We start from the raw sequence: 71,744 nt of genomic DNA on the forward strand, positions 1-71,744 counted from the left end.
TAGAATGGCTACTAGGTTTTCATATCGTCAAGGCAGCTGTGAGATTCAGACACGCATACAGTAGAGCTCTCCTGGGACCATACAACTTCAGAATGCAGGGTGTTCCTGCTCTTAAATTGTATGGATGTGTCGGCACTTTTTTTTTAAAAAAAGGAAACCCTCCCTGAATGTAGAATTCTAAGATATCAGGGAGGTTAGCCTGGAACGCCTCACTAATGTATTATTTCCCCACAAATAGAGTTTTTGACATTGAATGCTCCTTATGCAACCCCTACGTTTTGAAGTAGTACTATTCCAGTAGCTGTTTTTACTGAATATGCATATTGCCCCATTTTGATAGACGCAGAAGTGAGAACTACATGGGAATGGATACAGGGAAAGGCAAGGATTCTGGAAGTATGTTACAGCGAAAGAATGGCAGAGGTGCTGAACTAAGCTAGGTAAAGGGGACCCCTGACCATAAGGTCCAGTTGTGACAGACTCTGGGGTTGCGGCGCTCCTCTCGCTTTACTGGCCAAGGGAGCTGGCATACAGCTTCCGGGTCATGTGGCCAGCATGACTAAGCCGCTTCTGGCGAACCAGAGCAGCACACGGAAACACCGTTTACCTTCCTGCCGGAGCAGTACCTATTTATCTACTTGCACTTTGATGTTGAACTAAGCTAGATGGCTGCTATATCCATAGCATGCAGGAACATATCTAGTGTGTGTGTTTTTCTTACTTATTTAAAAGTGGGGGTGAGTCCTTATTGGGAAGGCAAAAGGTGGAGAGGCTTATCTCATCGCACTGCAGTGTGACAGGAATGTCACCTGTCCCCCAGCTCACAAATATATGAGGGGCTAAGAGTCTTACGAAAAAGTTCCCTTTGACATTAAATTGGACTCCCCACTAGCTCCTGGCCATGCATACAAGATTGGTTTTTACCACTTCCAATCCCTCACCATCAAGGGAACATGGCAGCTCACCATACAATTCCAATTGCACTGGGGAGGGAAGAGATAACCTCCCGTTCTCCATATCTGTAATTGAGTAAACAAAGCTGGATGTGTAGCTGTATGCTATGTACCTAGCAAACATCTAGCTTGGCCCTGATCCTGGCAGCTACAGTAGAAGGGACACTGGTCAAGGCACACAAAGTTCCACTCCTCTTAACACCTCCACCCTCTTCCAAATCTCCATTGGGTTTCCACATAAACAAGACAGCAAACTTTCCTTCTGTAACCGCATGAACTTAAACACACTCCCTTTTCAAAAAGCACAGAGCTGAAAATTCCTAGATGCAACAGATCCCATGTTTGCACAGTGACTCAAGGAAACAAAACAACCTGCGTGTAGAGAGCGTAAATTCCAAAATGCGGACATGTGATTGAAAGTTCTCTGAGAATTCTTACAGTGGGTCATTTCGAGTTTCGCTTGAACTCTGCTCTCATGCAGTACAGGCAAGAAAGAGGCGAGAGATACCGTATTTTCGCCCTATAAGACGCACCAGACCACAAGACGCACCTAGTTTTTGGAGGAGGAAAACAAGAAAAAAAATATTCTGAATCTCAGAAGCCAGAACAGCAAGAGGGATCGCTGCGCTTGCTGTTCTGGCTTCTGTGATAGCTGCGCAGCCTGCATTCACTCCATAGGACGCACACACATTTCCCCTTACTTTTTAGGAGGGAAAAAGTGAGTCTTATAGAGCAAAAAATACGGTAGTTGCCTGGGGCTACCAAGGCTGCAGTCCTAGGCACCGGTTAGGGTTGGTGTGGTGGGGCAGAACAATGGAAGCGCCCTCCTAATGCCAGCTTACCTGGATGGGGCTGAGGTGGAGTAGAGCAGTAGCAAGGTCAGGGCCACACCGATGCGACAGCAGAGCCAAACCAGCACTTGCACTGGTGCATCTGCGCAACCCTGAACCTGCCACTGCCCTGCCCTGCCCCAGGCCTTGCGATGAAGTTGAAGTGACGCCAGTCAGCTCTGCCTTAACACACCAGTTGCTATTGCTAGGCATGATCAGGAGTGAGCCCCAATGAAGAGGTGTACTTCCAAGTCAGCAAGCATAGGACTGGGCCATAAATGTGTTTGGGTCCTTAAAACCAAGGCAGCAATGGTCGTTCTTAAGGCTTTAGTTTCTTTCTTGCCAGAACCTTCCGTAAAATAGGGCTGAGGGCCCTGTGGGTCTGCCATCAGCCCCTGCCAGCATGGCGAACGGTCAAGAATAACAGGAGTTGCAGTACAGCAACATTTGTAGGGCCACAGATTCCCCATCCCTGTCCTAAAAGTTAACACAAGGATCCCTTCGCTGTATAAAGATCCCCATCATCTCCACATGCCCACTAGACGACACATTGCACATACCCTGACCTGACTGGAACAGACTTTTTGAACGGAAAGTGAACAACGCAACTGAAGGACACCTTCATGTATATAAACAATTCTTTATCCTTCCATTGTCAGAGAGAAGGAGAAAAGAAGAGGGGCAGAGGGAGGAAGAAAAAGAGATTTCCATGCATTAAATTAAAGATGAAATGCACAGGTAATATATCTTATTGCAAGATGCCATTTTGCTTTAAGAAACATGTTTATTGCACCATTATTATTTTGGAGGGACGGGTAAAAGTTCAGAACCTCTCTGGTTGGTGTCTCCCAGTCAGAGAGACCAATGGGATGGGTTGGAAAGGCAGGATGGGTCTTCTGGCAGGATTTCCTTTGAAAGATGAGGTAAAAATGTTTTCAAATATCTGGATCGGTTGGCGCCGAGACTCGTTCAACAGGAACCAGGCAGGGGCTGGTTGTTGTTTTTGTGTGTGTGTGTTGTTGTTTTGATTTTTAAAAAATTAAATAAATAAATAAAACCCCCACCACTCTTCCAAGGAGTTTAGTCATAACAAAGGAGGGTTTGGGGGGGGGGGTTGGGGGGGAGGGGGATTGTCTCTCCTTTCACCACAAGCTGGATGGAGAGAGAAAGAAAAAAAAATTCACATTGATGGGAGGGCAGGAAGGTGCAACCAAGTTGAGGCACTCCCCACGCACAACAAGGAAGAGGCGGGTGGGGTCTGCGGCGGCAACACCACGGAGCCAGGGGCAACCTCCTGCGTCGGACAGTATACAGCGTGCGGCCCGCCCCGTAAGGGCTCGGAATGGAGCCTGTGCGGAAGATGAAGGCATCAGCTTCTTCCTTCCATGGGAACTGTGGAGCCTCTCCCTCCTGGCAAAGGCCCCGTAGGCTGTTATTATACCGTCGTCACCCTCATGACAACCTCGCGGCTGGAACTGGAGCCCCCGCGATGTTCGTTAGGCCGCAGGTGGCTGAGAATGTGCAGAATTGTATAACCACAGTGATGGTTCAAAATAGTCCTAACCCGCTGGCCCCGCTGGGAGGCCCTCTCACTCCCCGAGGAGGGGTTCGTCCGTGAATTCCGCCCTCCGGGCTTTGTGCTCCCGCCAATTGGTTCCCCTAGGTCCTTGGCTTTGTCATAGTTCAGCACCTTCCACTGCTGGTTCACCGCTTGCCAACGCTTGAATATTCGATACACCGAGGAGCCTTCGTGGATAATCAAGCCTGTTGAAAGAAGGAAGGAAATGTAAGATGGTTGCCTGGGTTCAGGGCTGGGGGAACTCTGAAAATAGGGTCCAATAAGGCACCTCAGTTTCTTTTAGCCTCTCATCATGTTGGCTTGATCTTTGACTCCTCACTCTCCTTTGTTCCCCATATTCAAGCATATCAGGGGTAACTGTGCCCCTGAAGGACCAGGTGCGCAGCCTGGGAGTCATTTTGGACTCACAGCTGTCCATGGAGGCGAAGGTTAATTCTGTGTCAGGGCAGCTGTCTACCAGCTCCACCTGGTACGCAGGCTGAGACCCTACCTGCCCACAGACTGTCTCGCCAGAGTGGTGCATGCTCTAGTTATCCCCTGCTTGGACTACTGCAATGCACTCTACGTGGGGCTACCTTTGAAAGTGACCCGGAAACTACAATTAATCCAGAATGCGGCAGCTAGACTGGTGACTGGGAGCGGACGCTGAGACCATATAACACCAGTCTTGAAAGACCTACACTGGCTCCCAGTACGTTTCTGAGCACAATTCAAAGTGTTGGTGTTGACCTTTAAAGCCCTAAACAGCCTCGGTCCAGTATACCTGAAGGAGCGTCTCCACCCCATTGTTCTGCCCGGACACTGAGGTCCAGTGCTGAGGGCCTTCTGAGGGTTCTCTCATTGCGAGAAGTGAGGTTACAGGGAACCAGGCAGAGGGCCTTCTCGGTAGTGGCACCCACACTGTGGAACGCCCTCCCACCAGATGTGAAGGAAATAAGTAGCTATCCTATCTTTAAAAGGCATCTGAAGGCAGCTCTGTTTAGGGAAGTTTTTAATATTTAATGTTGTATTGTTTTTAACATTTGATTGGAAGCCGCCCAGAGTGGCTGGGGAAACTCAGCCAGATGGGCAGAGTATAAATAATAAATTATTATAATATTATTATTATCACAAAAATACAGCCCTTCTTTGTCTCTTCTGCTCTTCAGCAAAGACTCAAGAAACTCTGGCCCACACCCTGCTTTTCATCTTCTCTTGCAACCTTCTCCTCTCCACCCTTCTGTGGTTTTACCTACGTCCCTTCACTTTTATCAGGCACTCTGACAAACGCATTCGCCTCACTCCTTGCTCTGACCCATATCTCCTGAAATTGCTACGTTGGCTTCCAGTCCGCTTTGTGGTCGATCTCTTTGTCCTTATCATCTCAGCAACAAATCCCTGCCCAAGTCCCTCCACCACCACCAGTCACTGCTCTTGCTCCCGCAAGCAATTCCAGTTGCCTTTCTCCCTTGCTGCCCCATATGCTTGGAACTGCCTCCCATCACACCTGTGTGACCCCTCGCTCTCACTTGCACCAAATCCTTCCTCAATCCATCCCTTGGAGCCTTTGGCACAACCCAAGTTCCCTTGCTACACTTTAGGGCACAGACCTAAGCTTGTCTACCCAGAAGTACTGTATTTTTCGCTCCATAAGACGCACTTTTTTCCTCCTAAAAAGTAAGGGGAAATGTCTGTGTGTCTTATGGGGCGAATGCGTGGTCCCTGGAGCCGAATTGCCCAGGGGCAAAAAGCAGATTGTGCTTTTTTTTTTTTTTTACAAACAGGGAGAGGGGGTGTTGAAACAAAGCTGCTGATCAGCAAGCGATCGGGAAGGGAGATAAGGGACTCTAGCAATAAAGGAGGCTGCCTGGGAGGGGGGAGGTAAAAGCACATGGATCCTCAGGATGTTTGCACTGGGTTACCCCAAATTCACCATCAGATCACATAGCATGTCCATGGCTACCGCCTGCACCAAAAATCACACATCCATTGTTTCGTGGGGTCTCAATGGCACAAAAACGTGGTTACAAAGCACGGACCCACATGGATTCTCACAATTTTTGCACTGGGCTACCCCAAACTCACCATCAAATCACATATCATGTCTGTGGACACAGCATGAACCACAAAAATCATACATCCACTGTTTCGTTCAGAATATTTTTTTTTCTTGTTTTCCTCCTCTAAAAACTAGGTGCGTCTTATGGAGCGAAAAATACGGTACGTCAGTGGGGCTTCCTCACTGGTTAAGCAGGGTTAGGACTGTAGCCTAAGCCTCTAACCAAGGCCAAACACATGCAATTGGAGAGATGGCACATTATTTCACCCACTTGCCACTTCCCTTCCTTTCTTCTATCAAACTTCAGATTGGATGCTCCTCAGGGCAGGGAACTGCCTTCTTGCACCACACAGGTTACTACATAAGCAAATGAACAAATGAATACAGTGGTACCTTGGTTCTCAAATGCCTTGGTACTCAAACAATTTGGAACCCAAACACTGCAAACCTGGAAGTGTTCTGGTTTGCCAACTTTTTTCAGAGGCCGAACGTGCTCTGTTTTGAGTGTTACGCTTCCGATTTGAGTGCCACACTTCCGTTTTGAGTTTTGAGGTCTGTCTGTTTTTGCTATTTATTTTGCATTTTGTTTTTGCGGCTCTTTTTTTTGCTACTGTGTGGAACCCAGTTCAGCTACTGATTGATTGATTGTGTGACTGCAGTACATTGTTTATTGCTTTCATTTTATGGATCAATGGTCTTGCTAGATAGTAAAATTCATGTTAAATTGCTGTTTTAGGGGTTGTTTTTAAAAGTCTGGAACGGATTAATCCATTTTGCATTACTTTCTATTGGAAAGCGCACTTGGTTTTGGAATGCTTTGGTTTTTGAACGGACTCCTAGAACGGATTAAGTTTGAGAACCAAGGTACCATTGTATATGACTGTTAAGAGGTGAGGTCTGAGCTTAGCCTGAGTTTGTCACTTTGCCACAAAGCACCCGTGTCACTGGAATAATTTCTCTTCTGGGGTTCTGTGCGTGCTAATGCGATTTCCACGCAGGGCCAGCACATATGCGTTTGGACGGGGGAGACCCAGGTTCAAGTCTCTGCTCAGGAACAAAGCTTTCTGGGTGGCTTTGGGCAAGGTACCATCACTCAACCCAAAGCCATTTCACAAGGCTGTTGTACAAGAATAGACTGTGCCTTGCACAATCATTTGCATGGCGAAGTAATTCTGTTTATAGCCAGTTCTCATGATATGTGAAGGGATATTGGAAAAGTATCCACAGGGCACAGATCCTCTGTCTTGCAAGACTTGTCACCTAGCTGTTTCTCCTGGCCTCTAATTATTAAAGGTAAAGGTAAAGAGACCCCTGATCATTAGGTCCAGTCGTGACCGAATCTGGGGTTGCGGCGCTCATCTCACTTTATGGGCCGAGGGAGCCGGCGTACAGCTTCTGGGTCATGGCCAGCATGACTTAGCTGCTTCTGGCGAACCAGAGCAGCACAAGGAAATGCCGTTTACCTTCCCGCCAGCGCGGTACCTATTTATCTACTTGCACTTTGACGTGCTTTCAAACTGCTAGGTTGGCAGGAGCAGGGACCGAGCAACGGGAGCTCACCCTGTCGCGAGGATTCGAACCACTGACCTTCTGATCAGCAAGTCCTAGGCTCTGTGGTTTAACCCACAGTGCCACCCGCGTCCCTCCTCTAGTTATTAGGCCGCATCTTTTCCTACGCCCCAACCACCTACCCAAAAGAAAACCTGCATATCGAGCCGTTTAAGTTAAGCATATTTGCATGCATTATATGGTTCTGCATGAATGTATTTCTTGAGCGTGGGGTGTTGAGCTTTCCTGGCAGTTCCCTGGCTAGATTTTGGATTAAGTTGTGTGCCGTTTTGCTCCTATTCCCCATCCCGATTAAAAAACAAAACATCAGCTTTCATTTTCCATTTTCATGGAACCCAGGCCAAGAATCGGTTTTAGTCTGGCATACATGAACTAAGGGCAACAAAAGCTCAAGAAGACATAACTGCTTTATGCTATGCACTCCACCTCCTTCCCTTCCCTTTCTTTCTGATGTGCTGAAATTTAATTGTGAAGGCCCTCGGGGCAGGGACTTGTCTTTTGCATATATCACTCTGTGGCACAACATAGTCAGAAGCGTACCCAGGCTCCCTTGCACCCTTGGCAAGGAGATGTATCTGTGCCCACGTCCCTTGTGCCCTTTGCAGACGAGCCTGTGCACCTTGCCCAGCCACCCAGAGCAGTGGAGGACTCCCTAGAGAGTGTGCGGACAGGCAGGTGAGCTCCGAGCCACTCCAAGCCAGAGCAGAGAGGTGCGGTTTTTGCACCCTCCCGGGCCCGCACTCTTGGCAGAGGCCAACCCCTAGATATGCCACAGGGCACAGTGGTTAGAGTATCGAATTAGAACCTGGAAGAAAACAGGGTTCAAATCCCCCAACTGGCCATGAAACTAACTGGGTGGTTTTGGGCAAGTCACTACAGTGGTACCTCGGGTTACATACGCTTCAGGTTACATACGCTTCAGGTTACAGACTCCGCTAACCCAGAAATACTGCTTCAGGTTAAGAACTTTGCTTCAGGATGAGAACAGAAATTGTGCTCTGGCAGCGCAGCGGCAGCGGGAGGCCCCATTAGCTAAAGTGGTGCTTCAGGTTAAGAACAGTTTCAGGTTAAGAACGGACCTCCAGAACGAATTAAGTACTTAACCCGAGGTACCACTGTACAAATGTACAAATGATGGTGGCAGAGACATAATATTACATGTCAAAAGGACCCTTTCCTCCCTATGATAATGCACAGACCAGATTCTTGGTAACAAAAGGGTGTAAATGTGTTATTTCATGACAGGGGAACTGCCTTTACGGATCGTGTGTGAATAAACAAACATCTGGGAAATGTTGGTTTTGTGATTAAGCAAATATGAACTATATTTGGTGGGAGTGTGAAATAATATGAAACCTTTAGAAATAGGTAAATATCATTATTTCGGAGATAATCAAGTAAGTTCCATCTGTCTCCTTGTTAACCTATTCTTTGGGGCATGCCAAAATATTATGTTAACGTCTGGCTTAGGGAATTGGCATATAAAATAATTCTGCAAGACTGAATGTTGCAGGGAAACTTTTCCAAAATATTGAAAACCTGGCTAAATCTGCATCACGAGTCTTTGTTAACTATGTGAATGAATAAATTAGCAATGTTGATACGATTACAGTGGCATTGGTGCCCTCGAGTGTTGACCCCCATTAGCAAGGCCCTTGGGTGCTACAACATGCAACAGTCTCAGCCAGTCAGGCCCTTTGGCTGGGGTTAATGACAGCTATAGTTCAGAACATCAGGAAGGTGCAGAGTCTGGGAAGGTTTATTTACAGAAATTTCTGAGGGATGCAGGGTGCATTCATTCAGTGTTTTGGAATAAGGTTGTGACGGAGGTTTGATAGATACCGTATTTTTCGCTCTATAGGACGCACCGGACCATAGGAGGGGGAGAACAGGGGAAAAAAAATTTTTTTCTTACCCCCCCCCAAAAAAAACAAGGTGCGTTCTGTGCATTCAAGGTGCATTCACTCCACAGCGCTCCGTCTCCCTGTTCTGGCTTTGGGCTTAGCCGCGCAGCCTGCATTCGCTCTATAGGACGCACACACATTTCCCCTTAATTTTTGGAGGGGAAAAAGTGTGTCCTATAGAGCGAAAAATACGGTAATTACATGTGTATAGAGGGTGATGTGCCTGTAACAGCTTTTTTTTGTTTCCTTATTTCTGTGTGTGTTGAAAAATAATCCCTCCCCCCTCCCGCAACATATTCTGGAACTCCAAGAGACCAGCGAGTTATAAATACCATCTCCCAACTGGATGCCACCCAGTGACAATCAATCGCGCTCCCGCCATCCCCTAACGTGGGTCATTACCATGCGACACGTGTCCCTGTTGAATCAATGGGAAATGGAAAAGTCATTCATTCATTTCCCAATGACAGCGCACCGCTCGCTTCCCACAAGGGGCCTGGCTGTTATCATTCTGTCTCGCCAGAGCTCATCCATCAGCGCCACAAACGTGGCTTGGCCTCTTTAGTGAATGTCATTGGCTTCCAATTAAAAAAGGCTTTCTCTCCCTTTGACGGTGTGCGGTGCTGGAGGTAAAATCTCTAGCCATCTGCTGAGGAGCCCAAAGGCAAAGGCAGCCACAGGGTGTACCGAGCCCTAATTATGCTGCCCACGCCTTCAACCACGCACGAGGCCATCGACAAAGGCACGTGACACAAAAGCTGCCGCCAATCTTCTCATCAGGACACACCTTTGGAGAAAAGGGTAACTGCGGCCCACTGAACAGATTAAACATGCATCTAAACAATATCGCGGTTTCCCAGGAGCACAGCGCTTGAACCAGGAACCTTGGCTCTGAGAACCTAGTGGCTATTAAGCTCAGTGGCAGAGTGCAAGGCTTTGCATGTCTACCAGCTCCACCTGGTATGCAGGCTAAGACCCTACCTGCCCGCGGACTGTCTCACCAGAGTGGTGCATGCTCTAGTTATCTCCCGCTTGGACTACTGCAACGCGCTCTACGTGGGGCTACCTTTGAAGGTGACCCGGAAACTGCAATTAATCCAGAATGCGGCAGCTAGACTGGTGACTGGGAGTGGCCGCCAGGACCACATAACACTGGTCCTGAGAGATCTGCATTGGCTCCCAGTACGTTTCCGAGCACAATTCAAAGTGTTGGTGCTGACCTTTAAAGCCCTAAACGGCCTCGGTCCTGTATACCTGAAGGAGCGTCTCCACCCCCATCGTTCAGCCCGGACACTGAGATCCAGTGCCGAGGGCCTTCTGGCGATTCCCTCATTGCGAGAAGTGAGGTTACAGGGAACCAGGCAGAGGGCCTTCTTGGTAGTGGCGCCCGCCCTGTGGAACGCCCTCCCTTCAGATGTGAAGGAAATAAGTAGCTATCTTATCTTTAAAAGACATCTGAAGGCAGCCCTGTTCAGGGAAGTTTTTAATATTTAACGCTGTATTGTTTTTAATACTTGATTGGGAGCTGCCCAGAGTGACTGGGGAAACTCAGCCAGATGGGCGGGGTATAAATAATAATAATAATAATAATAATAATAATAATAATAATAATATATTATTATTATTATTATTATTATTATTATTATTATTATTATTATCATCATCATCATTGCATGCAGAATACCAGGTTTAATTCCTGGTGTATCAAGGTAGGGTTGAGAAAGACCTCTGTCTGAAAACCTGGAGAAGGGTACTTGTCAGTCCTTGCAGATAAGGATGGTAGATTGGGATCTGCTGGTAGATCCCTGGATAATTTGCAGTAGATCAGTGGTTCCCAAACATTTCCCCACATGGACCACTTGAAAATTGCTGAGGGTCTTGGGAGACCACTTAATGATTTTTTCCACCTGTTGTAGCTATTATAATGGAATGTACTGTATGGCTTTTAATTGTATTTGTACAACCTCTTTTATTTCTTTCAATTGTATTGTATTGTATCCCATTAAATTCAAACTTTAATACAATAACATACAATATAAGAAAGAAAAGAAGCATTAGAAAGATAATTAAAAATCAATATGAACATTTAATGTGATGGATGTGCCATCTCCCATGTTCAGCCACAAATCCACAGACATGACGGGGACTCATTCTACAGTGGTACCTCTGGTTACGTACTTAATTCATTCCAGAGGTCCGTTCTTAACCTGAAACTGTTCTTAACCTGAAGCACCACTTTAGCTAATGGGGCCTCCCGCTGCTGCCACACCGCCGGAGCACGATTTCTGTTCTCATCCTGAAGCAAAGTTCTTAACCTGAAGCACTATTTCTGGGTTAGCAGAGTCTGTAACCTGAAGCGTATGTAACCCGAGATAATACTGTATGTCATTAGCACCTGGCTCTCTGGTAAATTTTGAGAGGTTCTATCTTAATAAACCCAACCAAAACAAAATACCACAAAGTACACCTGACATACTGTGATGTCTGCCCTCCCCTGGTGTAGAGAATGCTGATTTGGATGGGCCAGTATTTAAATTTTTCCAGGCTTGGCTCATTAGCCTGCAACTAGAACCACAACAGAGTCCAGCTGGAAACCTGAGTGTCAGGCAGAAAACCTACTCATACCAAGTCAGACCATTGGCTGTGCAAGTCTAGACCAGCAACTGGACTCTGGATAGCTGGATGAGGGCCAACAAACTGAGTTTGAAACCACTGGATAGCTCAGTTGGTTACAGCACGGTGCTGATAATACCAGGGTTGCAGGTTTGATTCCCATATGGGACAAAGGCATATTCCTGCATTGCAGGGGGTTGGACTAGATGATCCTCAGGGTCTCTTCCAACTCTACAATTCTATGAAACCTGGCAAGACAGAGCTCAACCTCTAGTCAATATGCTTAGGATTGCACACATAGTGGATGGAGCCACGTCAGTAGAGGGGGGAATATGTGGCCTTCCAGATGTTGCCAGCCTTTGAGTCTACTCTCTGACTTATTTAAGGACTCTTATAAAGCCTGCCAACCTAGCAGTTCGAAAGCACCCCCGGGGGGCAAGTAGATAAATAGGGACCGCTTACTGGCGGGAAGGTAAACAGCGTTTCCGTGTGCTGTGCTGGCTCGCCAGATGCAGCTTCGTCACGCTAGCCACGTGACCTGGAAGTGTCTCCGGACAGCGCTGGCCCCCGGCCTCTTAAGTGAGATGGGCGCACAACCCTAGAGTCTGTCAAGACTGGCCCGTACGGGCAGGGGTACCTTTACCTTTACCTTATAAATCCATATGCTTCCAACTCTTACATAGCAAAACCAGATCTATTGGTATTGACTTGGAACTCTTGTATATAATTCAAGTGAGCAGTATATTTATTGCAATATTCAAACCAGATTAAGGGGCATTGAGAAACAAAACATCGAGTCAGCTGCAAATAAAATTTGCTCCCCCAAGTTCTATAGGTTTAATACAACAGAAAACAGGGGCACATATCTCAAAATTAATAATTCCAGTCCAATGCAGGGCCCTTATATTGGCCCGACTGAACGTTTTCCCCTCAGCTTTTGTCAAGGGCAGATATTTAAACATCCCCATAAACGACAGACATTGCACATTTTATTTGAATGTGCTGGACACTGAAGAGCAGGCTTCCTCAACCCCGGCCCTCCAAAAGTTTTGAGACTACAATTCCCATCATCCCTGACCACTGGTCCTGCTAGCTAGGGATCATGGGAGTTGTAGGCCAAAAACATCTGGAGGGCCGAGGCTGAGGAAGCCTGCTGTAGAACATATCCTTTTCTACTGTCCATTGTACAACCAGCTACGCAACCAGCTATTCCCTTTTTTTGGGTAGCCTAACATGACGGCACAATGAAAATATTAGATTCTATCTGTCTGACATTAACCCAGAAGTAACTGCAAGGGTGGCTGAGTTTTTGTCAGTAGTATCTCTTAGAGTGGCGCATGGCACTATTTAGCGGGAAGAAATCCCAGTGAAAATCCTCATCATTATATATTTGACATGGCTGTTTATTTGTATATATTTTAAATTTTTATATATGGATGTTGTATGATGTTTGTAATGCCAATTACAGTGGTACCTTGGTTCTCAAACTTAATCCGTTCCGGAAGTCCGTTCCAAAACCAAAGCACACTTTCCCATAGAAAGTAATGCAAAACAGATTAATCCATTCTAGAGTTTTAAAAACAACCCCTAAAACAGCAATTTAACATGAATTTTACTCTCTAACGAGACCACTGATCCATAAAATGAAAGCAATAATCAATGTACTGTACTATAAAATAAATAAGACAGTAATGTAGATGTAGATGTAGATGTAGATGTAGATATGTAGATGAGGAAAATTAAATTATTATTTTTTCCTACTTGCTCTGATGATAGTCATTGTTTGGAGGGGGGGCTTTTATCCATTTCCGCAGTCACTCACTCACTCACTCACTCACTCACTCAATCAGTAGCTGAACTGGGTTCCACACAGTCACAAAAACAAATGAACCGAAAAAGCCTCAAAAACAAAAATGCAAACTAAATAGCAAAACCAAAAGCACCAAACTTAATCCATTCCGGAAGTCCATTTGACTTCCTAAATGTTTGAAAACCAAGGTGCAGCTTCTGATTGGTGCAGATGGAAACAATAGCTGACAACTGCATTGGACTTTCGGCTTCCAAAAAATGTTCGAAAAACGGAACACTTATTTCTGCGTTTTTGGCATTTGAGAACCAAGGCGTTTAAGAACCAAGGCGTTTGAGAACCAAGGTACCACTGTAAAGGTTTGGCAAAGTAAGTTAGCTGTACTACACGTCCATCAGCCCCTGGCCATGCTGGCTGCAGCTGATGAGAGTTAAGGGTCCAGCAATGCCTGAATGACCAGTTTCCTCGAACCAGAGCTAAATTAAATTTAATGTGGAATCAGTAGAAAATAAAGTTATGTAGCCACTGAAGGTTCACTACTGCCCCAGCAAAAATGGATTAAAACACTACCTAAATTCAAGAAAATGGCCAAAAGCATTCCTGTGAGGTAAGACTTAGCCTTCCACTATTTTTATTTTGTCTTCAAATGGTTGTTGACATTAGTCAGGGGTCTTCTCTGTACTATTTTCAATGTCCTGCTAAACCCTGTTTTGTTTAGGCAAACCTACCCAGGATCATAAAAGGGACGCAGGTGACGCTGTGGTCTAAAACCTCTGAGCCTAGGGCTTACCGATTGGAAGGTTGGCGGTTCGAATCCCCATGATGGGGTGAGCTCCCGTTGCTCGATCCCAGCTCCTGCCAACCTAACAGTTTGAAAACACGTCAAAGTGCAAGTAAATAGGTACCGCTCCAGTGGGAAGGTAAACGGTGTTTCCGTGCGCTGCTCTGGTTCGCCAGAAGCGGCTTAGTCATGCTGGCCAAATGACCTGGAAAAACTGTCTGCGGACAAACGCCAGCTCCCTCGGCCAGTAAAGTGAGATGAGTGCCGCAACCCCAGAGTCGTCCGTGACTAGACTTAACGGTCAGGGGTCCTTTACCCAGGGACATATAAAGCTGTCATTCATTTTAAGATGTCATTCTATGTTATAATTTACATTATAACCACTGATTTTATTTCTGCTTTGAAATGTTTAGGTCTTGTTTTTAACTCCTGACTCTCATCGATAATGTTTCTTTCATGTAAACTGCTTAGGGGTTTTTTACAATTCAGCAGTATACCAATTCTGTTAAATGAATAAAAATAAAATAAATACACAAGGGCTTATGTGGGTGTGCATCTATCTTCTCAGGTACTTAAAAAAGCACCTCCACACCCAACTACCATATATTTTGGAAAGCTGTTGGGACTTTTCACTATACATTGGGACACCTCTTAAGATACTGTAACCAAATTTTGCATGACCGTTCTGAGATCAAGGTTTTGATCGATGCTTGGATACAATGGGGAGCCATTTTGAATCAAGATGGCGGGCTGAACCTTTTAAGACTGCACTGATGTTTTGGTTTCTTGCCATTCCTGAGCGAAGCCAGGTACAAGGCTGCTAGTATCAAATACGTTCCTGTCACAATCACAACAAAATGTACCAAGGCCTATTTAGCATCACTGGTCACGCTTCTGATAAGTATCAGGATGTGGTGATGGCAACAAAAGGAGATAGCTTCAAAAGGGGGTTAGACAAAAGCACAGTGGCTGAGCCAATCAGTGGCTAGAAGTCATGATGGCTATAGGATACCTTTTGGATTTGAGGTACGATGCATCTGAAAATCTATTGCTGACGGGTTTGGGGGTGGGAACATGCCTGGGAGATGGAGTCATTTTGGACTCACAGCTGTCCATGGAGGCGCAGGTCAATTCTGTATCCAGGGCAGCTGTCTACCAGCTCCACCTGGTACGCAGGCTGAGACCCTACCTGCCCGCGGACTGCCTCGCCAGAGTGGTGCATGCTCTATTTATCTCCCTCTTGGACTACTGTAAAGCGCTCTACGTGGGACGACCCTTGAAGGTGACCCGGAAAATACAACTAATCCAGAATGCGTAGCTAGACTGGTGACTGGGGGCAGCTGCCGAGACCACATAACACCGGTCTTGAAAGACCTACATTGGCTCCCAGTATGTTTCCGAGCACAATTCAATGTGTTGGTGCTGACCTTTAAAGCCCTAAACGGCCTCAGCCCAGTATACCTGAAGGAGCATCTCCACCCCCATCATTCTGCCCGGATGCTGAGGTCCAGCGCTGAGGGCCTTCTAGCGGTTCCCTCATTGCGAGAAGCAAAGCTACAGGGAACCAGGCAGAGGGCCTTCTCGGTAGTGGCGCCCGCCCTGTGGAACGCCCTCCCATTAGATGTCAAAGAGATAAACAACTACCTGACATTCAGAAGACATCTTAAGGCAGCCCTGTTCAGGGAAGTTTTTAATGTATGACATATTAGTGTATTTTTGGTTTTTGTGGAAGCCGCCCAGAGTGGCTGGGGAGACCCAGCCAGATGGGTGGGGTACAAATAATAAATTATTCTTATTCTTATTATTACTTCTTTCATGTCCTGCTTCTGAGCTTCAGTGGAAGAATCTGGGTTGACACTGTGACGAACAGAATGGCAGGCTAACGTGGACCTTTGGTCCGAATCGGGCAGGCATCCTTTAATTTCCTTAGCTGCTCACAGCTTTTACTGGGGACAGATTGTGCATGAAAACCTGTAAAATTGGCGTGCTCTGATCGAGGTAGGCAGATTTAGGGGTTTTATGGCACTATGGCAACTAGGCCATATTGAGCCCAACACGGACGTCTGCTGTAAGCAGTTGTCTCCCATCTCTTCCATGCTGTTGAAGCATAAACTTTATTCTGTCAGCAATCAGGCTTTATTCCCAAGGTATTTTATGAACTATTTCAAAACACAAACACGCAAAACAAACATAAATCTGGCACTTGGATTAATATCTTCACTCAGAAAGGAAGTCAGGTCCAAACGTCCAGAGATCACGGGAAGACACAATTAAATGAATGTGTGTGCACAGCGCCATTGAATGGTCTGGGAGCATCTGATGCTGCAGCCAGCGAGGGCCTGGCCCATCCCCTGAATGGGTGGCCACAGGCAGCCCCACAGAACACCATAGATATTGACCGTATTTTTCGCTCTATAGGGTGCACCAGACCATAGGATGCACCTTGTTTTAGAGGGGGAGAACAGGGGAAAAAAATTTTTCCCCTCTCTGCGCAGCGCCCCTTCAGCGAAGCGGGAGGAGAAACGGAGCCCCTTCCATTTCTCCTCGCGCTTCGCTGAAGGGGCGCTGCGCAGAGAGGGAAAACTGTGCAGCGCCTCTTCAGCGAAGCGAAGCCTGGAGAGCGAGAGGGATCGGTGTCCACCGTCCCCTCTCGCTCTCCAGGCTTCAGGCGGCTATCCGCAAGCCTTCAGAGCACAGCAGGAACTCCTGCTGCGCTCCAAAGGCTTGCGGACAGCTGCCTGAAGCCCCTGAAGCGCAACGAGAAAGCAACGCAATGCCTCCGGAGCATGGGGGGAGCTCTCCCACTGCGCTTCGGAGGCTTTGCGTTGCTATCGCTGAAGCCAAGGAGCCTGCATTCGCTCCATAAGACGCACACACATTTCCCCTTAATTTTTGAAGGAGGAAAAGTGCGTCTTATAGAGCGAAAAATACGGTAAATGGATGCATGCAACACAAAATGAATGTGGCTGTGCCTCCAAGTCTCTGGTTCTGAAAAGCTGTTTGCTATGCTACGTATAGCCTTTGACACATCATCATTACAATGGGTTCAATTGAGTTCCCAATTTCCCCCCACCCAGGGGTTATTGCAGCATTATTTCTCTGCCCCTCCTCCCCCGAACTCATCATCATGTTGAATATTAAAAGTACTGGAATTGTGTTATGTAAATCACCCAGGGATTTAGAGGGGGGTGATTGGCTTATTACACTTGATGTCACCATAGACGGCTTGGCACGCAAGAGGGGAAACAGAAGTGAGGGGGCAGATGGATCCAGAAGGTTGTGTTGAGGTTGAGAGCAGGGAGAGGATGAGGCCTGGATGGTTAGTAAACTACACTATGACATGCCAGCCTAGATGACTGGTGGCTCCTCCTTCCTCTGAGGATATTATTTACAAGGGTCACAACAGAAACACTGCATGAGTTAGAGGCCTGGGACTAATTTGTGTATTACGGCATTGGGCAATTGATATAATTTGTGTCACCACTTTCCTGAATGTGGTGTGCGTCAAAGTACAATTTGTGGCTTACACCTTAACATTTCTTTCCCCTTTAAATTAAATCCTGCTATTGGTCCCTGAGCTACTTAATGGGTCTGGGCTTCGGCTGTCTCACTGTTTCAGATCCTTCAGCAATTTTTGCCATCCCATTTTCAAGACTCAACTCTGTAGCCATGAGGCCTAGAAACTTTAAGAGAGGAGAGCTGGGTTACTAAAGCCTGTGGCCTCCTGATGAAGGAATGGGTTTCCCAAACCCAAAACTGACTGTGCAGGCAGTTTGAAACTGCACCAAAATCCCTATTTTTCCTTAGCTAAAATCCATTAACTTGGGCTCTGAGTCAATGTATAAACAAAAACCCGGCCGTGCTCAGAGCCCTCTCCTTTATCAGTTTGTGACGGCAGGGATGACCCTGACTGCACCAGTAGAACAGAGAAAGACACATCTGTACCTTATCTTATGTGCTGATCACAAAGGACGCACAGACCTAAGTCCGGAACAACGCCAAAGCGTGTTCTCGGAGATGACGACCTCTTCCTCCAAGATAAGAGTAGGAAGAGGAAGATCCTTTTATGGTCAGAAGTACAGGAAGGAATTCCCTTTTATGGTTAAAAATACCAGAGCAAGAACATATGTGATGTCAACCTGCGTACATAGCCTGACGTGGTTGGATTTATATGGGAAGGAGGGAGAGGGTGCCTGGAGGATATATATACTGCATGAAACTTATCATTTCTTTGGACTTGCTGTGGACTTGATCACGCAAGTGCCTTCTGCTATCCAGAGAGCAGAATAAACTCTTTCTTCGAACCAACCTCGGTGTCATTTGACTTCCTTCCTCCTGTCCCGGAGCAACACAGACCCAATCGGTGAACTCAGATAAGGCTACACTGAGGCTTTTGTTAACGTTTCATTGCTGGCTGGTTTGTGTCTGTTAAGCCTGCGCGAAGAGCCAATTTCGACATTTTACCCATACAGATCTGTGGAGACCTACGTCTTACAACTTGCTGCCATTTCCCCCTGTGTTCAGAGTGTGGGTGTGTTTTCTCTTTCCTGCTTCCAAATGATTCTCAAAAAATTCTGAGAATTCCAGGCACCTTGGGATGTTTGTGTGTGTGGATAGGCGAGACGTTGCAATGTGCTGTAATCATTCTACGCTTTGACTGACCCTGCCACTTATAGGGGAAAGATGTATCTCACTGGCAGAGCATCTCCTCTGCATGTAGGAAGTCCCAGATGCAATCTTTGGCATTTCCAGGCAGGGCTGGGAATGTCTCCTGTGTGAATCCCTGAAGAGCTACTGGAAGGCTGGGAATACAATTGTAGATCGGCCAGTGGGCAGACTCAGTATAAAGCCAGCTTCCTATGTTCCTGCTCTAGGAAAACAAATGGTTCCCACAGAAGCAGTGGCTAATTTCTAAAATAAAAGGTGCTGGGGCTAACTTCAGCAGGGAAGCCATACTTCCCTCCTCTCAGGTTTTTATTCTTATTCTCAGGTAAGGTGCAACTGGCCATCAGTGGCGAAAGCAAGGTACTCTGCAGAGGCTCAGAAACCACTCTCCAAAATATCATTAACAGGCATGGGGCTAGTCTCAGGCTCTGAATAAAGGTTCTTGGGCTGAGTTTGAAAATTCTGTGTCTAGAATGTATGTATACATTCATTGCCGTATACAGTGGTACCTCAGGTTACATACGCTTCAGGTTACATATGCTTCAGGTTACAGACTCCACTAACCCAGAAATAGTACCTCGGGTTAAGAACTTTGCTTCAGGATGAGAACAGAAATCGTGCTTCCGGCAGTGCAGTGGCAGCAGGAGGCCCCATTAGCTAAAGTGGTGCTTCAGTTAAAGAACAGTTTCAGGTTAAGAACGGACCTCCGGAACGAATTAAGTACTTAACCCGAGGTACCACTGTATAAACTATGCAAATTAAGCACACCTATATAGTTCGTTTTGTATATTTCCCCCTAGGGTAAAGGGGCCCCTGACCATTAGGTCCTGTTGCGAACGACTCTGGGGTTGTGGTGCTCATCTCGCTTTACTGGCCGAGGGAGCCGGTGTACAGCTTCCGGGTCATGTGGCCAGCATGACTAAGCCGCTTCTGGCGAACCAGAGCAGCGCACGGAAACACCGTTTACCTTCCCACCGGAGCGGTACCTATTTATCTGCTTGCACTTTGTGCTTTCGAACTGCTAGGTTGGCAGGAGCAGGGACCAAGCAACAGGAGCTCACCCTGTTGCGGGGATTCGAACCACCGACCTTCTGATTGGCAAGCCCTAGGCCACGGGTAGGCAACCTAAAGCCTCTGGGCCGGATGCGGCCCAATCACCTTCTCAATCCGGCCTGCGGATGGTCCAGGAATCAGCATTTTTTTACATGAGTAGAGTGTGTGCTTTTATTTAAAATGCATCTCTGGGCTATTTGTGGGGCATAGGAATTCATTTATTTATTTTTTCAAAATATAGTCCGGTCCACCAGATGGTGTAAGGGACGGTGGACCGGCCCACGGCTGAAAAAGGTTGCTGACCCCTGCCCTAGGCTCTGTGGTTTATCCCACAGCGCCACCTGCACCCCATATTTCCTCCTAGCGAGGGGGAAATAGCAAAGCAAAGAACTGGAGCCCATGTCCTTCCCAAAGAAATCTCATTCAGCCCCTCCCACCTCTGCACCTGGGACCCAATGAGAAATTGGTAACTACCGTATTTTTTGCTCTGCAGGACTCACTTTTTCCCTTCTAAAAAGTAAGGGGAAATGTGTGAGCGTCTTATGGAGCGAATGCAGGCTGCGCAGCTATCCCAGAAGCCAGAACAGCAAGAGGGATTGCTGCTTTCACTGCGCAACGATCCCTCTTGCTGTTCTGGCTTCTGAGATTCAGAATATATTTTTTCTTGTTTTCCTCCTCCAAAAACTAGGGGCGTCTTGAGGTCTGGTGCATGTTATAGAGCGCAAAATACGGTATTTACCATCTCCACATCCTTAAACTCTCCCTCTCTGTATATATGATTTACTTAGATTTTTGGGTTGACAAATTCTGAACGCGGTAACAATAGGCTTGCATGATGTCCAGGAATACAAACAGCTCTGCAATTTAAAAACGCCAGAGGGGCTGGGGAAGGTGGGTGAAAGAGATTTTAACACACGGTGGCTAATCGTTACAATCTCAAGCAAAAAGTAGGATGCAAGAAAACTTGTCTACAGAGAACTGCTTTCTGACCTCAATAGAAGCATACATTCTCCATCCTAATCTCATTTCCTGTGTTACTGTGCTGCCAAGACAATTGCCAGGAGGCACTACTTCAGAACTGGCCTTTCCTAATGGCTTGGAATCCTCTGAAATCTACCATCAAATTCCTTTGCATCGAGTTCCACAAGGGAATCACAGAGCGGACGAAGCATTGATTTTCCTTTTCCCTGCATCCAGCAAGCTGCAGGGATCATGCTAGCGGAGAGAGCAAAACAGGGGGAACCCTCCCGTCTGTTTCTCTAAGCGACGAAAGGGGGCTTGGCTGGCAGGACTCACTCACCTATGCAGACGATGTCCATAAAGCCGTACATCCCATAGCAGATCTGGAAGAGCAGGTCCTGGCGCTGCCACTTGGCCGAGGGGCTGAGCGACGACCAGATGAGCCACGAGATGCTGGCGATGAGGAAGAGGGAACCCAAGATGATGGCTGCGATCTGTACCTTTTCGATCACCGTCAGGGAAATCGCCTGCCACTGGGGGCGGGGAGGAAAAACAGCACATGGGAGCGAATGCCGGCAGGGTGCTTTTGCCAAACGATGGGCAGAACAAGCCAAGATGGGATTTTCCCATGAGGCCGAGGGGTGCAGAATCTTAGGGTGTCGATGCACAACAAATGCAATACAGAGAGCTTGGGCATTGGCAAAAATCATTCTGCTACAAATATACAAATGTTTAGGGAAGTTTTTAATGTTTGATGTTTTATTCTGTTTTTAATCTGTTGGGAGTCGCCCAGAGTGGCTGGGGGAACCCAGCCAGATGGGCAGGGTATAAAATATACATTATTATTATTGTTATTGTTTATTATTATTATTATTATTATTATTATTATTATTATTATTATTAACGACCTGTTCCAAGGGTTGTAGCAAGTGCTAGCCCTGTTCAGAAAGGAACCACTGAAATTGATAGACAAGACTAACTTAGACGCATCAATTTCAATGGGTCTACTCTGAGTAGGACTACTCCCCATGCTGCTGCTTCCCATGGCTTCTTTTCCACACCCTACGACAAAACCAGATAATGGGAATAGAACAGGGGGTGGGGGCGGGATGCCACAGGATAGTGGTTTTTGGAATGTGCTGCAGGATATATTCTCAGGTTCCTTGAGAACTTACTAATCTCCTTACTGAGGAAGGCTTGAGAACGGCAGACAGGTTTCTCCAATGTGCAATCACAGGGGGTGCACTGAGTGCTTCCAAAGTCATATCCTCTGTTTGTGGAGCAATGCTGAAGCACACTAAAGGCTTCACTAGGTGAAATGTGCACAGCACAGCACAATGGGTGAGGAATTCATGGCCATCAGAATCTTTGTTGAGGTAGTTAAGATGGCTTGGCAGGCCTGTATGTGTATGTGTGCTCACACACATGGACTTCATCTGCCATGCTTTGCTGTTGACTCCCCTCCTCCCTGCAACATGTGGCCTGCTGGTAAAAAAACAATTCACCAACCAGGGTTTTAGCAGACCCTCCAAGTGTCCCTATATTCCAGGGACAGCCCCAGATTTATAGAAGCCGTCCCGGTTTCCGATTTCACCCCAGAATGTCCCGCTTTTCCTTAGGACGTCCCTATTTTCATTGGAGATATGTTGGAGGGTATGGAATTATGTGACCCCCGAGCCAAGCAGATAAGTAGCTATACAAAACATCAGAAGGCGGCCCTGCATAGGGAAGTTTGTAAAAAAATGTTTAACGTTTTATTGTATTTTTTTATATGTTCGAAGCAACCTAGAATGGTTGCGGCAGCCCAGTCAGGTGGACAGGGTATAAATAGTAAACTTTTCATCAGAGAAATGTTGTAGGGTATTGCTTTAGCTGTTTCGGTGCTTACCTGCAAGGGATTCTTTGTGCTAATGGCTAAGACCTGGTATTTGAAGTAGCACAGCTCGCAGCTCCAAGAGCCTCTCTCGCTGATCCAGCGAATCAGGCAGGGCTGGTGGGTGCAGCGGACGGACCCGTCGCAGCGACATGGGCTTAACAGCTCCCCCTGCAAGGAAAAAAGCGTAGGAGAGTCAGGGAGGTCTTCGCTTACTGGCTACAGGCTTCCTGGACCCCGCTGCTGAGACTTCACAGAAGCTACCCAGGCCTGTAGGAGTATCCAGTACCAATCATGACAAACCATCACCACCACCAAGAGGATTCTGGGTAACACCGGCCATCTCTAAGCCTAGAGTCCACTAAAGGTAAAGGGACCCCTGACCATTAGGTCTAGTCGTGGCCGACTCTGGGGTTGCGGCGCTCATCTCGCTTTACTGGCCGAGGGAGCCGGCGTACAGCTTCTGGGACATGTGGCCAGCATGACCAAGCCACTTCTGGCGAACCAGAGCAGTGCACGGAAACGCCGTTTACCTTTCTGCTGGAGTGGTACCTATTTATCTACTTGCACTTTGATGTGCTTTCGAACTGCTAGGTTGGCAGGAGCAGGGACCGAGCAATGGGAGCTCACCCCATTGCGGGGATTCGAACCGCCGACCTTCTGATCGGCAAGTCCTAGGCTCTGCCGATCCATTAGGTCTCCTCTATTTAAGAAAACACCACCACCACAGCACAGAAGCGAGCCTGGTTCGTTAGTGCTGCCTGCTTAATGTGCTGGCAAGGAGAGCAATTAGCATCAATATTTCAGGCTCGCTTGCAGGAAGTATTAATGATAGGTTAGGGATATATGCCTGGACAAGGAAATTGCTGTGGATTCCTGTCAGATGGGGGGTGGGCAGAGCAAGAGGTCACTACTGGGTCTCTGGCCACGTATCCCAACAGCAGCAGAATCCCGTTGCTAAGAACACAGCAACAAAGGAGGAAAGGGGCAGGCTGCAGAGAGAAAGCAAGCAAGCAGGGTAGCCAATGACTGGGTTAGTCAATTGGTAAAGGAAATTAGGAGCAAGCTCTCAGCTGGATGGAGTGGCCCATTGATGCTTGGCATTACCTTAAACACGCGGGCTTAAGTTGCTCACTTTGATATTGAAAGGAGGTAGGGAGTCATGTAGGGATGTCGGTGGCGCTGTGGGTTAAACCACAGAGCCTAGGATTTGCCAATCAGAAGGTCGGCGGTTCGAATCCCTGTGACGGGGTGAGCTCCCGTTGCTTGGTCCCTGCTCCTGCCAACCTAGCAGTTTAAAACAACATCAAAGCGCAAGTAGATAAATAGGTACCACTCTGGCAGGAAGGTAAACGGCGTTTCTGTGCGCTGCTCTGGTTCGCCAGAAGCATCTTAGTCATGCTGGCCACATGATCCAGAAGCTGTACGCCGGCTCCCTCGGCCAATAAAGCAAGATGAGCGCCGCAACCCCAGAGTCGGTCACGACTGGACCTAATGGGTCCGTTTACCTTTACCTATGGAGAATGACCTGCCCCAGCCCAAAAATGGAAAATGATCGAGGTCCAAACTCAAGAAGAACGGCAGCATAAGCTGATGGAATATTCGCTGCTTGCGGACTTAACATATAGAACAAGAGAACAAGAAGAGCATATTTTTAGAGAAGATTGGAAAGTGTTTATTGAATATAAGAGGGGAAATTATGTACACTTGAAAACGTGGGCAGCATTAAGATAAATTCAACAGTATAAATAAGTTTTGATGGGTGTAATAATGGAATACTGAGTGGTTTAGTCTATGTAAAACATGCAGGGATTTTATGATATGCAAAATGAACCAAGGAAAGAGAAGAAGGGAAGACACTGATATTTTAAGGTGTTTAAATGAGTATTCTAACAGAAAATGTAATAAAAATTATATGCAGTATATAAAAAAGAGAATGACGTGCCCCCAATAGCTGTCAGAGGGTGGGGCTTGGCAAAAACCTGGCGCTGGGCCCAAATAAAGAGCAAGAGATGGACCCACACCAGGGCCCCACACAGCTGCTTTCTCTTCCAATTTAAGTGGCAAGTTTAACACAGGCCAAGCCACACTGGGCCAGGCCAGTGGCCCATATATTCCAGCATCCTGTTCTCCCGATGGCTGACCAGAAGGCCACAAAGAGCAGGACATGAGCACAACAGCACCCTCCCCATATCTGTGTCGTTTGGCCCTGGCTTGGAGGACCAGTGGGCAGAGAGTGAGCTTTGGATATGGGAGACCCAAGTTCCAATCTCTCTCCAACTACAACTTTACTGGGGATTGTTTTACAGTTCTGCTTCCCTTGTAGAGGCACCCCCATCACCATTAACTAACAGAAGCAGTCCTCGAATTCTGATGTTGACTCTTGCTTGATGGGTGAAGGATACAGAGGGTCGTGCATGTATAAAAACTAGCCTACTGTACAAAAGGTAAAAAATACATTAGTGACTAGGGCTGGGCAATATCTGGTTTTCAACATTGTGATAAGGGACGCGGGTGGCACTGTGGGTTAAACCACAGAGCCTAGGACTTGCCGATCAGAAGGTCGGTGGTTCGAATCCCCACGACAGGGTGCGCTCCCGTTGCTCGGTCCCTGCTCCTGCCAACCTAGCAGTTCGAAAGCACGTCAAAGTGCAAGTAGATAAATAGGTACCGCTCCTGCAGGAAGGTAAATGGCGTTTCTGTGCGCTGCTCTGGTTCACCAGAAGCGGCTTAGTCATGCTGGCCACATGACCCGGAAGCTGTCTGCGGACAAACCCGGCTCCCTCGGCTAATAAAGCGAGATGAGCACTGCAACCCCAGAGTCGGTCACGACTGGACCTAATGGTCAGGGGTCCCTTTACCTTTTAAACATTGTTATATACTGATGTATCACAATGCCTGAAGTAAGAATGGAGCTATGTAGAGGCAACTGGCCAGCTTCGCGGTTTTTCCTCACATTGTGATTTTTGCACAACCCACCCACCATGATTTGTTATGTATTGCCTGGTCAAAAATGGTGAAACCGATATCACGATGTGGACTTCAAACCAGTTTTGGAGGATAATCAGTATGTCACCTAGCCCTATTAAGTGACCCCCCCCACCTACTTTTGCCCCTGCCCACCAGTGCCATGTGGCCCTCAAAAGGTTTCCTAGAAGGGAATGTGGCCCTTAGGCTGAGAAAAAGTTCCCCAACCCCTGATCTAGCACAGTAACAATAAGCAAGAGAATGAAACAGAAAGATAAGCAAAATTAGAAGAATGTTTCAAAGTTTACGTCAGACCTTTGAGTGGCACAAAACTATTGGGAAGAAAAGCGGCTTTGAATAATTCAATTATGTCCCTATTGTTACAGTCGTGGGCCTCTGCAGAATTATTAAAAATCCAGCCTTCTATTTTCAGTCATTTAAGCAGGAAGATGAGACAAGACAGGAGAAGATTTAAAAAGAGGTAAAGGAGATGGGGATGAGTTTGTGCACAAGGAGTTAAAGCACACCAGAAAGTAACAGGTTAAAAAACACATTGAGTTTTCATGAAATCCTCATGAAACTATACATCATGTTAACATCGCAAAGCCTTTTTTCTTGTGTATAGATGCTAGGTAAAGGTGAAGGTAAAGGTAAAGGTACCCCTGACTGTTAGGTCCAGTCGCGGATGACTCTGGGGTTGCACGCTCATCTTGCTTTACAGGCTGAGGGAGCCAGCATGACTAAGCCGCTTCTGCCAAACCAGATCAGCGCATGGAAACACTGTTTACCTTCCCGCCAGAGCGGTACCTATGTATCTGCTTGCACTTTGACATGCTTTTGAACTGCTAAGTTGGCAGGAGCAGGGACCAAGCAATGGGAGCTCACCCCGTCGCGGGGATTCAAACCCCCGACCTTCTGATCGGCAAGCCCTAGGCTCTGTGGTTTAGACCACAGTTGGCTATGGCTTCCCATCAAGCCTACCACAATGCAACATGTAATATAATACAAATTCCCAGTCTGGATCCTGGGCACTGCTTGCACCTTAAGTTCATCAAGTATATGCCCCTGTTATCTGAGGCTCAGAGGACAGTTCTGACATCCAGGGCTTTCTCCATAATGGTACTTTTCTCTTGGAAACTCCTTGCCAAAGAAAGCCCATCATAGAGGTTTGCTCCTAAATTTTAGCCACTGTATTAGGAAGGCCATTGGCAAGGATGAAGGGGTGAAGGATGAAGCACATCTGTCAATCTACATGCAAGTTTTGCACCGTTTCCCAATGTTCTGTGCAAAGAAAGCCTAACACATGGACCAGCTCAAAGCAGCCTTAGGAAAATCACCATTACTCAACAGAGCCTGCTTTGTACTGCTTTGTGCTCTACACAATACATTTGTCCTGGATACTGATCCCTATTCTAAGTCTTCATTGCAACTTTGCTCAGGCCACATGGACACTCATTTCTGATCTTCAAACCACCACCAAAAACATATAGAGAGGTGGCACAGTCCTTTTCATGCAATCCTGTCGTTCCCACATGATTTCTTCATTGTTGCCGGTGGGGAACCTTCAGCCCATGGGGAAGTCTTGGGCTTCCAATCTGACCTGCTCAGCCATTTTTGTGAAAGCACCCCACCTGTCAATCAGGTGACACCATCCTGATGGCAGCTGATGGCTCAGTTCAATGGGTCCAGCCAACCCCTGCAGAAAGCACTATCGAACCCATCAATCTTGCTCGGTTCAGCTGCTCATGCCAGTTTCCCAGAGGCAACTGGAGCGCACAGCCAATCCCTACAGAAAGCATGATGAATATGAACACACACACCCCTCACACACCAGCTGATATGTGGGATGGTTCAATCCTCAGTGTTTGCTAAACGCAAATAAAGCAAACATGCTGTGCAGGGGTTGCTAACACTGTCTTCCAGATGTTGGTGGACTTCAACTCCCATCAGCCCCAGTCAGCAGAGGGCACCATGTTATAAATCCAAGTCTTCTGAGCAGTGGGAAAGGGGCAGAAGGGCAGTGTTCTGCCCAGACACTGAGGTCCAGCGCCAAGGGCCTTCTGGCAGTTCCCTCACTATGAGAAGCCAAGTTACAGGGAACCAGGCAGAGGGCCTTCTCAGTAGTGGCACCCGCCCTGTGGAACGCCCTCCCACCAGATGTCAAAGAGAAAAATAACTACCAGACTTTTAGAAGACATCTGAAGGCAGCCCTGTTTAGGGAAGCTTTTAATGTTTGATAGGTTATTGTATTTTAGTGTTGTGTTGGAAGCCGCCCAGAGTGGCTGGGGAAACTCAGCCAGATGGGCGGGGTATAAATTATTATTATTATTATTATTATTATTATTATTATTATTATTATTGCCTTGATCTCATGGGATGCTGCTCTCTTGGCTGCCAGAAAGTGATGCTGGCGATCTAGCAAAGAATATGGGCAACAAAGGACTCCTCTCGCTAGGTGATTTAAACAGTGTCTCCCCCCCCCCGGGGAAGGGGGCTCCCTCTGTGCAGTTGCTTATTTCTACACCCTCCCAGGTTCTAGGGCTAGAATTAAAAGAAAAAAGACTACAAAAGGGGAAAAAATGGACACTCCCCACCCCCAGGTGGTGCAGCTGCTATGTGCCACTGTGCTCACAGCCTGGGTTGACTGAAGCACAATGCAGAATCAAATTGGAGGATTGGGGGGGGGACACAGACAGAGTTCCTAAATTGGGTCACTGTATCCAACAAAGGGAAAACAGGAGGGGTGTCTGGCTTTCCTCCTTAATCCTCTGCACACTTCGCTTGTCTGCCCTCCTTGCAACCCAGCCACCCGCCCCCCTCCGCAGAACCATGGCTGCAGTTCAGGGCATGCTTAGGCAAGGCAGGAAACAGCAGTCTGGGGTGGCCATTTAGAGGATGTAATTAACTGAGATTGGGGGGGCGAGGAGAGAGAGAGAAGGGTAGCAAGGCTGCAGGAAGCCGTACACAAGGAGTGGGTTGTGGCTCTGGTCACAGGAGAGACACGTCTCCCATTGTTTTAGGAAGGGGGGGGACATAGCTGTCAACTTTCAGATTTGAAAATAAGGGATCAGCAGTCTCAATAATAATAATAATAATAATAATAATAATAATAATAATAATAATAATTTATTTATATCCCGCCCTCCCCAGCTGAAGCCGGGCTCAGTGCGGCTAACAACAATAAAATAATACAACATTCTAAAATCATTTCATTATAAAATTAATTCAAATCAAATTGATGGCAACCATTGGGTTAGAGTTCTGTGAAGGTTGCCAAAGGAGGGAGTCAGGCTGTGCCCTGGCCAAAGGCCTGGTGGAACAGCTCTGTCTTGCATGCCCTGCGGAAAGATGTCAAGTCCCGCAGGGCCCTAGTCGCTTGTGACAGAGCGTTCCACCAGATCGGAGCCACAGCCGAAAAAGCCCTGGCTCTAGTTGAGGCCAGCCTAACCTCTCTGTGGCCTGGGACCTCCAAGATGTTTTTGTTTGAAGACCGTAAGGTCCTCCGTGGGGCATACCGGGAGAGGCGGTCCCGTAGGTACGCAGGTCCTAGGCCGTATAGGGTTTTAAAGGTTAAAACCAGCACCTTAAACCTGACCCTGTACTCCACCGGGAGCCAGTGCAGCTGGTATAGCACCCGGTGAATGTGATCTTGCAGAGAGGACCCTGTAAGGAGTCTCGCCGCGGCATTCTGCACCCGCTGGAGTTTCTGTGTCAGTCTCAAGGGCAGCCCCACGTAGAGTGAGTTACAATAATCCAGTCTGGAGGTGATCAGCAGCCTCACCTGTCCTAGGGAGCCTCAAAAATAAGGGATCAGCAGCCTCACCTATCCTGGGGACAGTCTATGGAATATCTAACAATCTGGGGTAGCAGTGGGAAACGGCACTGGAATAAGGGAATTTCCCGCAAAAAACAGGAAGGTTGACAGCTATGAGGAGGAAGCAGGCTCTGCTCACAGAGGCATTTGATGTTGCCCGCAGCCTCCCGCCTCCCGACATTCCCTGGACTTTATTTGTGGATGCCATGGACCGGAGCACCCATCACATTCCAGAGAAGCCTTCGCTTCAAAAGACAAGAGCAGGTTCCTAGTCCTTATGGATGAGATGACAAGCTTTGACATGTAAAGGAAGTGTCGGTGATAGGCCAGGAGAGAGAATGTGGGAGGAGCTTCCAGTGAAAATAACAATAACCCTGTAGCAAGGGGAGCCAGCACAAAAGATAAAGGCAGGCTCTCTCTGGTCCAGTTTCAATGGGGGCACTGTCACCAGTTCTCTGTTCCCTGCACCCCCCGGGGCCAGAGGGTGGAAGGTGAAACTGAAGGCAGGTTGCATGCCTGCCCACAAATCCTCTTGGTTCTGGAACACAAGTGATCCCAAGAGCCAATTCCCTGGCACAAGCTGCTATAAAGCTTTCAGGTCCATAGCATGCAGGCCTGACTTGTCACTAAGATGGTCAGGTTGTGTCTGAACTTCACAAGATGGAACACACACACACACACACACACACACACACACACCTTCCATCACATACCTATACAGTGGTACCTCAGGTTAAGTATTTAATTCGTTCCAGAGGTCTGTTCTTAACCTGAAACTGTTCTTAACCTGAAGCACCAATGGGGCCTCCTGCTGCTGCACCGCTGGAGCTCGATTTCCGTTCTTATCCTGAAGCAGAGTTCTTAACCTGAAGCACTATTTCTGGGTCAGCGGAGTGTGTAACCTGAACCGTATGTAACCTGAAGCATATGTAACCTGAGGTACCACTGTAGTATCTCTGGGTAAGAGTTAGTCCTGACCCCTTTTCTCTAACAGCATGTTTTCACAGGCAGTGAATGTCTTGTTCCTGGAGATCTTGGTGCCTTCTGCTTCAAAAACCATGTGTCCTGCTACAGAATTATGACCCTTTCCTTCATATGTTCAGTTTTAATGATAATATGTTTTACAATGGCTTTAAAAGTGGGGGGAGCAATAATACAAGCCAACAATATTGAGTATTGCTATATTCTTGAGGCTCGGGGTGGTGGTGGAATGCAGATCTTCCTGACTATAACTCACTATGAAAATACAAAAGAAACTCACATTTCGTGCAGCAAAGACTGTCGTCTTGTTTTGCGCTTCCCCCTTCCCCCCCCCAAGCAATGGAGAAAACTCAAGGCTGCCTTTGCGCCAAATGTTTCCTTTGGAGGAGGAGAGCAACTTATGGTGCCTTCATAGTGTTATGTACTGAAGTTCTCACCCTGGGCCAGCAGGGGGATACTGTAGATAGTTATGCAAATGAAGGATCGAAAGTGACATTCAGTGATTGGATAGTTTATATGCAAATGAAAGTGACATTCAGTGATTGGATAGTTTATATGCAAATGAAGGACTGAAAGTGACGTTCAGTGATTGGATAGTTTTAGAATGTTGCAACAGTTACGTTGTTCTGGAGCTCTATATAAGCAGGCTGACTGAGCCCTTCAGTTCAGTTCTGTTCTGGCCTTTGAATAAACAAGAGCTGTTTGAAGAATCGCTGTGTCGTCTGATATGTTCGCCCACAACTTAACACATAGGTTGAGCAGTTATTCTAGGGGCACAGAAGCAAGCACACAGGCAGGCAGGTAGGCATTGCTAAGGACACAAGGAGAGCCCGGTTGGATCACGCAAAAGTTCCCATCTAATTCCAGCACTCTGTTTACACACTGCCCACCCAGATGACTCCTGCAAGGCCCACCACCAGGATATGGGTGCAATAGCACATGGGAACTGGTATTCACACTGCTGCTGGTACTGGAAGTAGCAAACAGCCATCCTGACTAGCAGCTGCTGATAGTCTTGTCCTGAGAGCCAGTGTGGTGTGGTGGTTAAGAGCGGTAGTCTCGTAATCTGGTGAACTGGGTTCGCGTCTCCGCTCTTCCACATGCAGCTGCTGGGTGACCTTGGGCTAGTCACACTTCTCTGAAGTCTCTCAGCCCCACTCACCTCACAGAGTGTTTGTTGTGGGGGAGGAAGGGAAAGGAGAATGTTAGCCGCTTTGAGACTCCTTAGGGTAGTGATAAAGCAGGATATCAAATCCAAACTCTTCTTCTTATTATTGCCTATCTCAGTAAACAGGGTTAGAAACTTGGGTACAGAAAATAGGCGCCCAATGGCACTTTAATCTAGGTTATGGTTGCCGCAACTGAATGTCTTTTCACCAGGGGGCTGGACTAAATGACAAGGTCTCTTCCAATGCTACAATTCTATGATTCTGTTGGTTAACTCCTACAACAATTCCCTTGTCCCAGTACAAGAAAGAGAAACACACACAGCGGAAATGGAAATGGTATTAACGATATGGAGGGTATTAACAGTAGACTAAGGCAGAGGTTATTGAACTGTGGTTGCCAACCTGGCTGGCACTCAGAAATTTCCACGTAGTTGCAGCTGCCAAATGCGCCTGGCACCTGGCTAATTTCAAACAGGGCAGTGAAATATAAAAAGTAAAAGGTAAAGGGACCCCTGACCATTAGGTCCAGTTGTGGCCGACTCTGGGGTTGCGGCGTTCATCTCGCTTTATTGGCCAAGGGAGCCAGTGTACAGCTTCCGGGTCATGTGGCCAGCATGACTAAGCCGCTTCTGGCGAACCAAAGCAGCGCACGGAAACACCGTTTACCTTCCCGCCAGAGTGGTACCTATTTATCTACTTGCACTTTGACGTGCTTTCAAACTGCTAGGTTGGCAGGAGCAGGGACCGAGCAACAGGAGCTCACCCCGTGGTGGGAATTCGAACCGCCAACCTTCTGATCGGCAAGTCCTAGGCTCTGTGGTTTAACCCACATATGTATGTATAATTTTTATTACGTTTTCAATTTCTACATCTGAAAATAAACATTTTACATACTGTTAAATATCCAACAACTTTCCTCCTTCTCTTTCCTTGTTTCGTTTTCTTAATCTTTCATTCCTGCACATTTTGCTATAACCATATTAGTCAGTTATCCACTTTTACATCACTCAGGCATTAATTACACTGTTGACTTTATCTTAATGCTGCCAGCGTTTTCAGCTGTGTACAGCTATTTTCCATATACTCAATAAATATTTTCCACTCTTCTTTGAATGTGTGTTCTTCTTGCTCTTTTATTCTATATGTTAAACCTGCAAGATCTGCATATTCTGCTATCTTAACTTGGCAGTCCTCTTTGCCTGGGACCTCCCTCACTTTGCATTTTGTGGCTAACAAAATTCGGGCCACTGTTGTTGCATAAATATATAAATTTTGTTGACACTTAAGAGATTTCAGTCGGGATTATTCCCAACAAAAAAAGACTCCAGTCTTTTGGGGAAAGGCATTTGTTTTAAAAAAATTCAACTCATTATAGATCTTTTCCCAATATTCTTTTACCTTTTTACAAGGCCAACAACATACGAAAAAACGTTCCCTTCATTTCTTTACATTTCCAACACATATCTGATTCTGCTCTATACATCTTAGCCAACCTACTCGGAGTTAAATACCATCTGTGTATCATTTTCATATAATTCTCCGGTCAGCTATTACTATCCACTGCCTGCCGTCAATGACCAGGCCAGGCCAAACGTAAGGAAAGGGCGGTTAACTTGACTCACAACAGCAAATTCGGATCTTCAGTGTGAGAAGTACTATTTCACAGAACACTCGCTTTTCAATTAGTTCTAACCAGGCCATAGGGAACAGGAAATAAAGATTTCTCCCTTTCCCCCAAACATATATGGATCTGAGCTTTAAAATAACAACAGCAGCCATGTAATCAGCAGGCAGTGGCTGTCGATGGGGAAAATGTTAGTCTGTGATGCATTCATTACAATACGAAAGGGCCATCAATTGTTCATCTAAATCAATTCTCCGCTGTATGATTATTACCATGTGATAACCACATTGCTTGGCTTCTCTTGATTTTAGATGACGTAGGACCTTCTGGTATAATGGGGTCTGTTTCACACTACAGGAAAAATACTGGGTATTAGAAAAAGGAGAATGCAGAGAAGCAGAACGAATTCTCTGCATCTGTCTCCACTGTGGAAGAAGTAGGGCAGATTCTGATGCCTGAACTAAGTTTCATAGGTAAGGAGTCAGAGGAACTGAGATAAACAGTGGTGACAAGAGACAAGTTTGAAGTCTTATTGACAAGTTTAAAAGGTAAAGGGACCCCTGACCATTAGGTCCAGTCGTGGCCGACTCTGGGGTTGCGGCGCTCATCTCGCTTTATTGGCCAAGGGAGCCGGCATACAACTTCCGGGTCATGTGGCCAGCATGACTAAGCCGCTTCTGGCGAACCAGAGCAGCACACAGAAACGCCATTTACCTTCCCACTGGAGTGGTACCTATTTATCTACTTGCACTTTGGCATGCTTTTAAACTGCTAGGTTGGCAGGAGCAGGGACCGAGCAACGGGAGCTCACCCCGTCGCGGGGATTCGAACCGCTGACCTTCTGATCGGCAAGTCCTAGGCTCTGTGGTTTAACCCACAGCACCACCCGCGTCCCATTGACAAGTTTAAAAAGGACAAATCACTAGGTCTCTATGTTCATAAAAGAAGTGAAATTGCTGATCTTTTAACAGAAAGATATAACTTGTCCCGAAGAACAATCCCCATAACCAAGGACAGGGAAATGATTAACATAACACCAATTGTGAAAAAGGGATGGAGGTGGGATCTGGAAAATTTCAGGTCAGTTCTAGGAAAACTGGTAGAAAGCATTATTAAAGGTAGAATTGCCAATTGTATAGAAGAACAAGTCTTGCTGAGCAGAACCAGCATGGCTTCCGCAAAGGTAAGACTTTAAGGTGCTTCTAGGTGGATATTTATTGTGGGATGAGTGTTCCTCATGCATGCCAAGTTCTTGCAGTATCCACACAAGGTAATCAGCATCAAAATGACAGTCCCTATTCCTGTCCCTAACCCCCCACCCTTCCTTTAATCCAGATTCACTGTTTCTGGGGGAAACCCAGTAAGTTTAAAAACAAACAAACAACTGGTGTTAATAACCCATTTGTGATATCTGAATGAACCAGTTATAATATTAATCCCCCATCTAAAAACACCCCAGCTAGCCTTTTAAAGTTCTTTCAGAGTGTCAAATGTGGGTGGGAGGGAGGAAGGTATGTGAATACAGTAGCCCCTGTGTACGCAAGACTTTCACTAAGCTTTCAATAAAGTCATGGTATCATAGCATTGTAAAGCTGGAAGGGACCAAAGGGTCATCTAGTCCAACCCCCTGCAAGGCAAGTCTCTTGCCAAAGACTCCTGAACACGCTTAACAGTCATGGTATAAGAGAGCAGGTCCTCTTTTGGATCAGTAACTGGGTAAAGGATAGGAAGCAAACAGTAAGAAAAAACTGACATTTCCAATAATTAATAATAATAATAATAATAATAATAATAATAATAATTTATTATTTATACCCTAACCACTTTGGGCAGCTCCCAATCAAGTGTTAAAAACAATAGAGCGCTGAATATTAAAAACTTCCCTGAACAGGGCTGCCTTTAGATGTCTTTTAAAGATAGGATAGCTGCTTATTTCCTTCACATCTGAAGGGAGGGCGTTCCACAGGGCAGGTGCCACTACCGAGAAGGCCCTCTGTCTGGTTCCCTGTAACCTCACTTCTCGCAATGAGGGAACCACCAGAAGGCCCTCGGAGCTGGACCTCAGTGTCTGGGCTGAACGATGGGGGTGGAGACGCTCCTTCAGGTATACAGGACAGAGGCCGTCTAGGGCTTTAAAGGTCAGCGCCAACACTTTGAATTGTGCTCTGAAACGTACTGGGAGCCAATGCAGATCTCTCAGAACCGGTGTTATGTGGTCTCGGCGGCCACTCCCAGTCACCAGTCTAGCTGCCGCATTCTGGATTAATTGCAGTTTCCGGGTCACCTTCAAAGGTAGCCCCACGTAGAGCGCGTTGCAGTAGTCCAAGCGAGAGATAACTAGAGCATGCACCACTCTGGCAAGACAGTCTGCAGGCAGGTAGGGTCTCAGCCTGTGTACAAGATGGAGCTGGTAGACAGCTGCCCTGGATACAGAATTAACCTGCGCCTCCATGGACAGCTGCAATGGACAGAGGTAAGAAATGTGTGTCTATGTCCCTCTGCTAAGTGCTGAATGGTTCAGGATGGACAAAAGTACATCTTCGTGCAGCACACAGCACAACTATGGAATTCGCTACAACAAAATGTACTGATGGCCACCAACCGAGACGGCTTTACAAAGGGCTTAGCTGAATTCATGGAGGATTTCTTTATTTAACAAAAGGTATATGATCGCTTGATTGCAATAAAACCTCTAAGTGGCTGGCAAAAAGAGTAAGACATTAAAATTACCCACCAAAGACAGTTAAAAACAGGATTTTAAATTAAAATAATATAAGGGGTATCAGTGGCAGCTATCTATGATGGCCACATGTCACCTCCAGAGCCCGTACGTCTCTATATATAGTTGTACCTTGGTTGTCAAACGGCTTAGTTGCCGAACAAATTGGCTCCCAAGCACCGCAAACTCAGAGGTGAGTGTTCCGGTTTGCGAACGTTTTTTGGAAGCCGGACGTCCATGGCTTCCGATTGAGTGCCTTGGTTTTTGAACCGTTCTGGGAGTCGAACAGACTCCCAGAATGGATTAAGTCTGACAACCAAGGTACCACTGTACTAGTTTCTAGCTATTGCAAGGGAGGGCAGTTGCACTCAGATCTTACTTACCCCTGTGAGATGCTGGGCTTTTGGTCTGATCCAACACAACTCTTACGGGTCATTTCCACCGCTCTTCTGCTTATTAGCTTTCTTTCTGAAGATCAGCATACCTGTGCGTTCCCACAACTCCCTCTGTCCATTGAGTGCCAAACGGCATTCATCCTCTTCCCTCCCGCAGGTGAGCTGGAAGCCCCCAAACCTCACAGCCCTCCTCTGAACCCCTTGCTGCCTGCAACAGTGTCTCTTCCCTGAAAAGGTGTGCTGGGGACTCATCTGCCAGCTCAGGCCAGGAACATACCATGGGCTCGGCCGGCTATTGTAATCGGCAATTTCACGGCTGGCTAATTCCCTTTGCTGCTGCCTTGCTTACACTCACTCGCGCACACACACACACTCACTCTCTCGCACACACAAAACTCACCCGCAGAGCTGCAGGGCTGCCGATAGCACATGGGATGTGGGAGGCATCAGTGGAAACATTTCAGGGGCTCGCAGCATGGCGCATAGACCTGCTGGCTCTGTTCAGTTCCGCTCCTCACCTCAAACTACCTGCTGCTGCTGCTGCCGCCGCCACACGTAGGGCGAAAGGGAGCTTGATCTAAGGCCTATCTAGACTGCTGATGTCGCTCTGGAGCAGCTAATTTGCATGGGGAAGGTACCAGTTTCCATCCCTGGCACCTCCAAGTTGGCCCAGGAAAGGCCCTCCTTTCTGCACCCACTTACTTGATACCACTCTCTCTCTCCCTGGGCAATAGGGTGTCTAGGATCAGGCCAAGAAAGAAAGGGCGGGACAGCAAGCAGAGGCTGCTCCCTGCCACTGTTATAAAATTTTAGGGTGCATACACATAGCAGAAAAACAACCCTTCAGAATTTAGGAAATATTCCCTGAGAAAATCACACTTTATTTTAGCACACAGAACACTCCCAAATGCTATCTTGGCTCTCCAAATGTCTCTTAAATATTCCCTCTGCAGAAGGAAATCTCTTGGGGAAACCTTTCCCAATCATTCTTCCATTTACAAATCCTTCAATTCCTTTCTACAAGGCATATTTTGTGTATGAATCGGGTAGGTCTGTGACCTGGATTCAAGAACTAAGGCATTTCCCATCTCAAAGGAATGTCTGCGTTGGCCAGGTAATTTTCAGTCAGCAAGCATTATCCTGACAAACAGGAGACAAGCCACACTCTCAAATTTCTGTAGACTGCCTCTTTCTGTGAAACACGTATGATGCTAAACAGGAGACAAGCCACACTCTCAAATTTCTGTTGTAGACCGCCTCTTTCTGTGAAAGACGTATGATGCTTTTTGAGTGGTCTTGGCTAAGGGACTGGTTTTTGAAGGTTCTTGAACACCTTTGTTCTGGGTCCTCACCTCCTTGCAAAGGGTGGGGGTGGGGACTCTGTTGCAACAGGAAAATTAATATATTCCTTGCTTTCCTTCTACTGGTTCCTGCCTCCAGCCATTGTCCTCTGACCAGTCATGGACTTAGGGGACTCAGAGTCCTTTGGGGAGCTGGGCTGCAAAAGTGAACCCCCTTTTTGTTTTTACAACACCACCGTCACTCGCTGGCATGTCTAGCTGCTTCCAAAGAGGAGCTACAGAGCAGAGGGCCCACCTGCACAAGGGAGCCCAAACCCAATGGGTCCCCTTGCCAATTCTGGTGTTTGTGGTGTCTTGATGGCAGCTAGACATGGATTGGTATTAGTGCGCCCTTTTGAGGTGCTGGATCTCGGCAGCTATGCAGTTTGCACCAGCTATCGTATTTTTCGCTCTATAGGACGCACTTTATCCCCTCCAAAAATTAAGGGGAAAAGTGTGTGCGTCCTATGGAGCGAATGCAGGCTCCTTGGCTTCAGCGATAGCAACGCAAAGCCTCTGAAAGGCAGAGGGAGCGCTCCCTCCACGCTCCGGAGGCTACGCGTTGCTTTCGCTGAAGCCTGGAGAGTCAGAGAGGTCAGTGCGCACCGACTCCTCTCGCTCTCCAGGCTTCCAAGGTAGCCGCCTGAAGCCTCCAGAGCGCAGCGGGAACTCCTGCTGCGCTCTGGAGGCTTTGGGTGAACGCACCTTGAACGCACCTTGTTTTAGAGGGGGAGAACAAGAAAAAAAAAATCTTCCCCTCTCTGTTCAGCGCCTGTTCAGCGAAGCAGCAGGAGAAATGGAAGGGGCACTGAGCAGAGAGGGGGAGATTTTTTTTTCTTGTTCTCCCCCTCTAAAACAAGGTGTGTCCCATGGTTGGGTGCATCCTATAGAGCAAAAAACACGGTGAATGCCAGCCCTGTCTGGCCAACCAGGAGGGCTCATAACGTCTGCCAATCTCAGGCATAAAAGTTGCATGCTTCCTGCATAACTGAAGAGGGCTCAGGAACCTGAGCTACATGCAAGATCTAAGGTAGGTTTGCTGTGCTCAGTCCCAGTTCAAAACTCATCAACACCATGAATTAACGCGCCCAACAAGATGCCATTTTCCCATGCTACTAAGCTCTCTCCAGATGTTACAACAACCACACTGCCAACAGCAGGAACTCCAGAGCAGTTTGGGCACTTGGCAGGGTGTCAGTCATGACGGGAGGGGAAATTGCCATCTATGGATTCAGAGGCACAGGAACGTCCATTTTCCTTCCTTTCGTTTTGCTTCTCTTGCAGAGAAGAGGAGGATCAAAAAGTTATCTGTGGCCCACAAGCCCTGACTGCTTGAAATCCTGCCCGGTTCCTCTTCTGGCTTCTGAAATTTCACTTGGCATCGCACAAACGCACACACACGCGCACACAGCACTGCCAAGACCATTAATTAATTAAATGTAGAAACAATACAGTAAATAAAAAAAATTACTCTGCACCCAGACTTCTAAGGCACAGCTTTAAGATCCAGGGACATTTAAAAAATAAGTTCTCAGGATGCTGAATTCTGCGCCCAGCAAAATGACTCATTCCCTGCAATGAGTCTATTGTCTGCAAAGCTTCTGTTGACTCTCGTCGATGCAAGCCAGTTTTCCACTTGAATGGCGTAACTGCAGAACAAATAAACACCATTCTCCCTAGGATGGCACTGAGTTCTGTGGCATTCTTTAAGTGTGCAATGTGCTTTGGGTGTGTGGGGTGTGAGAAAGTTGATCAGGAACTACCAGTGATTTGCAGTAGATCTGCAAGGGTTTCCATCTCTCAACAAGAAGACAACCAATGCCACCTATATTAGGCTGCTGAAATAGCTAGCCAGGAGTGGATTTCTGTGTGAAAGGCGAATTGCACTGGGTGTCCAAAGGCCAGCACCCTGTTCACGTGTCACTAGTGGTGGTGCATAAATGCCAGTGTGCTAGCACTGCACACAAATCACTGATGGACTTGCATGCCGGTGCCCCATTAAATGTGGCCGGTGTCTGAAATTAGCCAGGCGCTAGCCACATTTTGCGACACGGGTGGCGCTGTGGGTTAAAGCCTCAGCGCCTAGGACTTGCCGATCGAAAGGTCGGCGGTTCGAATCCCCGCGGCGGGGTGTGCTCCCGTCGTTCGGTCCCAGCGCCTGCCAACCTAGCAGTTCGAAAGCACCTTCGGGTGCAAGTAGATAAATAGGGACCGCTTACCAGCGGGAAGGTAAACGGCGTTCCGTGTGCTGCGCTGGCTCGCCAGATGCAGCTTGTCACGCTGGCCACGTGACCCGGAAGTGTCTGCGGACAGCGCTGGCTCCCGGCCTATAGAGTGAGATGAGCGCACAACCCTAGAGTCTGGCAAGACTGGCCCGTACGGGCAGGGGTACCTTTACCTTTACCTAGCCACATTTTGCACCGAGCTATTGACCACTTGTGACCAAGTGAATATGCTGGGCTCCAGTACGGGGATCATTGGATCTTGACTGTTTTCACGCACTAATGCCCCACCTGGTAGAATTCTATCTGTTATATTTTATCTGCACATTCAGAATTAATTTCTGGAACCAAAATGCTTTTTCTGTGCAGCCTGAGCAGGAGCAATGGTCGTAGCTTGTCTTCGCTCACCCCACCCCACTGCCCTGCTCACAGTTGTGAAGAATATTCTTATGTTATGAATGGCTTGACTGTGTCACCATTAAGAAAAAGAGGTCGGAATAGGCCAATAGATATACGGACGGTCCCTGGATAAATGGACTTTTCTTCTTTAAGTTCTCAAAGTTCCTGACCTAGCTCAAAGGTTGTCATCTGAACCAGCCAGATGTTTAACTGATAATCGCATCCATCATTTGAAAAATGAGATCTTAGAGCTGTCTTGCCCCAAAATGGCAGGTAGACATTCCATTTGGGTGACTGTAACTTTGGTTTCAGGAGCCATTTGGTGCCTACCTTATATATCTGAGTTTCTAACACTGCCCACACCCCCATCGTACTGATACAAGTTGGGTGACAACCGCAGCACAGCAATAATGTGGGGGTGTGGGGCAGGTTAGCCCCAGATGCAGAAGATTCCCTCTCCCCCTGTTGTGTGCTTTTTCAACAGCAACTACACCATAGTGACAGCGCAGAATCAGACCACTGTTTTTGGACCACTCGACAGCAAGGCCTCACCAAGAGTTTGAGTAGCAGTACGCATACAACTTTAAGGCTGTCAGTCCCTCAGGCAAAGAACTGTCACTTCAATGTTCTGTACAACTTCTGGCAAACTGTTGGCACTAAATACATGTTAAATGGTAGTAAAGCAAGCCCTCACACAGAGGTTGTAGTTATGTCCTCCAAGCAACAGTAGAAGTTGTGGGTCGGCCATTTTGGTTCTCCAGAGAGGAAAGGCCAAGAAGTTTTGGGAGCCCTGTTCTCAAGGCAATGCTGACTTTTTGCCCACCAGGTCCACCCCCCAATTGTCTTTCGATCTGCAAATGGAATGACACACCCTCCAACATCTCTCTGATGAAAATAGGGACGTCCCATTCCACAATGATAATTTTACTATTTATACCCTACCTGTCTTACTGGGCTGCCCCAGCCACTCTGGGCAGATTCCAACATATATAAAAGCGTAATAAAACATTGAAAAACTTCCCTATACAGGATTGCCTTAGATGACTTGGGGACCAGATAACTCCATACCCTCCAACATTTCTCCAATGGAAATAAGGACATCCTAAGGAAAAGTGGGACATTCCATGATCAAATCAGAAACCGGGACGGCTTCTCTAAATCAGGGGCACCCCTGGAAAATAGTGACTCTTGGAGAGTCTGGAATTACCAGCCACAGGACTAAAAGAAAATATAACAGAAGATTTGGATTTAAGAGTGTCACTTGACTAGGTAAGGTAAAGGGACCCCTGACCGTTAGGTCCAGTCACGGACGACTCTGGGGTTGTGGCGCTCATCTAGCTTTACTGTCCGAGGGAGCCGGTGTATGGCGTACAGTCATGTGGCCAGCATGACTAAGCCGCTTCTGGCGAACCAGAGCAGTGCACGGAAACACCGTTTACCTTCCGGCCGGAGAGGTACCTATTTATCTACTTGCACTTTGACGTGCTTTCGAACTGCTAGGTTGGCAGGAGCTGGGACTGAGCAACGGGAGCTCAACCCGTCGCGGGGATTCGAACTGCTGACCTTCTGAGCGGCAAGCTCTAGGCTCTGTGGTTTAACCCACAGCGCCACCCACGTCCCTGTCACTTGACTACTTGGCCTAAAATCCAAATATTCCATTGGCTTGTGGATTAACTGGGTTTCAACCCTCCCTGGGAATGGGTTTTTATTTTCCCTGCTGTTGCTCCTTTGCGACCACATATTTCTACGCCACTATCTGGATAAAAATCCACTTCCTGGCTGAAAGAGCCACCTCTCATCCCAAGATGGCGAGGGACATGGGAAGCTGCCATCCCATCAGTACTGTCTACACTGATCGGCTGTGGCTCTCCAGGGTTTCAGACATGGGTAATTCTTCCCTGGGTCCAGGAATTCTTGGACCCAGAATCTTGTACCACTGAGCTACATCCTTTTCCCAAATACACAAATACCAAATACACCAATGCAAAATTTGAGCTAATCATTTGCAGACATTAGTGATGTAATTAATATACGGGAAGAGGAAGAGGAAGGAGAATTAACATTGCAAATCTTCTCAGTATTTACCCTGAGACACTGGGGTACTCAGGTTCACAATGAAACTATGGAAATAGGCGCATTGGTCCATTGATCCTTTTGTAAGCACTTCTTGGGCTTGAATGCAGGGAAAAGATTTTGTATTTATTGTTGCACAATGTTTTATTGATTTATTTATTTTTTGGAAAAAATATTGTGAGCCACTTCCTGATGAAAGGAATGTGGGACATGAATTATTAAAAAATAAAATAAAATTTAATACATTCAACTCCAGGTTGGGCAAAAGCCTTTGGAGTGGCAGTGGGACATTAATATGTATTCATTTCATCATTATTAATATTCCCTCAATTAACACTTGCCTCCAGGCATCCCCTAACTCAGCTGCTCAGCACTGCCAGCTTGCAGAACAAGTTCAGCCAGGACTGCTACGGGAGGAGAAGGTGAATGCATAGGTCTGCCCCATAAGCAATGAAATTGTGGGCTCTGGCAATGCAAAGCAGGAAGTGACATCAGAACGATGGGACAGAGAGAGCCTTAAAACCCTTGTCTGGATTCTTCAAGGGCTAATCTTTCATCATCTTAAAAAAGTAGAGACATCACCTTGCCAACAAAGGTCCGTATAGTAAAAGCTCTGGTTTTCCCAGTAGTGATGTATGGAAGTGAGAGCTGGACCATCAAGAAGGCTGATCGCCAAAGAATTGATGCTTTTGAATTATGGTGCTGGAGGAGACTCTTGAGAGTCCCATGGACTGCAAGAAGATCAAACCTCTCCATTCTGAGGGAAATCAGCCCTGAGTGGTCACTGGAAGGACAGATCCTAAAGCTGAGGCTCCAATACTTTGGGCACCTCGTGAGAAGAGAAGACTCCCTGGAAAAGACCCTGATGTTGGGAAAGATGGAGGGCACAAGGAGAAGGGAACGACAGAGGACGAGATGGTTGGACAGTGTTCTGGAAGCTACTAACATGAGTTTGACCAAACTGCGGGAGGCAGTGGAAGACAGGAGTGCCTGGCGTGCTCTGGTCCAGGGGGTCACGAAGAGTCGGACACGACTAAACGACTAAACAACAAAGCAGTTTCTAATACTGCTCTACTCCACTGGCGGCATCCCAGAAATGCGGATGCTGGTTACATGGCACTCTGCACATGCTCAAAGGCATGGCCTCCTTTTTCCGAGGTGGAACCCAGGCAGCCAGAATGTACACTGATTCCGCTTTAGCCTTGCCTGCTGATTGGCTAGCCAAACCTCCCACAGGGACAGCTCTGCGTGGGATGGAAAACGTTTTGCCCGCTGCCCCGAAGCCAGGATGGAAGTCAAGCCTACAATTAAAGTGACATTTCAGTGTGCATTGTGCCTCACCAATGACTCATTCCTCCGCTGGACGCCACTCCCTGCAAAGCTTCTGGGGACTGTAGCCTATGGAAGCCGGTGAACGGAGGAAAAGGCCTCCCTTTGGCCACACAGCTGCTCTGCACATTGCCGGCTGGGCCAAAATGCCTAGATCCAAGTCCTACCCTCCGCCAACAAGCCTCAACAGCAGAAAAATGTTATTTGAATAGCCTGCATGAAATAATATTAATTTAAAAAACTGCAAAGCAATTGGGAGGATGAAATGATGGGTGCACACTTGTGCGAGTTGGATAACGTAAACATTTAAATATTTCAACAGTGTTTGAAAAGGTAAGGAATGCATAGCATCGTGTGAGCTTTTACATTTTTTATTTATTCGTTGTAAAACGAATCCCCTAGGCGTTGTATATAGACCCCCCCAAAAAAAGCAGAATAAAAATGTAACCATAAAGCCATACTTCTATAAAAGCACAATAAACGTGAGAAGCAGCCACATTAAAAAACCAACAGCAGCAGTAGCAACACAACATACGATGCACAGCACAAAACTAAAAAAAGCCACCAGACACTAAAACTACCAACCATACCAAAGGGACTTGAAGGCAGATTGTAAAAGGCCTGGACAACAACAGACAAGTCTTAACTTGATGCTGCAAAGGTAGCAATGCAGGCACCAGGCGAGTTTCCTTAGGGAGAGCATTCCAAAACTGGGATCCCACCTATTAAAGAGGCCCCGAATTACCAGCATAGAAGGTTACTTCCATTTCAGCCTTCAGTTCTGCGGTGGAAGACACTTAATATTCCTTATCAATAATTTGTGCATCACAGTAAAGCAAAAGGTCATGATTTAAGTCGGCAACCTGGGCAACTTTGCTCCTTCCCTCGAGTGCACGGAGGAAACAAATCACAGTCCTTGACTAAGTGTCCTGTCCAAACCATAGCTGTCAACCTTTTCCTTTTTTTTTAAGGGAAATTTCCTTATTCTGAATAGGATTCCTCGCAAGAAAAGGGAAAAGTTGACAGCTATGTGTCCAAACTAGTGCTTGTGGTTTCTTTCACCGCAACAAGCCCCGGCTACAGATCATGGTTTGCTTGTCACGTGACAGTGAATTCCATACACTAATAACCACTATCTAGAAGTATCTGTAGGCATTAAGTTGCTCGGTGTCTAACTGGCTCTGCAAAATGGCAGCAGTAGAAAGCTTGCTGACATCTCCCACCTAACTGCTTGCGCACTCTGAAGATTCGATTCTGGCACCCAAACATCCAAAACATTGTTTCAACCCATCCCTACTTCCAAAAAGCAGAGCCCATGAGACCTGAAACTTGGCTTTTTGTTGCATTCCCGAGAGACTTTTCTCTTCTATATGCACTACAGAAGAAAACATCAGACACTAAATCCAGACTTCCAAGGCCCAGCTGGAATCTCTGTTTATATGTGAGGCTGATGAGTTAGGAGGAAAATGACAGTCGACTCTATGTTGGCAACGGGTAGCCCAGGTGTGGGAAGTCTTTGTCCCTGAACTACAACACCCATCGTCCCCAGCAAGCATGACCAACAACCACAGATTCCCCACACTTGGGGTAGCCACCACAACAAGGTTGTGGTCTTGGTCTACATGCCTATATGTTTCCTAGACCTTTCTGCAAAAGTGCTGAATACAAGTGCAATAAATAAATAAATGGATCCAATGATGTTCGTTGTTGCCATCATGGTCTGCAGCGATTCATGGTTCTGATTTCTAGCCTAAACCCATAATCCAGTCAGGCATGCTTAGAGGGCCGGATTTATGATCTAAATCTATTTGCTATCCGTTTTGGGGTGTGTTATATCTTGTACTCACAGCTTTCTTGCCCCTTTTGATCTATCTGTAGAAAATGCTCTTACGCATCCTCTCTCAGACACAACATATTCACATTTAATCTTTCCTCATGAGGGAAATTGTTTGTTCCTCTAATCGTTCTTGTCGCTCTTCTCCGAAACTCTTCCGACTCAAAGTGAGGAGCTTGAAGAAAACAACACTTCCCAATGCCAGGCTGGGAGACACGGGTTCAAATCATTCGGACCTTAACTACTGCAGGATAATGTCAAATAGCTCAGAGCTGCTCAGTCGGTTGAGCATGAGACTCTTAATCGCAGTGTTGTGGGTCTGAGCCCCACTTTGGACAAAGAATTCCTGCATTGCAGGGAGCTGACCTAGATGACCCTTCCTGTCCCTTCCAGCTCTATGATTAAATGATTCTAAGGTGGCAGACATTAGATCTTGCAACTGGATAGGCACAGTGGAAACTACTGTCACTAAGGCCTGCCTGACCCAGAACATTTTATAGTCCTTTCAGGTGAAAGAACCAATGGCAAGTGAGAGAAGGCAGGTCACACCACGGCAAAGAACTACTGTATTTTTCGCTCCAAAAGACGCACCCGACCATAAGAGGCACCCAGTTTTTAGAGGAGGAAAACAAGATATTCTGAATCAAATGTTGTTGAAGAGGCTTTGTGCGGCTATCCCTGAAGCTAGAACAGCAAGAGGGATTGCTGCGCAGCCTGCATTCGCTCCATAAGATGCACACACATCCCCCCTTACTTTTTGGGAGGGGAAAGGTGCGTCTTATAGAGCGAAAAATACGGTATTTCATTATCCAGAGAACCCTCTTACCTGCAGACTGAGAGTGGCTTGCTATGTGGGGTAGTTGTGCAAAACCCCGAAGATTCCCAATCCGAGCCTTAGGGCAGGAATGGAGAGCCTGTGGACTCCAGATCTTTTTGGATTCCAGATCCTATCAGCCCCAGGCAGCAGCTGCTAAACAGTCCCTAATTCATTCATAATATTCCTAAATAATCAGATGCTATACAAAACTTAGGGACGCAGGTGGCGCTGTGGTCTAACCACTGAGCCTAGGACTTGCCAATCGGAAGGTTGGCAGTTCGAATCCCCGCAACAGGGTGAGCTCCCGTTGCTCAGTCCCTGCTCCTGCCAACCTAGCAATTCGAAAGCACATCAAAGTGCAAGTAGATAAATAGGTACCACTCTGGCGGAAAGGTAAACGGTGTTGCTCTGAAGTGGCTTAGTCATGCTGGCCACATGACCTGGAAAAACTGTCTGCGGACAAACGTTGGCTCCCTCGGCCAGTAAAGCCAGATGAGCGCCACAACCCCAGAGTCATTCGTGACTGGACTTAACTGTCATGGGTCCTTTACCTTTTATACAAAACTTAAGCACTTGCTTTGCAGGTCAGCCCAGCCAGCTAAGGTCCCAGCCTTCACAGGCTGTGTCCTCTGAACTTTGTAGCAAGGAATATTCATTTGTTCGTTTGTAAGCATCAAATTCCAATTAATTTTCCCACAATCCTGCCACTTGCTGCTCAGAATACATACTCTCCTTCTGGCCCTCCCATGAAGCCAGCGACACTTTCCTATTTCAGGCTGCTGTCCTGAGCCAATCACAGTCAATTCGACAGTTCAGGGCAGGCCTTTCAACCTTTAATTTATCCTCATTGTTAAGCGGAGTGCTTTTTCATACATTATGCAGAGGGAAACCTAGGTCGGTCACTGAGTGTGCACTCAGCAGGGAGCCTGCAGCCTATCACAGGTCCGACTAGCACGCCTCCACAATATGCATGTTTGCAAAACACCTGCTTGTTGCAGCTGCATGCATTCGTACACAAACATACATCTAAACAATGCAATATGTCATGGGTAGGCAAACTAAGGCCCGGGGGCCGGATCCGGCCCAATCGCCTTCTAAATCCGGTCCACAGATGGTCCAGGAATCAGCGTGTTTTTACATGAGTAGAATGTGTCCTTTTATTTGAAATGCATCTCTGGGTTATTTATGGAGCCTGCCTGGTGTTTTTACATGAGTAGAATGTGTGCTTTTATTTAAAATGCATCTGTGGGTTATTTGTGGGGCATATGAATTTGTCCATTTTTTTTTCTTCCAAAATATAGTCCGGCCCCCCACAAGGTCTGAGGGACAGTGGACCGGCCCCCTGCTGAAAAAGTTTGCTGACCCCTGCAGTATGTGACACGGCCCCAGTAGGCACCACCCTAACGCATGGAGAGGTAGACTGAATGCCATGAAGGGCTAAACTAGAGCTCACATGAGTTAGCCCTGGCATGGCTGATGCTTTTAAAATAAAGAGCTGGTACAGGGCTTGTGCGGAGGAGACAAGCCAAACTGGAGGCTCCCACACCTGCTTTTTCACAACGGGATGAAAGCCCCCCAATAGTAACAAGTGTCAAGTCTGAAGCCTGAATGCTATGCATGCTTACTGGGGTGGGAACCCAACTGAATACAGTGGGGCTTAAAGGTAAAGGTCAAGGTACCCCTGCCCGTACGGGCCAGTCTTGACAGACTCTGGGGTTGTGCGCCCATCTCACTTAAGAGGCCGGGGGCCAGCGCTGTCCGGAGACACTTCCAGGTCACGTGGCCAGCGTGACAAAGCTGCATCTGGCGAGCCAGCGCAGCACACGGAACACCGTTTACCTTCCTGCTATAAAGCGGTCCCTATTTATCTACTTGCACCCGGGGGTGCTTTCGAACTGCTAGGTTGGCAGGCGCTGGGACCGAGCAACAGGAGCGCACCCCGCCGCAGGGATTCGAACCGCCGACCTTTCGATCGGCAAGCCCTAGGCACTGAGGCTTTTACCCACAGCGCCACCCACGTCCCTTACAGTGGGGCTTACTAGAGAGTAAAAAGAAACACAGGATGAGGCCATAAGGGAGGCAGAGCAGATGCTAGTGTGTCACGTGCCAACAGGGAAGTTCTCCTGCACAAGCTCCACTGAAACAAAGGGAACTGCACAAGGGTGCTAACTGGGTTCCACCTCAAGTTAATTATTGGAGGGCGGGGTGTGCCACCTGGTTCTTGTCTACAGTCACCAAAATGTCTTCAGCTGACCATGTCTTATTTCATTACTTTGAAAGGGCTGAGACTTGGCACTACTAACAGGTCCCAGGGGCTAAATGCCAGCGAATCCTGGCTCAAATTAAGCCGCAGAGACATCATCCAGGTCACGGCAGGCCAAGAGCAAAAGAAAACGGAACTCACATCATTTACAATAAGTGCACATTCATGCTAATAAATGGCCACATGGAGGTGTGATTATATGGATACAGAACAAAAGCCAATTGACTGTATATGTGCATATACTCATAGAGAATCTCCACATCTAGACTCTTCCTCCACCCCCAAATCAGGCCCATTTTTACAAATGCACTATGTGTGAAATATGCACATATATATATATTTGGAAATGTGAATTCAACTACACACACAGAGAGAGAGAGAGAGAGAGCGCTACCAATGCAGGAAGTGAGCAAAGATAAACACAGGAGCTTCTTCACAAGCACATACACAGATGCGGAAATCTTCAAGTATTTTCCAAATCTGAATGTACAGACAAAGGGAAATGTATAATTATTATTCCTGCCCTTCAAATTAGAACAGACATGTGTGTACAGCCACAGAAATATAAGTCCAACCACACTGGACACACACACACACACCAGCAGAGCCACCTGGGTTTCCTTAGTTCACAATCATTCAGTATAATGATGGATGCAAACAAAGTGTCTATCCTTTGCACAACAGACTCCTTTCCTCAAAGGTATGCAAGGCGGGGGATCTGAAAATGGATTTTCTGCATGGGACACTCCCAACTTATCCCTGTACCTTCATGTCAGCTGAGAATTATAAACAACGCATCCAGGGAAGGTTCAGCTGCCTCTCTCCAGCTCACACCACCAAACTCTTCGCCTACGGGGCTTCATCTTCCTCTCTTGTACACAAACACACACACATGCCACTTAACACAGATGAGAAACTCCTTGACACACTTCAACTTTCCTATTTTTGAGGGGGCTATACTAAGTGGACGAGCACAAGCTTTGCTCCAGGTCATCTCCACTGAAAATAATCAGGTAGCAAGGGACAGGTAAGATTCCTACCTGAGATCGTGGGCAGCCACTGCCAGTCTGAGGAGACAGCACTGGGTGAAGATGAACCAACAGCCTCATCTAGTCTTAAAGGTAAAGGGACCCCTGACCATTAGGTCCAGTCGTGACCGACTCTAGGGTTGCAACGCTCATCTCGCTTTATTGGCCAAGGGAGCCAGCGTACAGCTTCCAGGCCATGTGGCCAGCATGCTTAAGCCGCTTCTGGTGAACCAGAGCAGTGCACAGAAACACCGTTTACCTTCCCGCCGGAGGGGTACCTATTTATCTACTTGCACTTTGATGTGCTTTCGAACTGCTAGGTTGGCAGGAGCAGGGACCGAGCAATGGGAGCTCACCCCATCGTGGGGATTCGAACCACCGACCTTCTGATCGGCAAGTCCTAGGTTCTGTGGTTTAAGCCACGGCGCCACCTGCGTCCCACTAGTCTTACATGCACATAAATCAACTCTTTCAAAGTGATTCGGAGCTATAATAGCGATCACAAGCATGGAAACAGAGTGCTGGTCATTCCAGGTTAACTTTTGAAAAGGTGCAATTCTATTGGGCTCCGCAACCTTTGTAAACCATTCCTAAAAGTGACCGACTTTCCCCTGTATAACCTTCAATGTTGCCATTGGTATGGTGTTTTCCTCGAGGGCCCTTCACAAACATGACACTTTCCCCAAAATGACTGTTCTCTCCTCACTATGCTCAAAGCTGCTCACCTCTGCCCCCCCCCACCTTGCCAAAAAAGGCTTTCACCTGCAAGCTCTGGCATCAAGAGCTTGAGACAAGACTCCCCAGACAAACTTCTCCAAGTGCAGCAGTGCGAGCACATTCTGAATACACCCTTCCTTGTCCTAGACAACCCGCATGGGGGAATTGTCAATATTAAATACTGTGGCTGCCTGATCTCTGAGAACATGATTAATTACGGGTTCTACCACACACACACAAAATTAATCTTCACTCCAGTTTCTGTCTGTATTTAAATGAGTTCCCATGAGGGAAGGATGAAGCAGCCCAGAGTAAGGATAGGGCCCTGCCTCACACATCTTCCAGCATCCCCAAGGATTTCAAAGGTAAACAATGGCCACCTTCCTTTTATCCTCCAGAAAATGCTACAAGCTATGTCAACTTCCTACATTCTAGCTCCTCTTAACTAGGGCAATGAGACCCTTAGGAAGATGTTCCCATTGTCTACAGTACGGTTTCTCATGCACAACAGTGACGCGGGGGGGGGGGAGGAGAAAGACACAGAGACGCACACACAATCAGTCCCCCTTTGCAAACTGGTGCTCTCCTCCTCTGTGTGCATTTCAAAAGCTTCAGCCCAGGCCGCTGGTGTGACCATTGCTGAAATGTCTGAAATAGCCTTCTTATTGCAGGAAAACACCTCTCTGCTGCAAGAGGTGGCAACAGGGATCAATCGGAGGCATGTCCCCGAGCCAACCAGACTATTCCTGGAGGTGTGGTCTTCTTCCCAGGTTCAGCTTTTAAACACCCCTGCCGCTTGCTGTCTGCCGGAATTCCAAAATTCTCCATCATACACTGTTCCAGCAGCTAATTACAGTCTTCTTGTCTTCTTGAAACAGCTCTCCCCACCCCCACCCCCACCCCAGCCACCCCTCCGCCTTTGCACTATTCAAAGAAGAAGCCTCCTTCTTTGTCTTACAGCGTAGAAAACCATCTCTCTGCACTCCTTAAGGCAGCTGTTTTGGGGGAGGAGGGAGGAGAAATTCCTGGAGATAAGAAAACAGGGTGCATTCAAACGTCCATGCAAGCAAAAGGGATTCGTGTTGCGATCCTCTGCATGTTTACTCCAAATCTCACTATGTATACTCAGTGGGCATTACTCCTTGGTAAGTGTGCTAAGGATGGAAGCCTCAAGTTCTGGTCCTCCCTGCTTAGAGAAATGCAGCCTTTCCAAGCATCCCAAACACCACACACCTTTTGGTCCATGCAAGGAGGGGCCTTGTTTATAGTTTCAAAGTACTCTCCAGTCCCCAAATGCCAATGCAACCCATATCTACAGGTGATGCCCTCCCACAGACTGCTATCTACCTATATGACCATGAGGACAGGCAGGCGATCATGTCTCAGCTCAAGCGAGCCCAGGTTCCGCATCCTATACATCAGGGGTTCCCAAAACTTTGGGTCTCCAGCTGTTCTTGGGACTACAATTCTCATCATCCTTGACCACTGGTTCTGCTAGCTGGGGATGGTGGGAGTTGTAGTACAACAACAGCTGGAGACAGCAGTTTGGGAAACCCTGCTCTACATTTATGCTGTTTCCCCATATACCCAGTTCCCAAGAACCATAGTCACCTGGGCATACAACAAGCGAAGGGAAGCTGTGGTCCTCCAGATGTTGTTGCACTACAACTCCAATAATCTGGGGCTCATGGGAGCTGGACTCCATTAACATCTGGTCCCCCTTCCTGATGTACAACATTTCCTAAAAGGGTGTACAGTGGTACCTTGGATTAAGAACTTAATTCGTTCTGGAGGTCCGTTCTTAACCTGAAACTGTTCTTAACCTGAGGTACCACTTTAGCCAATGGGAGCCTCCCGCCGCCGTGCAATTTCTGTTCTCATCCTGAAGCAAAGTTCTTAATCTGAGGTACTATTTCTGGGTTAGCGGAGTCTGTAACCCGATGTACCACTATAATGCCACGAACTTGGCCAACATTGCTGTAGCATCACTAAGTTTCTTCCATATGAACCCCACAACACACACCCCAGTCTGTGCTCCTATATATCAAATCAGCTGGCATCTGGGAAGCTAAGTCACAAGTCAATGGTCTGGCCCACCCACTGGCCAGACCATCCTCCTCCCTTGGGTCAGCGTCTCTCATACCCAGATCATCTGGAGCCTTGACAGCCACTTCCTAAGTGAAGAACCTGGTCCACACTTTGGGAACTTCGTTGATAAGGTGCCAACCGACACCCTTGGCCCATCTTGGCTTTGTATAAGTGTGTGTGCGTGTTTTTCATTTGAGCCCAGATCATCTGAAACCATGCCCCTGTTTTTAAAGGCCAGGTAAGCAATACAGGCCACACCTGAGGTGGAGAACCTGTGGCCTCTCTGATGCTGTTGGACTCAAGAGATCTGGCAGGCCCCAGGCTCCCGGTCCCTGGGCTACACCTGGGTTTCCTCACCCTCCTCTCTGGTACCCAGATCCCCTGGCACCCCCTGGGCACCCCCACCACTAGGCCATGGTGCCAGGGGCAGGGGGGTCTTTCCCATATCCAGCTGCACCCCACACTCAGCCCGCTGCAACCCCCCCACCAGCCCCCCCCCGCACTTCTGCCCCACTGACCTGCTCTGGTCCCTGGAAGCAAATCCGGCACTGCGGGGTCCTCATGCCACTATCCAAGCTGCTGCTAAGCGACACCGAGTCCAAAGCTCCCCCCGCCCCGCCGGCCGCGGGCTGCTGTCCGGGCTGTTGCCCGGGGGGTTGGGGTCGGGGGTCCTTCTCCTCCAGGGCCAGGCTCCGCGGCCGGGTCTCGGCCCCTCCGCCGCCGTAGTATTCGGCCTCATCGTCCTGCCGGGCCGAGCAGTCGGCGAAGGGGGGCCAGCCGCAGCCGCTGCCGCCCAGCGCCCCGCGGCTTCCCCCGGCTCCCGGCTCGGGCTCCGGGCGGCCCCGCCGCATCAACACCAGCAGCTTCAGCTCGTTGAAGAACATGCGGATCCGGTACTTGAACATCATTTACCTCCCCCGGTGGCGGCGGCAGCAGCAGCAAGGACGACGACGGCGGCGGCAGCGTTTAGCTTTCTTGGGGGGCGGCAGGAGGGGGCGGGGGGACGAGAAGGGTAAGGGGCCAAGGGCGCCTAGCTGTGCCCCTGCCCCGCATCGGGGGCCGGGGAAGAAGCGGAGGAGAGGAGCGGCAATGGGGAGCCCCGGGGGCCGCAGAGGGGCGAGCGGGGGGCCAGCCTCGGGACCCACATCTCGGGCACAAAAGGCGCCGGCGCTGGGAGAAAGGAAGGCTGCGCGTTTACAGGTGTGTGCAGGGTACCTGGGGTGATGGGGCGCAGGGAAGGCACGGAGGGGCGCAGCCGGGGGCGAGGAGAAGAAAGGCCTTCCAGAGGGGGGATGGCGAGGGGGTTAATCCTGGGACGGGGGAGTCTGTTGCTGGGGGTCTGGGATAAGGGCAGGGGGGTGAGGAGGGAGTACGACGGGTGGGCCTGGCCAGAGGCGCAGGGGATGCGCTGGGGCGAAGACGGAGGCGCAAAGGCGGCCGCGGTGGGCGAGAGGCGCGCTCCGCTCCCTCCCGGGGCGGGTCTGCCTCCCCTAGGACGCGGCGCGCTCCGTAGGTCCCTCTCGGACCCCTCTCGGACAGCCCGCGTCCGGATTCGCGGGGGCCATGGCTGGCAGCGCGAGAGGAAAGCTTTCCGGGCGTCCGGGGCCTGCGAGCGGCTCCGCAGAGGAGCGCGGCACGGGGGCCGGGTGGGTGGAGGCGGCCGAGGCTCCGGCAGCCAGCGCGCCGCGAACGCTCCTTCTCCTCTCCGCTCTTCCGCTGCTGCCGGGCGCGGACGAGGCGCCTCTTACTCTCCGGGACGTGGAGCGCGCCTAGCCGCCGCCAGGCCCTTGTCCGCCGCCTCCTCCCCTCGGGGGGCCGGTTGGGCAGCTGCAATCGCAGGCGGCTCTTTTGTCTGCAGAGCTACGGGCATGTCCGCTCCCTCCTGCAGCCGCAGCCGCGCCAGCGGGCCTGGAGAAGCCGCATCCCGGCTCCGCTCGAGCCGATCTCCCGCAGGAAGGCAGGCAGGCGGGCGGCGTTCGGCCCCAAGCTTGGCTCGCCTGGATCGGGTGTCGGCGTCGGCGCGGGGCGCGCGGCTCCGGTTCTGCGGCGGCCCCTGGCGAAGCCGCGGCTCTTTATACGGCCGCCCCCCGGCATGCAACAGGGCTTCGTCCCCGGGCGCCCCCCACCGCGCGGGGTTGCCAGCGGCCCCTACGCAGCCTCCTGCAGCCGCCCCCGAGGTCCGGGGGCTGGGGCGCGCGGCAGCCCGGATGGCAACGGTGGCAGCGGCGGTGGCGGCGGCTCAAGGCTGGGGAATATGGCTTCTCCTTCCGGTACAGCATGTTAAATAAAACATTTCGGGAGGAGAGCGAGAGCGCGGAGCGGGTGGCTGGATGGATGTCTGCGCGGGGAGGGGACTCCGGGGCTCAGAGGCGGGCCGGCGGCGGCCCCAAACCGAGGGGCTGGTGCGTAACCGCTGCGCCACCGACCTCGACCACGTGGAGGGGGGAGAAAAATGAGTCCCCGGGAAATGTGAAAAGTGCCCGGGCAGACATCCTCCTCCCCTTTCCCCCCATCCAGACACATCTGAGAGATTCCTAGATAGAGGCAGGGGAGGGGTTTCGGGGTGGGGGGGGGAGAAAGAAGCCATTTTATTTTATGTTACATTTTTATTTTATTTTATTAAGAAAACCGGCTTGCTATATCCATCTGGCTGATAAAATCACATCTCTAAATGCGACCGTTTGGAGAGATGGTTGGAATCCGCGGAAAATCCGCACTAGAAACCAGCAGCGTACCTTTCCCTTCCCCAGGAGGAAGGAGACTCGCAGTATTTGCGCCCTGACCCAGTTTGCACCTTGGCCAATCCTGTGTGTAGGATTCCAGTTCTACTGAACTATCGGATTAGGAATTTGCCTTCACCTGCCAAAGCTCCATATATGCCTCACTATGCATATGGAGCTCAGGGTGTGGTGTTTAAGAACAAAGGGACTTGAGATATCCATAATGACACAGATTTTTATTTGGGGTGGGGGGGTCCGAAAGGGAGGCATATGGCATCCCTTCCTCAGCCTCACCTGTATTACAGTACACCTGCTTTAGAGCTGAAACATGAAGTTTGGCAAGCGTGTCAGAATCAAAATTTGACAAGGATCCTTCCCAAAACAATGTCAGCATCCGTTACAAGGCTGAATTGCTCTCCCAATCACATGACAAAAAACGAATGACAGCTGTCTTCTCTGTTAGAGTAGAGGTTTGGGTAATCCAGACAAACCTGCTTTAAGTCAGGGGTGCAATTTAACTCAATAATTCTGGGCGCCCACAGATGACACCAGGCATGTACAATTCTAGTTTCTCACAGGCCATCAAACACTTGACATTAAATACCCAGCCCCCCAAAAATGTATTCTTTTAAAAAAACGGAGGAATTATGGAGCCTGCTGTGTGTGTGTCTAAACCGATTGTTCATTTTCTAACTATTTCTATTGTTTTCTGTTTACCCAGGGGTAGCCAACATGTTGCCGTCCAGATGTTGCTGGCTTGCAGCTTCCTTCAGCTGCAGCCAACATGGCCAGTGCCCAGGGATGGGGGAAATTACAGTCCAAAACATATGGAGAGTCCTGTAAAAGGTTAAGTATCAAGACCCCAATATAGAAATAACGAGGTAGTTTAGACCCAACTGAGCCCCCCTGCACCGAATTCCATGCCTGGTTTAAGTCCCATTGAAATGTGTTCCTTCTTATTTAGCCAAAGCATTTATTCCCCGCTCTCAGGGCAGCTGTCAATGAGGCACATTATTTGCAACTAAGGCTGCAATGCTAAACACACTACGGCATGGACACATTCCACTGAACTCAGCAGGAATAGTTTTGGGTAAAGAAGTTTAGGATTGCAGTGCATGTCCCACACATTTGAGTAGGACTTAACCAGAACAAACATTTCCTGCTATTTTTGAGATCGCAGAAATTTGCTATTTACAACCCTGTCCTCAATTCCACTGAGTTCCCAGATATAGTAGGTGTGTATAAAATCGCTGCCTTAATTAAGTATTTTGACTAAGCTTGACTCTTGTAATGCAAATCTCAGCACAGCCACACAGATTTAGAGCAGAGTCCAGGGAGAGCTCAGTAAGGGATCTGGGATACAGATGGTGACCTGTTATGTATTTATTATTACATTTCTGTCCCAGCTTTCCTCCATTCATGGCACTCCCTCATTGCAGTCCTGGGACATGGATGCTTGCAAGCGGGGATGGGGAGACTGGGTGAGAATGGAGCTTTACATGCATGCATGCTTGTGTAAGCATTTAAAAATGTATTTTATTTATTACTAGCAGCCTTGTACCTGTTGTTGCTTGGGAATTCTAAGAAACCAAAAAATCAGTGCAGTTTGATAGTTCATTCTGCCATCTTGATTCAAAATGGTGTCCAATTGTATCCAAACAGATGGAAACCTTCTCTTTTCTTTCTGGAACCATCCTGCCAAATTTGGTTATGGTATCTTAAGTGGTTGGGACGCGGGTGGCGCTGTGGGTTAAACCACAGAGCCTAGGACTTGCCGATCAGAAGGGTGGCGGTTCGAATCCCCGTGACAGGGTGAGCTCCTGTTGCTTGGTCCCTGCTCCTGCCAACCTAGCAGTTCAAAAGCACATCAAAGTGCAAGTAGATAAATAGGTACTGCTCCGGTGGGAAGGTAAACGGCGTTTCCCTGCACTGCTCTGGTTTGCCAGAAGCGGCTTAGTCCTGCTGGCCACATGACCCGGAAGATGTACGCCGGCTCCCTCGGCCAATAAAGCGAGATGAGCACCACAACCCCAGAGTCAGCCACGACTGGACCTAATGGTCAGGGGTCCCTTTACCTTTACTTTATCTTAAGAGGTGCCCCAAATGCATAGGCAGACAACTTTCCAAAATATACCATAGATTACATTACAACATATTCGGACTCCTATCTCAGCGGCGTCTACACTGCCTTGGTCATGTACACAGGAGGGAAGATGGCAGGATCCCCAAGGACGTGCTCTGTGGGAGCTGGTTTCAGGTACCAGGCCTGTTGGCAGACCAAGACTGCCTTATGAATAAATAAGTCTGCAAACATGACATGAAGACTGGCAACATGAATCCCACCGTGTGGGAATCCCTTGCCAACAACTGCAGCACCTGGAGACAGACAGGCTATGTATCCACAACAATGACCAGAGGAGGAATGCGGAGAGAAGAGATACTATGGTGTACTTGTAGCAGCCTTTATCTGCCCCACCTGCAATAAAACACGTCTCTCCCATATACGTCTCTCTATAGCCACAGCAGCTGCTGTAACGCTCCTATGGTTTGACTTCTGCCCTGAAGGAGCACTGATGGATGCCAACAACAACATGTATTTTACACTTCCTTCAAGAAGCTCCAGGCGCTGCACATGGCTGTGCTGCCTCATCTTATCTGCACAACAACCCTGCGGGGTATATTAGGCTGAGGGGGGGGGGGAGAGAGAGAGACTGGTCATTCATGGCTAAGTGGAGATATGAATGAACCTTTGTCTCCCCAGTCCCAGTCTAACATTCTAACCATTACACCACCCTGAGAATACAGAAGTCTCTGTTGTGTTAGATGGAAAAGACAGAAGTAGAGGGAGACCTTAAGGCAATGGTTTTTAACCAGTGTGCCGTGCCACCCTGGGGTGCCTTGAATGATGGCCAGGGAGGCAACGAGCAACACTGGCCTCTGTCCCTTTTCCCTTCCGTCCCTCCTCTGATGCCCTCTCATGTCTCTGCCTCCCAAAGGCTTGCACAACTGTTGCAGCAGCCCTGGCTACAAGCTCCCTAGGCGAATAGTGCCTCTGGGGCTGGCCAGAGGGTGCTGATTGCCAGGAGCTGAGGTGGCCTCGGAGTAAGCAAGCAAGTGGGTGAGGGAGCCCAGCCAGCCAGTTCACCAGCCCTTGCTGTTGGGAATGGAGTATGGACAGACAAGTCCCAGGTGCCTGTGGGGCAGTGTGAGGAGGCACCTCTCTTTGGGGCATGGAGGGGGGGCAGCTCGGAGACCAGGCTGAGACCCTACCTGCCCGTGGACTGTCTTGCCAGAGTGGTGCATGCTCTAGTTATCTCCCGCTTGGACTACTGCAATGTGCTCTACATGGGGCTACCTTTGAAGGTGACCCGGAAACTACAACTGCGGCAGCTAAACTTGTGACTGGGAGCGGCCGCCAAGACCATATAACACTGGTCCTGAAAGATCTACATTGGCTTCCAGTACATTTCCGAGCACAATTCAAAGTGTTGGTGTTGACCTTTAAAGCCCTAAACGGCCTCAGCCCAGTATACCTGAAGGAGCGTCTCCACCTCCATCGTTCTGCCTGGACGTTGAGGTCCAGCACCGAGGGCCTTCTGGCGGTTCCCTCACTGCGAGAAGCAAAGCTACAGGGAACCAGACAGAGGGCCTTCTCAGTGGTGGCTTCCACCCTGTGGAACGCCCTCCCATCTGATGTCAAAGAGATAAACAACTACCTGACATCTAAAGACATCTAAAGACATCAGGGAAGTTTTTAATGTGTGACATTTTAACATAATTTTAATCTTTGTTGGAAGCCACCCAGAGTGGCTGGGTGTTTGATAATGGTTGAGAAGCTGCCAGCTCTGCAGGCAAGGGGGGACCTAACTGGGCTCCTGAGCCCCACAGGAGAGCCTCAGAAAGAATGTAGTTGGTCAAGGGAGCCGTGAAGGGTTTGACAAGTAAATGGGAAAGGGCAGTGTGTGGCGGGAAGAGAGTGGAGAGTTAGGTAAAGTGGGCTAGGGAAAACTGCAGTTCTGGGGAGGGACTTGGAAGAAGGAGCAGGAGGTGGCAGATATAGAAGGGGCGGCTTTTCTAGGCATCATCACCAGCCTGGAGGGAGGCAGAGAGGTTGGAGTGGGAGGAGGCAGTTGATGGCAGATGAACCTGTTCAGCAACACCATGGAGTGAAGAAGGGAGTGATCCACAAATACAGACACGCATGACGAGGGTGGGTTGGGTGTGGAGGAGAATCATCGCCGTTCTGGTTAGCATCTTCCTTGCCAGAGTGCTCTCAGTGTGCCTGCTTTATGGAGCAAGATGTTCCCAGGAAGGCTAGGAAGAAGACAGTACTCTTCCCCCAAGGATCTTACAGTCAAAAGTGTTGACAGCAGTGGAGAAGGGGAAAGGGAACAAGGAGAGCTGAATGTGAGCAAATGCAACGGCCCACACTTGGGCTTCCTTTGAGCCTGGGGTGGCAATTAAGGGGTTAAGGCAAAGGCCTCTGCTAAAGGCAGGTTTGCAGAGGGGTTAGAAGGAAGCGGAAGAGGGGGAGCCATGCAGGTGTTCTGGGAAAGGGCTGCAAGCATGGAGGGCGGCATGGGAGAAAGGGTGGAGTAAGCAGGACACTGACAAACCTAGACAGCATCTTAAAAAGTAGAGACATCACCTTGCCAACAAAGGTCCATATAGTAAAAGCTATGGTTTTCCCAGTAGTGATGTATGGAAGTGAAAGCTGGACCATAAAGAAGGCTGATCGCCGAAGAATTGATGCTTTTGAATTATGGTCCTGGAGGAGACTCTTGAGAGTCCCATGGACTGCAAGAAGATCAAACCTCTCCATTCTGAAGGAAATCAGCCCTGAGTGCTCACTGGAAGGACAGATCCTGAAGCTGAGGCTCCAATACTTTGGCCACCTCATGAGAAGAGAAGACTCCCTGGAAAAGACCCTGATGTTGGGAAAGATGGAGGGCGCAAGGAGAAGGGGACGACAGAGGACGAGATGGTTGGACAGTGTTGTTGAAGCTACCAGCATGAGTTTGACCAAACTGCGGGAGGCAGTGGAAGACAGGAGTGCCTGGTGTGCTCTGGTCCAGGGGGTCACGAAGAGTCGGACATGACTAAACGACTAAACAACAACAACAACAACAAGCAGGACACTTCTGGGTGACTTCAGGGTGAAACTAGAGAGCATAAATAGGCAGCATAGGTTACAACAATCTGGTAACTTACAGGTGACATTAATGTGTCCAAAGGATAATTTATTCTCTTCAAACCTGATGCTCCATAATCATGCTCTAGTGCGCCCCAGTGGTTAAAATTATGTCGTCTGGACAATAGGAGCTATTGCATTATAACCATTTAGGAGATCTTCAGGCGTTCAGTCTTTTACGGAAAGACCATAGCTCAGTGACAGAGCGTCTGCCCTCCATGCAGAATGTCTCAGATTTAATCCCTCGTGTCTCCAGGTTCTGCCAGTAAAAAAATATTCAACTAGATTGACCAATGGGTGTGATGGGATCTTAACGGCTTCCTGTGTTCCTGTGGATTTTAACTGGATTTAAGAAGAGTCTTTTTAACTATCTTTTTAAAGAATTGTTTTAATTTATTTGGACTATGGCAGACCAACACGGCTACCTACTTGAATCTGGATTTAACTGTTATCTTAAAGTGACGTTACTATTTATTTATATGCTGCCCAAAAATGTCGGCCCAAAAATGTCCCGCAAGGCAGCTCGCAAAGAAACGACACGCAAGCGCCAATACCAACCAATGAAAATGAAAAAAGATCTGAACGCTTCCTAAAGAGGGGGGGACAAAATGCATCTGTGTGCCGGAAAGGCAAAGGACATTCCCCATGCAAAGATAAAATGTTCAGAGCAAGAGTAAATATGGTTCCTGTGGAGACTTCCAGCAGTTTCTCCTTTGCTAATAATAATAATAATAAATTTTTATTTATACCCCGCCCTTCCTGGTTCAAAAACCGGGTCAGGGCGGCTAACAACAAATTTAAAACACTTAATTAGAAAAGCAGCATAAAATACAGTATAAAAACATGAATAACAATAAAATTCAAAAATCAATTTAGGGGAAATAAGCACTGGATAATCCCCAGGACTAGCTGGCTGAATTGGTCCTACTTGGGCCAGCGAGGAGGCCAGGGTTGAATTAGCTGTGGGGTCTCTGAGCGGGTGATCTTCATAAAAGGGGAGGGGGAGGGGAGGGAAAAGATCAGGCTGAATTCAGATTAAAGGCCAGGTGGAATAGCTCTGTTTTACAGGCCCGAGGGAAGGAGGTTAAATCCTGAAGGGCCCTAGTCTAGGCAGACGCTCCTCCTTCTCAGGGTCCCAGCAAGAGGATGGGGCAAGGCAGGTGCAAAAGCCTGCCCCTAGTGGTTCCAGTAGTCTGAAATCTATCTTTCTATCTGTCTGTCTATCCTTATTTTGGGGGCAGGGATGCTCCTCTTCCCTGGGCCCAGCCTCTACAACAGTGCAGCTCCTGTTCACAGCCAATCCATTCACAGAGTTCCTGTCATGGTCCGGTCTATGGGCAATCAAAATACAGGCTGAGGACGTCGGGACCGGGGGCAAGATGGCAGGGTGGGAGCAGGAACGAGAGTCCAGCAGCCAGGGATCCAAGGGTCAGGAAGCAGGGAGCCACAAAGTCAAGGGTCCGAGGGTCGAGAATCAAGGAGTCACAAAGTCAAAGGTCCAAGGGTCGAGAAGCAAGGAGTCATGGAGTCAAGGGTTGAAAAGCAAGGAGTCACGAAGTCAAGGGTTGAAAAGCAAGGAGTCACAAAGTCAAAGATCCAAGGGTCAAGAAGCAAGGAGTCATGAAGTCAAGGGTTGAAAAGCAAGGAGTCACAAAGTCAAGGGTCCAAGGGTCAAGAAGCAAGGAGTCAAGAAGCCGAGGCCTGAGGACCAAGAAGCCAAACGCAGCAAGGCAGGAAACGTATTGTTGTGGCAAAGAGCTGAAGGGAGATGCTGGCCTTATATCCCTTCCTGGCTCTTGCCACCAGGTGCAGTGAGTTACCAAGCGGCCTCAACTGTGCAGCCGTGCCTTGCCTCTCCAGAACAAATTTAGGAAGGCCCCAGTCCTTTGAAGCCCTACTGGTCACAGGGCCTGGCTCCTGCATGCACTCCTGTCAGTTCCTTCATCTCTCTCTTAATAAAAAACAAACCAAGGGATACATGTTGTAGTTTTCCTGAGTTGGTCCATCTTGCATTGCATTATAATCACTTGATAAATTCTGCAGCTTCCCTGGGATTTCACCACATTGAACATCCTTGACGATTGTGCTTCTTTACATACACATGTTAATTGGCCCTTGGATGGCTTATCCGTTGCCCTGTGTGTGTGTGTGTGTGTGTGTGCTCTGCTTTGCATTTGACAATGCTGGGGTCCGCTGCATTGTTGCTGTGCTGCGCTGCACTGCCTCACGCACGTTACGGTTGTTGTGCGAGGACCATTCACCTTGGACGTTGTGTTTCGATGCAACATGCAACAGACCTTGGGAGCGTGCACATTCTCATTTGTCCCACGTTGAAAGCTCTTTGGCTTTTGTTTGCCTTCCTTGCTAGGCGTTTGGAAATTTACATTCTGTCCTACAGCAGGAAGATCATGCAGGGCACAATTTGCATGGAAATCCAATAGACTAATTTGCCAGAGAAAACACCGTTGGCTCCTTTGACGTGGGGGGCTGTGTCTGGAATTTTTACATGGGCTACAAACAAAAGGAATTGTAAAGAGAGTTCAGGGAGACCCATGTCAACGTTTGCACTTATATGATAGAATTATAGAATAACAGAAGGGATCCCGAGGGTCTTCTAGTCCAACCCCCTGCCCACAGCCGTCCCTGGGTGGGCTGGAACCACCAGCCTTCTGATTTACAGCCAGATGCACTGACCTATTGTGCCACAGAAGTCTTGACTGATAGCTCAATGAAAACATGAAACTAGTATGCAGGAGAAGCAGCAGCAAAAGAAGCACACTTTGGGAATTGGGAAACAAATTAGAAAATGCAACTGCTGGCATCACAGAAGTTGTTCTCCATCTCTAGAACTTGCGATCATCCAAGCTAAAGGTTGGGAGATTCAGGGTAGGGAAGAGTAAACACTTTTTCACACGCTGGACATGAAACTATGGAATTCGCTAGCACACGAGGCGGTGATGGCTGCCAGCTCAGACCAGCTTCAAAGAGGATTAGGCTAATTTGTGGAGGAGAAAAGCCATCATTGGCTACTTGTCACAATAGCAATATTGTGCTGGCCCCAAGGGTAACCCGAGAAATATGGTCCAGGTCTGGTCCAGAATCCAAAAGTTCCACTAGTAGTCAGTCCGACAGAGCCAAGGCAGGACATGAGGCAGGAAACCAGGCAAGTAAAGGTACAGGATCTGGCATACAGCAGTGTTGCTCTCACAACCTGGGGCGGGGTCCGACAGCCTTTTATCTTTGTTGGGGTAACGACTGGTCCTGATCCCCTGGCCACTCACCTCCCTGTTTCGCCCAAAGGCGAGCACTCCTCCTGCGAGCACTCAGGTCTCTCCTTCTCTCAGACCTCGGTCTCTGCAGCTTGGGAAACGTCGGTGGGTTACTAGACCCAGAGGCCACCTCAGCCTCTCCTGACCCAACTGGTAGTGGAGCAGCTGTACATGATCGCCCAGCAGAGGGTAATGAGGTAATCCCCGCATCTGGAGTCAGGGCAGGCTCAGGCCCCTGACTCGGCCCAGCTGGTGCTTGTTGCAGGGGCACCTGTGCAGACTGGGACTCATCAGGATCAGGCCCCAGACGTTGTTCAGATGATGCCTGAGGCAAAGGATCCGGTGCAGACTGAGACCCCTCTGGTTCTGAGTCCGAGCCCGAGTCCCAGGCCATCACCAATATATGCCACTATCAGAGGTTGTTGGTGGAGATCATGCGCAGGGAAAGTGCAATCTGTACCGCATTGTGTGATGCAGTTCAGTACACACTGTCGTGCAATGATATTTTACAACATTATGATATCAATCCTGTGCACATTTATTTTATTTTGGGGTGGGGAGCCTGTGGTCAGGTGTTGCTGGCCTACAACTCCCATCATGCCTGGCTATTCCAAAAGGGGTTGATGGGAGTCGTAGTCCAGTGACACCTGAAAAGTTCACAAGTTCCCACCCCCCCATTTTATATATTTATGCACCTTTTTTCTTCATGGCACATACATGGGGTTCCAAAACAGTTTCCCATCCATGTACTGACCAAGCCCAGGCCTGCTTAGCTCCACATTGCGTGCCTTCAGCTCATATCCTTGGATTCCTTTCCAGGAACAGGTGCTATTGAATATACAGAGACATCTGTCCAAATAAACATGTGTGGAATGGAACCATAAGATACAGCGCCCTAATAGTTTTGTGTTGTGCAGATTACGTTTCATTGGGTTTCACACTGTGCTGCTTGAATAGTGTACTGTGATAATAAAACAGATTTGTATGGCATGAATACATATAGGTTTCTTGGAGGTATTCCATAACGTACAGATTTGTCTTGCTTGTCTTTGTCAGCAAAGCTGACATTACAGTGAAGGTTCAAAATTTGATAAATAAAGACAGTCCGAGAATGTTGACAGCTCAATATGAATTTTTGCAAATGGCCCAAAACTCGAGAGATACACCGGTGAGCGTTGACAGTTGCCTAAATGTGATGTTCATTATTCACTGGTGGATGTCCAGCAAGTGGAAAGATGTATGTTTATTTTCAGGCATAAATAATTAGATATGAGATGATGTGTGTTCTGCACCATTAGACTCCTCCAGGCCACTGGCATCCTCTGAGGGATTATGACGCATGCATAACTATGTGCTGGATTGTGGCCAAAGTGTCCAGCTAAAACACTGTTATATTTGCAGGTCATTAATTCCACACTTCCTAGGTATTATGGCAAGATAATATCCATACTAGGTCACCTGTTATGACTTCATTGTAAACCTGGCCCACATTATTTCATTGCATTTGTAGCAGGAAGCTGAAGTAGTGTAAACCTCTATAAAGGATAAGTGTGCCATCTGTCATGGATACTTCAGCTAAGATTTCTGCATTGCGGCGGGTTGGACTAGATGACCCTTGGGATCCCTTCCAACTCTGCAATTCGGTGACTCTAGGACAATATACTTGCTTGCTTTTCCTTTGATGAATGAAGTTGCACAGTTTGAAGGCTCACTAGCTGAATTACTTTGAGATCTTTGGTCCATTTGGAGAAAAAACAAAACAAAACCATGAATAAACAAACAATAAAAGGCCAGTTTGCAATGTTATCATTCCCCAAGTCTCTGCTACTTATGTATTAAACATGGAATAAATTACTAGCTGAGCCCATATGCTGCAAAATCTTGGTTGGGTGAATGTTTACCTGGGGCTTGTTCCCTTTCTCATGTGCTTTGAAATTTTGTTTACTGGGCTGTATGTTCTTTGGTGGCAACTATCCCATATTCTCTAGTCTGTTCCTGGCATTCAAAAAACCAGAAATAAATATTTTAAGATCCTGTAAAGCAAAACTCCTGCTGTGTCTTGGAGGAAGGAACTGTGGCCACTAGACAAATTTTATTTGGAGGGAAGACATAAGGAAAGGATGGGGCGGGGGGGGGGGACGACACACACAAGCAGAAGCCTTAGTGTGTAAGTGCAACAATTTCTCCTTATAAATGTCATAGTGTCAAGCCGATTGCTCTCTGCTAGAGTGAGCAAGGCCAGAGAATGCAAAACTCTGTCCGTGGTGCTGAAATCTTGCCACAAGGGCAATTCCCCGAAATGCTGTACCGAAGGCACGAAGCCAGTGGGAGGCACACGGCTTTGTACAGAGCTAAAGCAGAAATACAGAAATGAATACAAAGCCATGTCATCAACCGATGACACAGATATATTGCAACAAATTGTTCTGTCTGTCTGTCTGTCTTTCATTTTTCCTGTCTTCCTTTTGCACTCATAAACATCTTCAGGCTGATGTACAGGTGAAACTCGGAAAATTAGAATATCGTGGAAAACTTTGTTTATTTCAGTAATTCAACTTAAAAGGTGAAACGAATATATGAGATAGACTCATAAAATGCAAAGCGAGATATGTCAAGCCTTTATTTGTTATAATTGCGATATTATAGCGTACAGCTGATGAAACCCCCAAATTAACAATCTCAGATAATTAGAATATTAAATGAAATCAGCAAAACAAGGACTGCAAATAGAGCAATATTGGACCTCTGAGAAGTAGAAGCATGCATATGTACTCAGTACTTGGTTTGGGCCCCTTTTGCATCAATTACTGCCTCAATGCGGCGTGGCATGGATGCTATCAGCCTGTGGCACTGCTGAGGTGTTATGGAAGACTAAGGTAAAGGTAAAGGTACCCCTGCCCGTACGGGCCAGTCTTGACAGACTCTGGGGTTGTGCGCCCATCTCACTCAAGAGGCCGGGGGCCAGCGCTGTCCGGAGACACTTCTGGGTCACATGGCCAGCGTGACATCGCTGCTCTGGCGAGCCAGAGCCGCACATGGAAACGCCGTTTACCTTCCCGCTAGAAAGCGGTCCCTATTTATCTACTTGCACCCGGAGGTGCTTTCAAACTGCTAGGTTGGCAGGCGCTGGGACCAAGCAGCGGGAGCGCACCCCGCCACGGGGATTCGAACCACCGACCTTTCGCTCGGCAAGCCCTAGGCGCTGAGGCTTTTACCCACAGCACCACCCGCGTCCCTAGACTAGGATGCTTCAATAGCAGCCTTCAGCTCTTTTGCATTGCTCGGTCTCATGTCTCTCATCTTTCTCTTGGCAATGCCCCATAAATTCTCTATGGGGTTCAGGTCAGGCGAGTTTGCTGGCCAGTCAAGCCCAGTAATCCCATGGGCATTGAACCAGGTTTTGGTACTTTTGGCAGTGTGGGCAGGTGCCAAAGCCCTGCTGGAAAATGAAGTCAGCATCCCCATAAAGCTCGTCTGTGGAAGGAAGCATGAAGTGCTCCAAAATCTCCTGGTAGACGGCTGTGTTGAGCCTGGACTTAATGAAGCACAGTGGACCAACACCAGCTGGTGACATGGCTCCCCAAATCTCTTTTCTGATGAGAGCAGTTTTTGCATCTCATTTGGAAACCAAGGACCCAGAGTCTGGAGGAAGAATGGGGAGGCACACAATGCCAGATGCTTGAAGTCCAGTGGGAAGTTTCCACAGTCTGTGTTGATTTGGGGAGCCATTTCATGAACTTTCCCACGATATTCTAATTTTCTGAGTTTCACCTGTAAGCATGTTGTATGGATGGGTTTTTCTCCATTCTTTCAATGAGCATTTGAAAGAAGAGATTGTCATAATCCCCTTTAATGATCATGCATCTCAGCTCCTTACAATGAAGTAAGGGCTCATCCATACTGTCGTTTAATGCGTTTCTCACTTCCTGTACCTCCATTAATTCTCAGTTGTCAATATGGTGCTTTCCTCCAAATCACTGCCTTTTCCGAGTACAGTGGTACCTTGGTTCTCAAACTTAATCCGTTCTGTAAGTCTGTTCCAAAACCAAAGTGTTCCAAAACCAAGGTGCGCTTTCCCATAGAAAGTAATGCAAAATGGATTAATCAGTTCCAGACATTTAAAAACAACCCCTAAAACAGCAATTTAACATGCATTTTACTATCTAACGAGACCATTGATCCATAAAATGAAAGCAGTAATCAATGTACTGTACTATAAAATAAATAAGACAGTTTTGTAGATGATAAAAATTAAAATTATTATTTTTTTCTTACCTGCACTGATGATAGTCATTGTTTGGATGGGGGGCTTTCATCCATTTCTGCAGTCACACAGTCAACCAATCAGTAGCTGAACTGGGTTCCACACTGTCACAAAAACAATTTAACCAAAAAAGCCTCAAAAACGCAAAATAAATAGCAAAAACAAAAGTGCCAAACTTAATCCATTCCAGAAGTCCGTTTGACTTCCTAAATGTTCGAAAACCAAGGCGTAGCTTCTGATTGGTGCAGGTGCCCCAGAAACAATAGCCTGACATTCGGCTTCCTAAAAACATTCAAAAACTGGAACACTTATTTCTGGGTTTTCGATGTTTGGGAACCAAGGCATTTGAGTACCAAGGTACCACTGTATCCCTGGCATATTTACCTGAGACAGTGAACTCAGTGAGGCTTAACTCTGGATAGATATTTACTCTGAGTGGCTATTTACATACCTGTTCTAACACAGAAAGCTAGTTTCAGGTCATTTCATGCCGTCGTCTTATAGCAGGACTAGACAAAAGGCATACTGCACTCTCCCAGTGATCCATTGGGTTAATTTCTAGTGGACTACTTAGCCCTTGCCTGGGATTTTCTCAAAGACAAGCTGGACTAGGTGGATTTGAGCCAGCCTGCAAGGTCGACAAATTGTTAATTTAATTTTAGCTGATAAGTGATCCTAAATACACACTTGAGCTTTATACATTTAAAACATATTGGTGGATAATGAAGATTATAGTGTAAAAAAGGTAGACCATACAAGGTGAACTTAGATCACCCTGATCTACAAGATCAAAGGTTAGATGAAAATGCTTTTTTAAAAAAATCCAGAGTCATACAAGATCAACAACCCAGCACTCTCTTATCCTGATAATGTATATCACAGCAAAGAATGAGTTCATAGTTCAAAAAATAAGCAAAGTAACCTTCATCTGAAATTCCCTGGAGTTTCTGAACATAGGCAAAGAGAAGAGTTGGAGGATAATGTTATGCATCAGACCCGCTAAATGATGAATGGTATGTTATAAGAAGACTTGTAGCTGAACACTTGCTTAATTCTCAACCTGAATGGCATGCTGTAGGGATGTATAATGCTAAATTGGCCAGAAACCCAATTAAATTATGCACAAGGAAAATCCATATTTGGCACTTCAGAAAAAATTAGACAGAATAGTTTTATTTTATCCATTAAATTTCCAGTGAGGTTTTAAAACTGCCTTCTAAATTCAATGTATGGCTTTTTGTTTGCAAAAGGCAAGAAAGCTGAATGCTAGGACCATGAGGGCTGAGATCTACTGAGCCCTGACTCAAGTTATATTGTTTATTGATGGCATCTAACATCCTGTCCCCCCTTTTTCTTTTCTTTTTTTAATAATTTTTATTAACAGGCCAATCACATCACATTATCCAAATCACATTAGTTCCAAATTATACAACCAAATTTTAAATTTTGTTGGGGGCACCCATACATCAAGCTCCGAGCGAGTCCAAAACTCCGAACGAGTCCAAACATCACTTATATTACTGCTTTAATTAAACAGTTCTATCCAGTTCAATCCAGATAGTCCTTTATTACTTTCTTCATCTTCTTGTTGTTATCGTATATTCCTTTCTTTGCAATCTCTGATAATTTTCACAAGCAGATTGAAAATAGGCATCCTCTGTGCCCCCCTTTTTTCAACGGAAAACCTTAAGGCGGCCAACAGTAATCTACTTGCTTTCCTTTTGCTTTCGTCTTTATTTGTTTTCTGTGTCCTTCTTCCTTTCCACAAAGTGAGACTGTGGCACTAACTGTCCAACCTACTGTAGATCATTCAACTGTGGAGTTCTATGATCCCAATGCTCATATAGTCCAACCCTATGCAATGCTGCAATCACAGCTAAAGAATCCATGACAGATGGCCATCCAACATCTGTTTTAAAATTTCCAGTAAAGGAGAGTCCACCAGCTTTCAAGGAAGACCATTCCACCATCAAATGGCTCTCACCCTCAGAACTTCATTCATAATATCAGAATCTCCTTTCTTGTCTTTTGAATCCATTGGTTTGGGATCTGTCCTTGAGCAGCAGAATACAAGCTTGCTCCATCTTCCATGTGACAGATGGCCGGCATATCATTTTTCTGGTTTCTTCAGGCTAGACATACCCAACTCCCTCAACCATTCCTCATAAGGTCATTCATTAGATCACAACCCAGCTGTGGATGGCAGCCGGTTAAAGACAAATGATATATCCCAAAGAGCAGGGCCTTTTCGATAGTGGCATCAATTGGGTGGCATCAAGCTCTTCCTAGGTAGGCCCACCTGGTCCCCAAAGTCAACACTTTAGCAGGGCAACCCTATATTTATCCAACTAAACATAAGCCCCATTTATTTCCAAGATAAGCAGGTATAGAACACCTAGTTAAGACCAAGGTGTGACTTTACAGAGAGACGCTGGGAGTGAACTGAGTCTGCTTGGTTGTTTTGAATCAACTGGTGCCTTCGTTTTTTATTGTATGGGTTTTGCTATTTCATGCTGCTGCTCTCTTTTGGTAAAGGTAAAGGGACCCCTGACCGTTAGGTCCAGTAGCAGACGACTGGGGTTGTGGCACTCATCTCGCTTTATTGGCCGAGGGAGTTGGCGTACAGCATGTGACCAGCCGCTTCTGGTGAACCAGAGCAGTGCACGGAAATGCTGTTTACCTTCCCACCGGAGCGGTATCTATTTATCTACTTGCACTTTGATGTGCTCTCAAACTGCTAGGTTGGCAAGAGCTGGGACCGAGCAACGGGAGCTCACCCACGTCGCAGGGATTCGAACCGCCAACCTTCTGATCAGCAAGCCCTAAGCTCTGTCGGCAAGCCCTAGGCTCAAGCCCTCGGGCATCATGCAAAAAATAAATAAATGCTCTTTTGTGGTGGATCGCAGAGTGAAATCATACGAGACCATGGCAACCAAAGCGGCTGCCATTCTCTTGTGATAATGGGGAGATAAATGGGGAGGAGGTGTCCAGGAAGATGGCAGATGGAAGATTTGGGCTTCCTCATCATGCATTCTAGGTGCCCAGATCAATTGCCCTGACATCACAAGACATATTTCAGACAACCCTTTCTGAAGTAGCCTGTCTGGTCCTATCCAAGAGATGTCTCGTTGACATGGTTGCCTAGAGAAAAAGCATTGGGCTAGAAAAACTGCGAGCTTTAACTAATGCTGCAAAGCCAGAGATACAGCTGAAGGGAAGATCTTGAAGGAGACAGCTGAGGCCTTATTGCCTGTCTTTCAAGGAGAGCCCCCGATTAGATTTTATTTTCTTTTTTGGCCAAGGCCTTCGTAGTACTTGATATCTATCTAGCACATTCAGAAGACAATCAAGGTAATGGACAAGGAAGTTGTGTGGTCAGAGCTGCAATCAAAGTCATTTCCCCGGGGGTGGAAGAAGATCCTCGAGTCTTTAACCCTTTCCAGAAGAGGCAGGGAAAGTCTCTGCGCCACAGAACATTTAATTAGTTCCATCTGGGATTCTCTCTAGTCCTCGAAGCCTTTTAATATGTTCCTCTTAATCGCCTCTGAGCCCACGGGGAGATCGAACAGCGCTTTTTAATTTTAGCTTGATGGCACAGGGTGGGGACTGAGGTGCCATGCTAAGTGGCTTGCCGCAGGTCGCTCAGGACATCGGTGAGCTAACCTGGGACTTGTGCACTAAATACAATGAAATCATTTTTGTTTGCTTACGTGTATTACTGCAGTGGAGATATGACACAGATGGTCCTCTGTGTTAGTTTTCTGAGTTCTCGTGACCAAGGCACAGCCATTCTCGAAGTATTAGATGTGCTTGAAGGTTACCGGGCCTCCTTATCTTATATTCTGTTTATACAGATGTTGTGAATATATCCCACATCCATTCATTTATTCCCCAGT

The 71,744-nt window shown here is 47.7% G+C and overlaps 2 protein-coding genes across 2 annotated transcripts; one reads left to right on the plus strand and one right to left on the minus strand.

Annotated features, from left to right (window-relative positions):
• Nucleotides 1–2,547: 2,547 nt before the first annotated feature.
• MARCHF9 (membrane associated ring-CH-type finger 9) lies at nucleotides 2,548–54,851 on the minus strand. The gene is made up of 4 exons (XM_053372808.1): nucleotides 52,923–54,851; nucleotides 22,641–22,796; nucleotides 21,093–21,285; nucleotides 2,548–3,547 (listed from the first exon to the last, which is right to left on the minus strand). The coding sequence occupies exons 1-4, from the start codon at nucleotides 53,310–53,312 to the stop codon at nucleotides 3,219–3,221; spliced, it is 1,068 nt and encodes a 355-aa protein (XP_053228783.1). The 5' UTR covers nucleotides 53,313–54,851; the 3' UTR covers nucleotides 2,548–3,218.
• On the plus strand, nucleotides 53,808–57,524 carry LOC128409648 (fibroin heavy chain-like). The gene is made up of 3 exons (XM_053380213.1): nucleotides 53,808–54,674; nucleotides 55,846–56,849; nucleotides 57,219–57,524. Exons 1-2 carry the CDS (start codon nucleotides 53,808–53,810, stop codon nucleotides 55,849–55,851), a joined length of 873 nt encoding a protein of 290 aa, XP_053236188.1. The 3' UTR covers nucleotides 55,852–56,849; nucleotides 57,219–57,524.
• The last annotated feature ends 14,220 nt before the right edge of the window (nucleotides 57,525–71,744 follow it).

Source organism: Podarcis raffonei, chromosome 2 (genome assembly GCF_027172205.1).
Source record: "Podarcis raffonei isolate rPodRaf1 chromosome 2, rPodRaf1.pri, whole genome shotgun sequence".
In the NCBI taxonomy this organism is placed as follows: Eukaryota; Metazoa; Chordata; class Lepidosauria; order Squamata; family Lacertidae; genus Podarcis; species Podarcis raffonei.

What these genes read in the sequence shown, in the direction of transcription:
- MARCHF9 (XM_053372808.1), bottom strand. Translation starts at nt 53,312, where the DNA reads ATGATGTTCAAGTACCGGATCCGCATGTTCTTCAACGAGCTGAAGCTG. An exon ending in GCTTCCAGGGACCAGAGCAG is followed by an intron (nt 22,797 to 52,922) that starts GTCAGTGGGGCA and finishes TTTTCCTTGCAG; the next exon opens with GGGGAGCTGTTAAGCCCATG. An exon ending in GCACAAAGAATCCCTTGCAG is followed by an intron (nt 21,286 to 22,640) that starts GTAAGCACCGAA and finishes CCCCGCCCCCAG; the next exon opens with TGGCAGGCGATTTCCCTGAC.
- LOC128409648 (XM_053380213.1), top strand. Translation starts at nt 53,808, where the DNA reads ATGCGCTGGGGCGAAGACGGAGGCGCAAAGGCGGCCGCGGTGGGCGAG.